General features: G+C 34.3%; 7 protein-coding genes across 9 annotated transcripts; all 7 read left to right on the plus strand.

The window, feature by feature from the left end:
- Positions 1-10800: 10800 nt before the first annotated feature.
- Positions 10801-22255, plus strand: LOC111365921 (protein cornichon homolog 1). Its single transcript, XM_022986481.1, has 4 exons — positions 10801-11034; positions 12806-12987; positions 21066-21188; positions 21980-22255. Exons 1-4 carry the CDS (start codon positions 10966-10968, stop codon positions 22047-22049), a joined length of 444 nt encoding a protein of 147 aa, XP_022842249.1. The 5' UTR covers positions 10801-10965; the 3' UTR covers positions 22050-22255.
- Positions 22256-23775: 1520 nt separating this feature from the next.
- On the plus strand, positions 23776-28401 carry LOC111365923 (OTU domain-containing protein At3g57810). 3 transcript variants are annotated; one of them, XM_022986482.1, is made up of 6 exons: positions 23776-23954; positions 24851-25458; positions 25856-25977; positions 26939-26979; positions 27403-27501; positions 28060-28401. In XM_022986482.1, the coding sequence occupies exons 2-6, from the start codon at positions 24861-24863 to the stop codon at positions 28229-28231; spliced, it is 1032 nt and encodes a 343-aa protein (XP_022842250.1). In that variant the 5' UTR covers positions 23776-23954; positions 24851-24860; the 3' UTR covers positions 28232-28401. The 3 variants fall into 3 exon arrangements, with proteins under 3 accessions (XP_022842250.1, XP_022842252.1, XP_022842251.1); XM_022986484.1 differs by having other exon boundaries at positions 25198-25458; positions 28060-28362; XM_022986483.1 differs by lacking the exon at positions 28060-28401 and adding an exon at positions 27703-28037.
- Positions 28402-31218: 2817 nt separating this feature from the next.
- Positions 31219-32782, plus strand: LOC111365754 (receptor protein kinase-like protein ZAR1). The gene has a single exon (XM_022986289.1). It carries the CDS (start codon positions 31366-31368, stop codon positions 32749-32751), a length of 1386 nt encoding a protein of 461 aa, XP_022842057.1. The 5' UTR covers positions 31219-31365; the 3' UTR covers positions 32752-32782.
- A 2615-nt stretch (positions 32783-35397) lies between these two features.
- On the plus strand, positions 35398-38775 carry LOC111365924 (protein POLYCHOME). Its single transcript, XM_022986485.1, has 3 exons — positions 35398-35567; positions 36031-36459; positions 38061-38775. The coding sequence occupies exons 2-3, from the start codon at positions 36043-36045 to the stop codon at positions 38442-38444; spliced, it is 801 nt and encodes a 266-aa protein (XP_022842253.1). The 5' UTR covers positions 35398-35567; positions 36031-36042; the 3' UTR covers positions 38445-38775.
- Positions 38776-41967: 3192 nt separating this feature from the next.
- Positions 41968-44108, plus strand: LOC111365925 (cytochrome P450 93A3). The gene is made up of 2 exons (XM_022986487.1): positions 41968-42898; positions 43264-44108. Exons 1-2 carry the CDS (start codon positions 41990-41992, stop codon positions 43906-43908), a joined length of 1554 nt encoding a protein of 517 aa, XP_022842255.1. The 5' UTR covers positions 41968-41989; the 3' UTR covers positions 43909-44108.
- Positions 44109-49826: 5718 nt separating this feature from the next.
- On the plus strand, positions 49827-55041 carry LOC111365926 (protein ABHD18). Its single transcript, XM_022986488.1, has 5 exons — positions 49827-50682; positions 52440-52524; positions 52606-52775; positions 53621-53895; positions 54679-55041. The coding sequence occupies exons 1-5, from the start codon at positions 50310-50312 to the stop codon at positions 54853-54855; spliced, it is 1080 nt and encodes a 359-aa protein (XP_022842256.1). The 5' UTR covers positions 49827-50309; the 3' UTR covers positions 54856-55041.
- A 1036-nt stretch (positions 55042-56077) lies between these two features.
- On the plus strand, positions 56078-59131 carry LOC111365927 (FT-interacting protein 1-like). Its single transcript, XM_022986489.1, has one exon. It carries the CDS (start codon positions 56506-56508, stop codon positions 58873-58875), a length of 2370 nt encoding a protein of 789 aa, XP_022842257.1. The 5' UTR covers positions 56078-56505; the 3' UTR covers positions 58876-59131.
- The last annotated feature ends 10739 nt before the right edge of the window (positions 59132-69870 follow it).

Here is a 69870-nt window from a genome sequence, read left to right on the forward strand (position 1 = left end):
GAGACTGTAGCTGTGATTTCTGTGAGTAAATGAACTGAACACACCATATGATCTGTAGCACCGGTGTCTAGAATCCATTCATAATTCACACTTAAAATTTCAGAACCTTTATATGATTTAGATGAAAAACACTAACTAAATACTGATGCATTGTGAGGCAAAGACCATGATGTACCTGCCAGATTTGCTAGGGCATGCTCTTGTGAACCAGAGGTGCTTGCATTTTGAGAATTGATGGTGCGAGTGCCTATGAATGGCAAAGATATTTCATCAGTGGGTTGAATCAAGGCTAGCAGCTGTTGATACTGATTCTTAGTAAATGAGAATTGCGCGAGATCAGTGTCAACATCATGAGCATATTCCACTTGATTTGCAACTCTATGAACCACAGGATTCTTGTTTTTAAACTTATATCCTGGTGGATAACCGTGTAATTTGTAGCATTTGTCGACTTTGTGGCCAAGAAGACCACAGTGACTGCATTGAGGACGCTCCTTCTTATTGTTCTGTCCAGTGTAATTGTTCCTTCCTTCATTGGCAGCTTGTGCAAGATTTCTAGTGAAATTTTTAGCAACCATAGCAACAGAATCTAGATTGTGTGTGATGCTAGCTGTAATTTCTCTTTGCTTCTCCTCTTGTACTACTAGAGAGAAGACTTTGTTAATTGGTGGTAATGGATCAATCAATAGTATTTGACCTCGAATCTGAGAGTAACTCTCATTCAAGCCCATCAGGAACTGCATGACGTATTCTTCCTACTGAAACTTCACCATAGAGGCTGGAACAGGTCTATAGCACCCAAGCTCGTCCCAAAGTGTCTTCAATTTAGTGAAATATGTACTTACTGAACAATGGTCTTGTGTTAGAGAAGTGAATGCCTTCCTTAATTGAAAGATACGTGGTCCATTAGTTTGTGAAAACCTTTCCTTGAGATCGGACCAAATAGCAGCAGCAGTATCAATATACAGGACACTAGCAGCAAGTTCTTTGGAAATGGAGTTCAAAAGCCATGAAATAACCATATGATTGCACCTCTTCCGAGCTGGAAAGACCGGATCACCTTCATCAGGTTTGCTCAAGGATCCATCGATGAAACACAGCTTGTTTTTGGCACTCAGAGCCATTTCAACTGATCGACTCCATGATGCATAGTTGTCTTCATTCAGCTGCTGAGAAACGATCAAGAGACCAGGACTATCTCCATGATGCAGAAAAAAGGACTAAAAACGTCCTCTGCTCTCGCTGCAGATGCAGGAAGATCAGAAACTAAAGGCTCAGGAACTGAAGCAGAAGCATCATTATGCTCTGATACCATCTCGAGATTGAACTAACAGATACTAGAATCTAGATCTGAGAAAATATGAAATATGGATGAATATGGAAAATTCTTGTATTGAAGATGATAGTTCACGTGAAATGTACATCAGGTGGTCTTTAAATAGAGAATGAAAGCAATTGGGTTCTATACAGTTGTTTACAGCTGGATATTAACAGAAAATCAACTAATCTAACTAATTCTTCCACGTCAGTAATAGGTTCTTGTTGTTTCTTCCTGTGTTCCTCAACATGGTACAAATGGTTTATTCCATATACTTACAACTCGCTAAGGGTCATTGGGCTGTCATGCTTGGTGTATAAAGTGCTGTACACCAAGCATGACTCAATTTAAAAATAAGCAATTTTTTTTACATAAAAAAATGTAACTTTATTTTTATTTTATTTTTTTACTTGCTCAAGTAAGGTTTGGAACGTTATATTGTCACCCAAGTTTTTATTTTCTTTATTGTTGGTTTATCATAATTGATACTATCTCCCATACAGTGTCGTCCCAATTTTAGCCCTCTTCAATTTGTTCATTGTTTTATTTATATCTCCTACACATTTTTTTAGCACGTTCTTATCTTAAATTTTCATTAAATAACTCACTTTGAAAGTTAGTATAATAAATTAAAATGGTGGTGTCATTACAATCGTCCTTAAGTTTTCTTGAAGTGCTTTTGTAATACTTCAATTGACGCGGTATTATATGCATTATGCACGTTGGAGTATAATGTTCATCTAAATTAAGACACTAATTCTATAACACTCCAATCGCAACAACTTTCGGATGTTGAATTCCTCATACAATATGTTTTTCTTTTTCACTCGTCCTATGTCCAAATTGTTATGATTCAAAATTTAAGATATCGTGTACGTACAGAAACGTCTTGTTAAAATATTTATCTACAAGTTCTACCATGCCTCTCCTATCCTAATGTGTAAATTTTCTTACTTATAAATACACTAGTCACCTGCCCGTGTAATGCACGGGCTGTGTTATTTTCAAGGTAATATTAGTGTATTAAATATGTTGAATTCTCATTAATTACATTTTGAACTAATAATTGTTTGAACTGATTTTCAACCATCTATCTCCGAATAAATGAATTTGTAATAAGAAAGCAAACTGATGTAGAGAAATTCAATTGGATCAAAATAGTAAGATATAAAATCATAGACAGAGAGATGAATTAAAAATTAAAGATTGACATGTTTTATAGATGATATGTATACTACAATCCTTTCTTAGAATTCTTCTCATGGTTCTGTAGGCCAAGGACGCTCAGCATGGATCTTGTTTTCAAATAGTTCACATCTTTAATTGGTGGTTGTGAGAACTTCTGTCCTGACTGCATCAACCAATATTTAAATTTTCGAAACATTAGAGAATAGAAATATTCAACAAGAAAAATATATTATTGCGATGATCTGGAAAAAAATCCACTATTCTTCTCAAGACCTTATTTCCATGCCAAAAATTAATACAATATCATTGAATAAAAGTCTTCAAATTGAAGCAAAATTTTTACAAGATTTTGTAAGTTTCCATCATATATTATATTTAACAAACTTAGGGCTTAAATTCAACCTTGTCAATGGTTGGAAAAACAATTGGTCTCAGTCATTTTATAGAAATGGAAACGCAAGCATCATTAGCATCTTCCCATGCTACTCCAATATTATCCATTATACCGTGGAACTTAAAAATTGAAATAAAAAGAAAAAAAACAGTGATCAACACATATTGATAATCCTATTATAAGATAAGAAAATTAAATATTTAAACAAAATTTTAAAGTTAATTACAAAGAAAATTTAGTGTCATATTAGCTGCATTTTGCCATTTTCATTAGTACGATCAAAATAAAATTTTCCACCCGTGAAAAACATTTACATCAATGTTCAGTTTTATCTACAAGGAAAATAAATAAAACATCATATTGTTTCAACTCACCATATTGTTTCAACTGCTCAAATCCTCTTGAATGTTCTTCTAACCCGAATAGAAGGTTGCAGAGGTTATAGATGCTCTTTCAACATCTGAAAATTGAAAACAAAAAAATAGCCAAAAGATCTTCACCCGGAGATTAAGGCTCTTATACTATAGTAACTTAGAATAAAAGTGAAAATAAATATGATTCTCAATGCTGTAGTATTTTGCTGCTATATATGAAGATAAAATAAATATATTCATGCCTCTGAGAATGATCAGGTATGCCGTTTTTCAATAAAATGAATTTAAACTTACTTAACATGATACACACACAAAATGCAAAAAACTGAGAATTAGTATAAATTACGAAGTCCTAATTTTTGTGTTGGTGATCTCATTTGTTGTGTTCAATTTTTATTCTTTATTAGTCGAAAAGACTTGTGGATTAGAAGGTTATTGAGTGATTATTGAAGATTGCTAGCTGCAAATGTTTAATGTTTTTATTAATAATTCAAGATTTTGAATTGAATTTTTTTATTTGTGAAAAATATTTGACCTCTACTTTGATTTCAAATTTTAGTTTCTGCATCTCTTCCTCCGGAAGCAACTTTTCTCAAAACTTCCTACAACGAATTACGAAGATAATATATTAAAGTCCTACGATTGGATGTTTCCTTTACAAGATGAAGTTGAAGTTTAGCCAGAAATTTCCCACATGCAATAACAATAAGTACTAATAGGGCATTATTATCTAATTTCGAAATACAACATAAAAAAGTGTACCATGATTCATGCAAAGTTATATATTCTAGAAATAGCAAAAACATGGAATAAACCAATGCATACAGGAATTAAAATGAAAAATCTGAAATTGAAACTAAAAGGTACCTGACTGGACAGCTAAGACGGTATCACCCTCGACGATCAGATTATAAGCCATCCACAAATCACTTGCTTCTTCTGGGACCATCCGTGGTAAAACCCAAACACCAGAACATAGAAGAAACAACAAATTACTACTATTTGAACCCCAAAAGAAGTAATGAATTTGAAATTGATGTTTTCTTCCCTCTTGCCCTTTCAAGTGGAATTTCATTTTACACCGTCCGTGTACATCTTCTTAAGGTTTGAGAGATCTCACGATTGAACTTAGTACAGAACACTTCCTTTTCTTCCAAAGAAAGAAAGTCAATTAAAAAATATTGATCAGAATCAGCATCACGGGTAAAGGTGCAAGATATTAAAACATTTAAAATTAAGCATTTACTGCCTTGCACATTAAAAATCTTTACCATGTACAACCACTACTCTTTTCTCTTTTACACATCATTATAAATAGGAAAAAACTGCATTGACATATAAAGCGGAAGAGTTGAAATAATTACCTCTACAAAATTCAGATCAAAAGTGGTGTTGATTTCGGAAGCTTATCCTTGATTTATCTTTACCTCATTAACATTCTAATTAAACAAAACCAAAATGTAAACATAAAAATGTAAATGTAAATTCTAAATCGGCATTTCCATAAAATTCATGCAATAAACTCGAAACGTAATTAATTTAGCTTTAAAAAGCATGAACTTTCAAAACCCAATTGCAGTTACTCAATAAAAGTAGCTACTTTTACAAACCTAAATAAAAACAGATATTAAATGTAACCAGAAAGAAAAAAACAAGGATAAATGAAAGACAGACGCATTGACTGGGTAGTAAATGATTGAAGAACAGGGGTATGAATTATTGAGAAAACAATATGAAGGTACTGTTATACAACTCTAGTAGAATAAATTATTTACATGTCTATGATTGGATTGCCTTCTCACTTCATACTGTAGTTGCCTTCTCAAGATCTCTCCCCTTCGAAGGTTTCAAGAACTCAAATTTTTTAGAAAGATAAGAGAATCTGGTAAGGTTTCGTTTGACGTGGAGAGATAAAGCATGCATGAAGTGAGAGAGGGCAATAGCCACTTTAAGGGGAATTTTAGTGAACTACCTTCTTAAATTATTATTCAAATGGTTGATAAACATTTTGACCGATATTATTTTTTTGGTCAACCAAATGGAAAGAACCCAGTGAAAAATGATGGGTGATTGTGTGCAAAAATGGAGAAGCAAAGAGGCATGGCTAAAGTGTGTAAAAATGGGGAAAAAAGTAAACATAAAATGATTGAAGATAATACGACGTAGTTTTTGCTCTCACGATAAAAAAAAAAAGAAGAAAATTTGCTACAATGTGATATATATGCTAAATAATTGACTAAGTAATAAAACTCTCAATATATTTTGATTCAATAATCAAGAGCTATGTGTCCGTGAAATGAGGAAAATTAAATAATCTAACAAATTAAAAATTAAATATATATGTATATGGTCAAACTCTTTTTTTATCTATCCATTTTGTAGGATTTAGTTCAAAAGAAGAGAAGTTAGAATTTTTTAAAGTATGGAAGCTTTAAATGGTAACGATAATTTTTTTTTGTTTTTACAGTTGCAGATGTGAAGGTGAAACTTTGTGTTAACTTATTTATAAAAGAAAAACTGAGATATAGTGGCTTAATAAATATTTTAATGTTGAGTACACGATGTTGGAAGGACAATGTTAAATTATTTATGCGTCCATGTGTCAGTTGTAAAAAAGGAAGCATAGATGGAATAAACTAAAAAAAGAAACACAGAATATTGAAACCTTTTTTCCTGTTGTCAAACAAGTTCCCAAACCGGTTAAGTTATTTAAAAGTAAAAGAAGATATTACACTACCTAAAAGATAAAAAAATTACTTATAAGTAAAAAAATCACTTAAAGTTATTTAAAATAAAAAACTTATAATTGTAAAAGCTACTTATAAGTAAAAAAAATATTAATCTCTCATTCTCTTATAATTGTAAAAGCTACTTATAAAAAAAAAATGTGAACTTAAAATTTTTTTAGTATAAATATTTAGATATATTTAGTTTTTAAAATTAAATATTAATAAAAGATTAAACTATCTAGAACGTAAAAAGTTACTTATAAGTAAAAAATCACTTTAAGTAATTTAAAAGTAATAAAAAAATTATAATTGTAAAAGTTACTTATAGATGAAAAATATTAACTTCAACATTTTTAAGTAAATATTTAGATAGATTTAACTTTTTAAATTAAATATTAATAAAAAAATTTACTACAAATAAAAGTAAAAAAAAAAAAAAGTGCATAAACCTCTGTGCACGGAGGTTTGCTAAATGTTTTTGTTTTTTTTTAATTTATGGTAAAAAATATTAACTTTAACATTTTTAAGTAAATATTTAGATACATTTAATTTTTTTTAAAATTAAATATTAATAAAAAAATACACTACAAATAAAAGTAAAAAAAAAAAAAGTGGATAAATCTCCGTGCACGAAGGTTTGCTAAATGTGGTTTTTTTTTAAATTTATATTTTTGTGTTCATTTTCAGGCTCATTACGGGATATCAAACGAAATCGAAATATTACATTCTTAATATTATTTTGAAATACTCGCGGCATAATATTGCACATCGTTAACGGTGCGTGAAACGGCTAATCGTAGCAAATGTTACGGAACGTCAAAATAGGCATTTTCAAACTATATTTCAAAATTTTAGATAATAAGTTAACTTTAAAAATTCATTGACGATTGTACGATAGTCGAATCGATAAATATTTTACATTCTCTCGAAACACATTTCAAGAACTATATCATAGATACATCGAATAATCTAAATGAATATCGAAAATAGTTAAACGGACATTAAACGTATGTGTGAAAAAATGCGTATAAGTCATTTTCCTTTAAAAAAAATTAATTATTTTATTACTATTTATTATTTTTTCGCAATAATTTTCTCAATACATCATTTTGCTCAAGAAAAATTATGTGGTATGACGTAAATTTTTTTCTCCATGCACGGAATGAATATGTTTTTTTTAACATTTTATTTACAATAATTTTGTTTATTAATATAATTTTAAAAATTTAAATATATAAAATATGGTTGATAATTAATAGCGTGAGAATTAGAAGAAAGAGTATGATGTGTCAGATTCAAAGCAAGGGAGAAATATTGCAGTGGACAATGGCGTGTGACAAAATTTCTACAACATTGTTTAATAGAATTTTTCCTATTACCAAACCAGTTCTCAAACCGATTAAGTTATTTAAAAATAAAAGAAGAGATTACACTATCTAAAAGATAAAAAATTACTTATAAGTAAAATAATCACTTTAAGTTATTTAAAATAAAAAACTTATAATTATAAAAGCTACTTATAGGTAAAAAAATATTAACCACTCATTCTTTTATAATTGCAAAAGCTACTCATAATAAAAAAAATGTGAACATAAATTTTTTTTAGTATAAATATCTAGATATATTTATTTTTAAAATTAAATATTAATAAAAAGATTAACTATCTAAAACGTAAAAAGTTACTTATAAGTAAACAAATCACTTCAAGTTAATTAAAAGTAATAAAAAATTATAATTGTAAAAGTTACTTATAGGTAAAAAATATTAACTTCAACATTTTAAAGTAAATATTTAGATATATTTAATTTTTTTAAATTAAATATTAATAAAAAAATGTATTACAAATAAAAGTAAAAAAGATAAAATTACATAAACCTCTGTATGCAAATAATTTTTTTTTAGCTTATGTTTCGTGTTCATTTTCAGGCTCATTACGGGATATCAAACGAAATCAAAATATTACATTCTTAATATCATTTTGAAATACTCGCGGCATAGTATTGCAAGTCGTTAACGGTGCGTGAAACTGTTAATTGTAGCAAATGTTACGGGACGTCAAAATAGACATTTTCAAACTATATTTTAAAATTTTTGATAATAAGTTAAATTTAAAAATTTATTGACGATTTTACGATAGTCGAATTGATAAATGTTTTACATTCTCTCGAAACTCATTTCAAGAACTATATCATATACACATCGAATGATCTAAATGAATATAAAAAATAGTTAAACAGACATTAAACGTATGTATTAAAAAATGCGTATGAGTCGTTTTTCTTAAAAAATCAATTATTTTATTACTATTTATTATTTTTTCGCAACAATTTTCTCAATACATCATTTTGCTCAAAAAAAATTATGTGGGCTGACGTAATTTTTTTTCTCTCCATGCACGGAGTGAATATATATATATATATATATATATATATATATTTTTTTTTACATTTTATTTACAATAATTTTGTTTATTAATATAATTTTAAAATTTAAATATATAAGATACAGTTAATAGTTAATAGCGTGAGAATTAAGAGAAAGAGCCCTACAGTATTGTTGAATAGAATTTTTCTGTTGTCAAACCAGTTCCCAAACCAGTTAGGTGTGAAAACGAGTGTGATAAAAATAAACAGTAAACTCTCATTCTCTCTTTTATGGTAGTGTAGAAATAAGTTATCTATCCTAGAATTTAATAAGCCTCCATTTGAGAAGAATTTATAAATGATTTAGCCCTTGTATGAGTCACATTATTTTTCATAAAAATGTATTTTTGAATAGTGGGTTGATTAGAAATTTGTGAATAAAAAAAAGAAAAATTTTGAATTTGTTTGTAATATTATTTTATTGAAGAACGTGTGATTGAAATAATATCAAATTACTTCTTAAGAATGTATTTTTTTCAAAGAATATGACTCAAACATTACCTTAATTTATAGATAATAAAAATAAGTGGTGAAAAAGTAGTTAATGAATTTAGAATTTATTTACTTTATAAATGAAAAAAAGGCTAATAAATGAATAATAATTGTTGGTTTTTATAAATTTTTTCTGGACAGAGGGGTTAGTTAATTTTAGCCCTTACTTGGGTTCCGTTTTATTTAAAATGTATTTTTCTATTGATTCTTTTTAATCACACTTTCTCTAATAAAAATAATATTATACGTAAATTCAAAATTTTTTTCCTTTTTAACTATACATTCTTCGAAAAAATTACTATTTTAAAATATAATTTCTCCAAAAATACGTTTTAGTGGAGTCTAAACATGGGCTTAATCTAGCCAAACAATAAGTATAGTCCATTTCAAAACTCAAAAACAAGGTTTCAAATTTTAAAAATTAGATATTAATTAAATTTTGTTTATAAAACAATTAATTAAAAATATATTTTATTAATTAAATGTATTAATAACATAATTCTATATTATTTGGTGACAAATTATCGAATTGACGGATGTCAGATTATTTCTCAATCACATCTAAAAAATTTTAGAAATCACAAACCAAAAATTTTTAAGTCAAAATTTATTCATCAATCACAAGTAAAAAAAATTATAAGTCACAATTTATTTATTTTATTTATTGATCACAAATAAAAAAATTTATAAGTCACGATTCAAACGATCACAAATAAAAAATTTTTATAACTCAAGATTCAAATTTTTAAGTCACATATTATTTATTGATCACATTTTATCATTTACATATTATTTATTGGTTAAAATCTCAAATAATTGGCCCTATATTATTTTATTGGCAACAAATTAATCAATTTATTGATCACAATAACTAAATAATTGGTCTTGGTACATTTTTATATAACCCCATCACCAACACTAGAACTACTATCTCCACCACACCACCACGACCAATCAAAAAATTCTCAAACCTACCATCATTATCGCTGTTGCCGCCAACCTGACCACCACCAATAGCCCCACCGCCACCAATCCACAACCACAGCCATCACTATCCCATCTCCATCACATCCGTCACTACTACCACACCACTATTAGCCCCCCATCTATCACACCAAAGATTCAGGCTCTTCCACCAACACCATACAGTGCATCACAATGATTGCGAATTGCAAATCGTTGCAAGGATGAAGTCATTGTAGCGACAACGCATTGCTTGATCTGCAGAGTAGGCGATAGGCACGTAAATCGTTGTCGGTGATGGTGCTTGGGCTCAGCGTTGCTTCGACGTCTGGTGGGGACGATAAGATAGAGAGAGAATGAGTTCAAAATGAGGAAGGAAATAAATATTAAGGTTTGGGGGTGTGGGCATATAATTAATTGAAGTTTATAATATTATTATTTAATATTAAATTTTGTATTATTGTATGATTTTTGTATATATAGAAGGTGTTTCGTGAGAATTAAAATTATATTTTTTAATAAATTGTGATAAAAGTTTTAAAAATGTATAGTTGAAAAGTTATGAAACTCATAAACATGTGATTAATATTAATTGTTTGATTTTAATTTATATTAAAATCTAATTTTAATCCTAACTAAACAGGTCTATAAATTATAATTCTAATTTTTGAAATGTAATATTTAAAAGCAAGCTGCTATGTAATTTTTAGTATAAGTACTTGTTTGGTAGGGATTTTAATATTTGAATTTTTGACAGCTAAAGATAAAGCGGGTTCTATTTAGGAGAGAAAAATTCAAAAAAAGACTGTAATAATGAAATAACGGTAAAAAAATTTATTGTAATTAGCTTTTTAACGATGCCAAACAACGTCTAAGTAAATCCTACCACGATTACCCCAAAAAATGTAAACATCGTTTAATTGAAGCATGGGCTCCGCCTCCATTTCCTTTTGAGTAGCGCGGTCGGTATAAGGCAACTCGTAGCCATCATAAGATGCTAGACTCCATCTTACATTCATATATGTGTATAATATTTATCACTGCGTGTTTGCGTGTGAAAAAAAGAGCCAAAATTCTTTGAACAATGGAGTGGATTCTCTGGTTAATCTTTTTCATTATGAATCTGGTCCTCGTGGCGGCAAATATCTACCAGGTACTTCTTTTTTCTGCCTTTATTTAAGCCCCTTTTGGTTAATTTGATTGTACACAATGCATTGGTTGATTTCTGAAAGAATCGATATTAATTAGGAAAGAATTTACTCATCATAGTGGAAATAAGCGAAACTATTAGCTTTATATTAAGTTTGTCCTTAAAGTTAATTTTTAGAAGGTAAGATTTAGTAAAAAAAAAGTAATTTTGAGAAAGGAGGAGAAACAATAAGAGAAAAATTAGTCATCTTTTTAGAATCATTGGCATTTTTATGCGAACCTAATATATTTTTGGGAATTATTCTACTCGTACAAAGTTTGTTTACAAACAAAGTGTTGGCAAGATCTATGACATTGATTTTCACTTATTTGTTTTTGAAATGATTGGCCTAGATGTTGCCAACACATACTTTGTAAACCAAGTTTCTCAACTTATTTTGTACAAATAGCATGATTCTATTTTTGGTGTTTTCTAAAGGGATAAAGAACACATAGCTATTGGGTCCAATGTTTAATTTGCATTTTGTTCATTGAGGAGCGAAATTTAGAGAACAGGAGGATCTTTCTCAAAAGCTACAATCTTTTGCATGCTTTGTAAAGAAAAAAGGGTAATGTCTAAAGTTCTATTCCTCCAGCCAAAAATGGAAGTCGTGGATTGAAACTGGATTGTTCACCAGGGAAAGGAGAGGTTCATTTTTCTTAACACCAATGATACTATGGTAAAAGAGGACTTTTTTTTATGCCAGGAAATGATGAAGATTGCATTGGAGTCTTGCCAAGTATAGGTGTTTTTTATAGGTGTAAAACTGGAGAGTAGGTTTTGATTTTATTTTCTTGTCATGATTATTAATTTTATGTTTTCCCCATTTTTGTTTGGACCTTTACATTCGGGACAAATATTATTGCATAATGCAGACAATTGAATTTGATATATTCAATTATATTTTGAACTCTTTTATTCTATTATATAGAGATGACTCTCTACATTTTTCTCCCAATTCTAGCTCTTCTTAACTTCTTCCTTTCTATATCTCATTCTACACGAATTAGTGAGATCCGGAAAGATAGTGATACTGAGAAATAAGAACGAACAACAGAAGAAGAATTGGGAATTCAGAGTGAACTTGGAGCAAATGAATGTCACCAATATCATAAATAATTTTGCATGTTATTCAGAAATACGATACGCAATTGTACGTAAACTACCTATTGAAAATTGTATGGCAAAGTCAAAACTTTTCTAACTCATAGCTAATAACTACCACAAGAAAATTAATCTGAATCTATTTCCAATTTTCAAATAGAATAAATGCGTATTTTTGTAATGTCTTCAATGAATTCTCCATCATATTCCCTCAGCTGAGAAGAACTCAATCTGGCAGCTGAGCTTGCAAATATTGGTCTGTCAAATCTGGATCAAGGCGTTGAAACCCCTCTTATAGATTTTAGGATACTTTAATAACTCAGTTTTTTCAGTTTAACGGTGTGACTCAGTAGAAATTATTCTGAGTCAGACTCTAGGGAATCCTTGGAGAGATTTTTGTTTTCTGTATTTCTTCCCTATATGTTTTCCCCTTTCAATTGATACCCTGGGCTGGATTCCTAACTGTTGGTCAAACAATAATTTGTATATAAGGGTTCTGCCCTGCACCTGCATATGCTTTTAAGTGTTTGGAAAAATCTTTCCGCAGTGGTTGTTTTTTATATGATTAGTGCTTCAAGTACTCTTTATCAACATTTACATACATCTGAAAATTGTCTTTGGCTTTTTGTAGTTTATATGTTTGGCAGATTTGGAGGCTGACTATTTGAACCCATATGAACTAGCATCTCGCATGAATGCTGTAATTGTTCCTGAGTTTCTACTTCATGGGGCATTCTGCATTCTGTTTCTCATGACAGGGCATTGGTTCATGTTTCTGCTAACACTGCTTCCCGCGTATTATAATGCGAAGAAGTAAGTTTCTTCCCCATCACATTCTTATGAAATACTTGCGCGTGATATTCGAGTGACACTGGTTCTATATAACATCATTATTCCTCTTAGGGACCGTTTGGTAGGCTTTTGCTTATTGTAAAAGAAGTTCAAAAGGAAGCTACTTTACGTTAGCTTCCTCTAAAAAGTCTGTTTCAGGAGCAGCTTTTGGCATTTCAAAAGGCATTATCCCTCTTAGGGACCGTTTGGTAGGCTTTTGCTTATTGTAGAACAACTTCAAAAGGAAGCTACTTTAGGTTAGCTTCCTCTAAAAAGTCTGTTTCAGGAGTAGCTTTTGACATTTCAAAGGTCATTTCCAATGGGCCCTTATCCGTTATTCTTGTTCGTGTGATCATTAATATGAGCCAAAGAAAATTTTAACCATATGGCCTTCCCTTTTCTGCATAAAGAAACTGAGGTGACTTTATCCTTCTTGGCTTGAATGGCTGAGGATATTGAGATGCGAAGACAGGGGGAGAGAAAATTTTTCTTTCAAATAACTTCATGTTGTTAAGCAAAGCGATTTGATGGGACGTGAAAATATATAGTTATTTAGCCTCTAATCGATGATTAAAATTAGATTTTTGGTAGATTTTGATAAAAGTTGATGAAATGTGTGGTTGAAAAGTTGTGGGATCCGCAAAATATGTGGTTGAAATATATTATTGAGTTTGATTTCGATTGAAATCTAGATTTTAATTTGTACCAAACATGGGCTTAGTATGTTGTGAATTGACTATGTAAAATTGACTTTCTGGTTGGCTTACATTACGCTATTAGCAAAGGAATAAAACCTATCAAATAATTTATCCAACCAAGATATATGCATTACGAGTCGTATTAGCCTTGATTATAGTCTTGAATGTCTAGTTCATCATCTAATGCAGAAATTCCTTCTTACATGGGAATTGGAGGGATAAATAGGTTGGGTTATCAAAGATTAATAGGTAAGTTGATCTTTTTAAGTCACATCATAGGCCAGCCGTTGCATTTACACCAAGCGTGGTTGGTCAATATATGCATACCCCAGATGAGCATTACATGAATGATGTGAAGATATTTAGATGCCTTTAAGGTGGTGTGGGAAAAGTAAATCACCTTCGCCAAACTATTAATTTGGAGATACAAATAAGAAGCTTACTCAGATTTTGGCTGGGCATGACAAGGGTAGTGCACCATTATTTGAGGTAACCTAGTAAGTTTTAGTATAAGGTACATTTAGTGGCAAAATGATAGGCTCGCAATACGATTCACCTACGCAAGAAGAGGGAAGAAGGATACAAGGCGGCCTCGTCGACTTTCATTCCAGAATATTCCTGTAAGCCAGTAGCTAGGGGGTAAAAGAGTAATAGTGGTAGATTAAAACGTCTATAAAAGGGTCTTGGAGGGAAAGGGGAAAAGTAGGCATTGTTTTAGCGAGTCTTTCTGTTAGGAGGGAATCCAGGCCCCTCGATTTGCCCGAGGGTTGTATTTCCGTTATTCAGTTGCAATAAAGGATTATTTTGTAATTCCTACATCTTCAATTGCTCTCGGTTACATTTTCAGATCTTAATTCCTCTCTCACGAGTGAGAATCACAGCTTCAAAGGTTGGGGTATTATCAATTTGGTATCAGAGCATCATCATAGGAAATGACACTCACTGTATGGATGCGTTGGAAACACGGGTATAAGGAATGCAAGTGGGAATGGAAGCCATGAGAACAGAGGCATCAGAGTTACTGGAGAAATTCAGTTTGATGATGAAGAAGTGGGATGGGTTGGAAGGTGATTGGAAGGAGAAGGGGGTGGGACCAATTCACCTGGCACTACTACGAACCAGGACAATCCTCTCGCCTCTCAAGGGTCAGGGGAGAACACTGAATTTTGGGGACGGCGAGATGAAGGGGATCAAGGTGGAAGGGGAGGCCGCCGGTTGGAAATGCCAGTGTTCAATGGTGAAGATCCTGATGGGTGGATTTTTCGGGCGGAGAGGTACTTCAACATGAATCGACTGGGTAACTAGGAACGGGTAGAAGCTGCTGTCGTCTGTTTTGAAGGAGAAGCACTAGCGTGGTATCAATGGGAGGAGAGTCGACAACCCATGAGGACTTGGGAAGACATGAAGCTTCTTATGTTGGATCGTTTTCGTACTTCGCAAGAGGGGACTGCCTTACAAAAGTTTCTGGCATTGAAGCTGGAGGGCACTCTAAAGGATTATTGTAGGATGTTTGAGATGTTAGCCGGGCCTTTGCCGCGATTCCTGAATCAGTGATGGAGGGGAATTTCATCAACGGGTTAAGCCTAGAAATACGTGTGGAGGTGCGGAGGATTAGGCCCCAGTGGTTGGGCCAAATCATGGAATTAGCCCAAAGAGTGGATGATAGGAATGAGTCCCTGAAACGAGCCCATCTGAGAGCAGGCCCAATTATGTCTAAAGGCAGTGTTATAGTCTCATCGGGCAGCCCCAATTCATTTAGCACCTATCACCAATTTAGCCCAACTCCTCTACCTCCGAAGGCGTCGATAGCGACAATAGCCAACTCCAAATCGACAGCAATTTTGATGCCGCTACCGGTGACTGTAGCTAAGCCGGCATCTCCCTTGAAAAGACTCACCGACGTCGAGCTGCAGAAGAAGAGGGACAAGGGTCTTTGCTATCGCTGCAAGGAGAAGTTTAAGCCCGATCATAAATGCTCAAATAGGGAGTTGTAGGTGCTCGTGGTACAAGAAGGGAATGGGATGGAGCAAGTGGAAGCACCTGAGGAGGAAGAAGGTGATGAACTGGGGGAGTTGTTTGAACTATCCATTAAATCGGTGTTGGCCTCTCTGCGCCTCGAACAATGAAGCTTCAGGGTTCCATTTTGGGGCAGAGCGTGGTGGTGATAATTGATTGTGGTGCCACCCACAATTTTATTTCAAACGAACTAGTTCAGAAACTTGGGTTGAACATCACCAGTACGCACAGTTATGGAGTCATTATGGGTATAGGGCTCGCGGTCAATGGAGGTGGAGGTGTCGAGGAGTGGTGATGTCTCTACCGCAAATTGATGTAGTGGAAGATTTCTTACCATTAAAGTTTGGATGCACAGATGTGATCCTAGGAATGAATTGGTTGGGAACCTAAGGAAAGATGTGGGTAAACTGGGGAGCATTGACTATGCGTTTTAAGGTAGGGGAAGAAACCATTGTGTTGCGAGGGGACCTCAGTTTGGATAAATCGCAAGTGTCCCTAAAGTCGATAGTGAAATCCATTAAGAATGGGGAGCAAGGGATGTTGCTGGAATTGGGGAGGTTGGGTGTGGTCTCTGAGGAAATGGGAATTGAGACGCCTGATACAATTAGGCAATTGTTGAAGGAATATGCCAGGGTATTTGAAGAATCCTACGAGTTTCCTCCAACACGAACACGAGATCACGCCATTACGTTGCAACCGGGGACAGCACCAGTCAGTGTGAGACCCTACTGTTATCCTTATGCCCAGAAAAATGAAATTGAGAAGTTGGTTCGGGAGATGCTAGCTGCTGGGATTATACAACCCAGACATAGCTCATTTTCGAGTCCGGTTCTACTGGTTAAGAAGAAAGACGAGAGTTGGCGCTTTTGCGTGGACTATCTTGCCCCTAATAAGGTTACAATACCTAATCGCTTCCCGATACTGGTAATTGATGAGTTGCTGGATGAATTACATGGAGCCGGAGTATTTTCTAAGCTGGATTTGAAGTCAGGATACCATCAGATCAGGGTTAAGGTAGAAGACATCCCCAAGACTGCCTTCCGAACTCATGAGGGTCATTACGAGTTCTTGGTAATGCCCTTTGGATTGACAAATGCACTGGCTACCTTCCAGCACTTGATGAATGAGATCTTTAGGTCTTTTTTAAGGAAATTTGTACTAGTCTTCTTTGACGACATCTTGGTGTACAGTGGGACGGTAGAGGAACATTTCCAGCATTTGAATAAAGTCATGGGAAGCCTGCAGGAGCATAAGTTGTTTGCCAATGCGAAGAAATGTGTATTTGGACAGCAAAAGATTGAATATTTGGGTCACGTCATATCTGAGGAAGGAGTGGCAGTCGATCAGAGCAAAATTGAAGCAATGATCCGTTGGCCCACACCACGCAACGTTAAGGAGCTCAGAGGGTTCCTTGGTCTGACAAGCTATTACTGGCAGTTTGTGGTGGGTACACCAAGGTTGCGTGGCCACTAACCGAGCTTCTTAAGAAAAATGGATTATGTTGTAGTAATGAGGTAGAGAGAGCATTCCCAGAACTAAAGGCAGTCATGATAGATGTTCCTGTACTCGCGTTGCCCGGCTTTTCATAGCAGTTTGTCATTGAAACTAATGCTTCAGAGCATGGGTTGGGAGCTGTGTTGATGTAAAATCATCACCCTATTGCCTACTACATCTAGGTTCTTCCATCTAATGCAAGAAAAAAATTAGTCTACGAGCAGGAATTAGTGGGAATTGTGTTTGCCGTTCAGAAATGCAGGCATTACTTGTTGGGACGGCACTTTGTTAAGCGGACGGATCAAAGAAGTCTGAAGTTTTTGTTGGAACAACGTATGGTCAGTGAAGAGCATAAAAAATGGCTAACCAAATTGTTGGGGTACAGTTTCGACATCCAGTACCAGCTTGGGGTGTAGAACAAGGCCGCAGACGCTCTTTCTCGGGTCGAACCAACCCTTAGTAACTTGATGATCTCTACTTCCAGGTCGCTACATTTAGAAGAGCTCAAACGAGCTATTGCCGCAAATGATGTCTAGGGTAAGTTGGTGAAGGACATACAGTCAGGGCTTCTAGTGAAACCTGGTTTTACACTAGCAGAAGGGTTACTAAGGTATCAAGGGCGGCTGGTGCTTCCCAAAAACTCTCCTTTTGTCACAACCCGATTGCAGGAAGGCTATGATTCCAAGATAGGTGGGTACTTCGATTTTTTTAAGACATAAAAGAGTTGCACGTGAAGCTTATTGGTTAGGGATGAAAAAAGATGTGTAGGATTATGTGGCTAATTGCGCCATATGCCAACAGAACAAGTGCATGGCGTTGTCTCCTTATGGGCTGTTGCAGCCTTTACCTATTCTAGACTCAATTTGGGACGAGATCTCACTTGATTTCATTGAAGGGCTACCTAAGTCAGGTGGGATGGATACTATATTAGTCGTGGTGGATCGTTTGAGTAAATATGGTCATTTCATCGGTTTAAAACACCCCTTCATTGCTCCCGGGGTTGCTGAGATATTCATACGAGAGAAAATCCGTTTGCATGGCATGCCCCAGTCGATTGTGTCAGATAGGGACCGTATCTTCATGAGTAACTTCTGGGCGAAATTATTCAAAGCACAAGGGACTGTCCTAAAACACAGCACTGCATACCACCCTCAGATGGATGGCCAAACGGAGGTGGTTAACCGATGCCTAGAGACCTATCTAAGGTTTTTTGTAGCTAACAAGCCACGCACTTGGAGTCAGTATCTTCCTTGGGCAGAGTTTTGGTATAACACATCATTTCACACTGCTACCCAGCATACTCCATTCCGGATTGTTTACGGTCATGATCCCCCGCCAATATTACAATTTGAGAAGGGTCTTACAGTTAATTCTTCCGCAGAGCATCTTTTACTAGAAAGGGATGAGATTTTACAAGAACTTAAGGCTTAATTGAGGATAACACAGATGGATGATGGGCATCGACGTGATATTCAATTTGAGGTGGGTGAGCTAGTGTACATTAAGCTGCGTCCTTTCCGACAGAAATGAGTGAAAAGAAGGTCATGTGAAAAGCTGTCCGCAAGATACTATAGGCCGTTTGAAGTTATCTCAAAGGTGGGTAATGTTGCTTAGAAGCTTAACCTGCCTCCCACTGCAGCCGTACATCTTGTGTTCGATGTAGGGTTGTAAATGGATCAGATCCGTTCCGTTCCGTTAAGAAATATTATCTTATCCGATCTGATCCGATAATTCAACAGATATTTGATTGTTAAATTCATATTCGATTTGCTATGTTATCGGATATCCGATCCGAATTTGAAAAAAAATATTTTTTTCACATTTTTTCGAGTAATATGATTTTTTTCCCAAAAAATATTTTAACTATCTTGATGGGCTCACCTATTATACTAAAAGGCCCAAATCAATTTTTTATTCAAGTGATGCTCATTTAGTTCCTTTTTTAAATGAGACTTTTTTTGGAATGTTTTAGTAATCTTCCAATGTGGTATACTAACTTTTTAAAGGATACTCATTTTCCAACATTTTAGTAATATTTCAACGTGGGATACTAGTCAATTGTCAATTCTAAGTGTTACTAGTTTATTTTATTATTTTCATTAAAAATCATAACCTCAGCAATATTATAATCACAAATAATATCAATTTAAAAAATGTAAATTATTTTTGGACATATTAATTATTAGTTTTTGATGTTATAAAACAAACTACTATAATTATTTTTATTTTATTTTAATTAATAAAAAAATTAAATCTCTTCGAATATTTCAATTAACAATATTATACTATTATTTATTATTTGAAAATTATGTGTAAAGCATAATATAATTTTCAAAATGAAAAAAATTATGTTTACTAGATTACGATATACTATATAAAATATATTATATTATTATAATAAATCGGATCGGATCGGCCTATATTTATATTTGCTCCATTTAGTTAACGGATTATCGGATTTTAATTGAATTATCGGACTGAAACCCTAAATTCATCTTCCATTAATTTTATCGGATTCGGATTAAAATTCAATCCATTGACAGCCCTAGTTCCATGTGTCCCAACTACGGAAGGCGATTGATATCTCTTAGCCTATGTCCTCCCTGCCGCCGCATCTCACTGCCGAAGGAGAACTTGTTTTTGAACTAGAGGCTGCGATGTCAATCAGGCCCTGTGCAGTGGGTAGAAATGGGGAGCCAGAAGTTTTGATCAAGTGAAAAGATCTCCCAGAATCAGAGGCAACCTGGGAGCCATTTGAAGCCATACGAAAGCAGTTCCCTAGCTTCCACGTTGAGGACAAGGTGGATTTTGTGGCGGCGAGCAATGATCAGCCCGCAATACGATTCACCTACGCAAGAAGAGGGAAGAAGGATACAAGGCAGCCTCGTCGACTTTCATTCTAGAATATTCCTGTAAGCCAGTAGCTAGGGGGTAAAAGAGTAATAGTGGTAGATTAAAACTTCTATAAAAGGGTCTTGGAGGAAAAGGGGAAAAGTAGGCATTGTTTTAGCGAGTCTTTCTGTTAGGAGGGAATCCAGGCCCCTCGAATTGCCTGAGGGTTGTATTTCCGTTATTCAGTTGCAATAAAGGATTATTTTGTAATTCCTACATCTTCAATTGCTCTCGGTTACATTTTCAGATCTTAATTCCTCTCTCACGAGTGAGAATCACAGCTTCAAAGGTTGGGGTCTTATCACAAAACCAAGTGCTGATATAGAATTTTGATAGATGGCTTTGTGGATTTGTGAACTTCTGTGGCTTAAGTCTCTAATGAAAGAACTCAGAGTGGATAACAACCACTGAATGAGACTGTATTGTTTAAAGAAAAAAAAAAAAAAAGGCAACAACTAACATCTGTCAACCATATTAGGATCGCACTGAACATGTGGAAATATATAGCCATATAGGCACTCCATTAAGGAGAAATTAGAGACTGGCCAAATTTTTATGTCACGTGTCCCTTCAGAAAGACAATAGGCAAATGTCATTACAAAGGAATTTCCAAGAAACAGTGTCGAGAATTGATAAGCAAGTTCCTATCTTTTGCACCAATTCAGAGGGTAGAAGGGAATAAAATAGGAATGCAATGCAATTAGTCAATTTATTTCACTTAGTTGGCCCATCACATTTCCTTGTATATTATGCAATGTTCTTAGGTTTATTTTCCATTTATAGTTTGCTCTGTACAACGGTAATGTAGCCTTGGTTGCTGTTCATTTTTCCGTTGAATAATTCCGTGAGTGTTACTAATTCTTATCATTGTTCAATCTTCTTGTTTCTGTGTTCTAGTTTTTTCTGTGTGGATAAAATTGAATATTAACTTTGTTAATTTTTTCTTATTTGCATTAATAGATACTTGACACATCAGCATCTTATTGATGTCACCGAAGTTTTTAGAGTTCTTAATGCTGAGAAGACAGCTCGGATTTTCAAGCTAGGATTTTATATAATTTTCTTCGCCTTAGTCATTACCAGGTTCATACAAGACTCTTTCTCGGTTAATTCTATGCTTATTAAATGTTTGGTTGTTTTTTGGCGATAGAACATTTCTGCAGTGCTATTAGTCTCCTGTTCCAATAATGAAGCTCGATTCTTGAATTTAGAAACTTAAATTGACTAACTAAATCGGCATTTTAAGAGGTCTTTGTTTGAAATAGATTGGCTCTGACACCTCATGTAGTTTGAACTTTACAACTTTGTTTTGGTCATGTTATCGTTTTATATATATTTTAATAATTTCATGTCTGCAAACAATGCTATAATTATTTTTGAGGTTTCAATTATTGCATTGGTTTATAGGAGACTTACACTGCTGATGTAAATCAAGGGAAACTGTCTAATACTCCATTGGATCTCAAAATTTTCCTTTATTTTATTTTGCTCAACTGTGGTGTGCAATATTACACAGCATCACAGACCATAATATCAGTAAAATTTCTTTCTTATGCTGATATCCGATATTTATGTACTTTTCGAGGATGTTTGGTAGGAACGATTGCATGACATGTTAGTATTAATATAAAGAAAAAAGGAAGTAACATTGTGTACAAGACATGTGTTCTTAGTGTAGTAGCTCGTCTTCCTTCCTTAGTCCTGCTTATTTCTATATTTATGCATTCTTTTTGAGTGGCAAAGGACATCTCAGCTCTTTCCCGGTTCTGCTATGGAATTCTTGTTGATTGTTACGTTGTGTGAATCTTCGAACGAATCATGATCAGTCGCTCATCTCTCCATCTTGCTTATATGATAGCAATGCTAATTTGCAGGCTTGCCTTTTCCGTTATAAATGCTGTATTTGATGAGGATGATGACTTGCGGGGATTCGGTTTATCTTGAATTTCCATCAGTTTTATGGTGGAGTTATTTACTGTCCCATGCAAGGGTAATGATCCCCAATCAACGTCGGTACGTAGGATTAGATACTACAGTGGATTCTTTTTTATTTTGATTTAGTATTGTTTTATTCACGGTATGTTGTAAAAAATACATGTTGGGTGATACTTCCTTCTTTTCTTTTATAAAAATTGAGTATTCAATGGCAACATGTGACATATCCTTTTGCTAATTTGGGGTAACGAGGAATCGACAGAAAAAGGAAACTAAAATCAAATTGTAATTCTCATGATTTTCTTCCATTTCATCATCTTCTACCTTCCAAGTCTTCCTCGGAAGCCCAAGCTTTCTTCTTCTTCTTCCCCAACAGCAACTTCTTCAGAGCACCATTGTCTAATTCAACTTATCAAATACAACAATGGTGCATATAATCAGAAATCCTAGAGCTATAGAAGAAGAAGAAGAGTGATGTCGTCTCAATCTTCTGCTTCATCCATTGAAGGATATTTGAGAAATATTTAGCAAACTTGATATGGGTTGATTTTTGGGGGGGGGGGGGGGGGGGGGGGCAAAAATATTTAATATAAGATGTGTTTTCTGGAGCAAACTTGATATGGGTTGATTTTTTGGGGGGGGGGGGGTTCTTTTTCCAGCGACAAATGTGCTCCAATTGAAAATATTAAAACTAGAAAAAGTCCTTTCATATTTTATTTTTATTTTTTAAGATTAAATAAATTAACCAGTATTTTATTTTACAGTATGCATTACTTTATTTTAAATTGGTAATAAAACGATTAAAATAGTTTTGTAAAAAAATATATGAGTTATTACATCTATGTCAATATGGTTTGAGGTTTATATTGTCGCCGTGTTATCCTCCATGAACCTTTTAGAAATGAGTGATGCTATTTATTATCATGATGATGGAACATCACTGATATGACAATTTATTATCCGTCACATTTCTCTCTCTTGAGACCGTGTCTCTTCCGCCTCTATCTCATAAAAATTGAATTGCCCAATTCCATCATTCCACGTCGACGGTCATATTATTGATATTTAATCATCATAATGATAAATAGTATTATTCTTTATAATTGTAAGAACTGAGCCAAACTGAAGGCAAGAATGTTTGGCCAAGTTTAAAATGTTACTAGCGGATAAATAATTTTTGACTGTAAATAAATATTTTTTAATGATAGAAAGGTAAAACTTTTAATTTTCCACGTACATTGATGAAAGAAAAATATCGTATCCTACCACCGGCGAACTAATGCAAAGCACGTTTGGCTAAATTTATAGAGTTATATATAAGTAAATAAATAATTTTAAAATTAATTAAACAATATGGACACAAAGGTAATTTACTTTTCCATTAGCTTATCCAATGTATAATCTGTGGAATTGGCAATGCATAGTTTTTGATCTTTATAAACATGATTGTTGATCGGTAAGTTTAATTTCTCAAAAGAAGTTTTTTTACTTATAAAAGAATTATTATTTTTGTCAAGTAAGCTTTACTTTTGAAATAGGTAATTTTTTAAAAAAAGGTTAGACCCTTTAATGAAAATTAAAATCAAAATTTTAATAGATTTTGATAAAAATTAATGAAATACGTGGTTGGTTGAAAAATTGTGAGTACATACGGTTAAAATTATTTATTATTTTGATTTAAAAATAACTTAAAATGATTTTATTTTTTCTTTTTCCTTCAAATTCAAGTTTTCGAGAATGAAGATACCAGAATCATTATCCCCACACCGGAGAGAGAAGCAGCTTGAAGAAGCCACCAAACCTTCTTTTGATAATCCAAATCACTTCTTAAAAAGTATAATAAAATTCATTCGAGCCAATAAAATTATATCAATTTCTTTTCTTCTTGAAGCTTACTATACCTAAAGTTCACTGGTAAATATTCTTTACTCAAATTTGTACTCAATCTTTACTTCTATTTTGTAGATTCATTTGTTTATTTGCATTTCTAGAAGTTCATCTACATACTCTTTCTCATCTGGGTTTCTCGAATTAATTTCGTTTTATTTGAATATTCGACAGGTCTTTTTTTTTTTATTTTTATTTTTGATTTTATCTTCACTTCATTTTTCTTTGTGATTTTGCATGTAATGTTATTTTCTTGCAGTTATTTATGTTTATTATTTCTTTGAGGAATTTTAAACGGATGATCTATGTGGGCAAGTGTTAAAAATGAAATGCAAATAAATAAATGTCTCCCAGTTTATGAAATTGAAGGTGCCACATTTTGATGTAAAACGAATTTGGCATGAGTGGAGAACTTGTCAAAGATTATTTATATAAATTTATTGCTCTCAAATGAACCCCTTATATTTTTTCTTGGTATTGAATAAATGTTCATATACCAGCAGAAATATTAATTCTGTGCATAGACTTAATGTAACTCTATCTGTGACTGTATAATATTTATTTAGAATTATTCTTGTATCTCAGTCGTTGGACATGAAAGTGGTAGATTGTTCTTTCAGTTCATATATTATATGTTATCTATAGTTAATTATTGTAATTGACACCAGAAAAATTCGTTCTTTCTTATTTCTTTAAATGTCATTGATTAGCTGTTTTCACTATAAGCAGCATCTATTGAGAAAAGGGATGTGTTTTTGTGCTTTTCTTGTATAAATTACATGCATGTGTGTGTATTTATGATCATATAGCTTCTATATTATCTTCTGGTTAGCAATATTAATTCAAATTGGTATTATGTCTTGAATGGTGCTAGATGGATATTTTATGTATAAGGTATCTTGTGCTGTGATTTGTTCTTGTAGCTATGCCAAGATGGTGATATGTTCTCCCTTTGGAACATGTACCAAAAATGTAACCCTCTTAATTAGAAGTGCCCGAAAACAGATGAGCAGCCATGTTCGTGATGTCATCTCGCAACCTTCGTTTAGTTCATGCTGTTTTTCTGCCTCCAGCAAGCATCTAAAATTACAATATACCGCCATCTATTCATCTAAAGCAAACTCTTGTTCATCTGCCATTGACTTCCAAGCATTGCGAGGTTGCTCTTTTGGGTCTAATATATCCAAGCATAAGAATAATTGCCATTCGTTGACATTAAGCATAGTTAATCCTAGATGTTACCGTAAAACTCGTGTCAATATTTCAATAGGAGATGAAAACATGAATTTGAGGCTTTTGGTTCCTAAGCAAACAAAGATTCCCGAAATGAAATGTAACATTAGGCGTGCTTCTTGGCAACAACGACGTGCATCAGCTGGGTTATCTATTGGATTATTGGTTTGTTTTTCAACTTCTGGAGCCGCAAATGCTGAAGCTCCAGAGTCGGAGGAGAACAAGGAATGTGATTGTGATGCTTCAGCAGCCCACTATTCACATGGGAAAAAAGTGTATACTGACTACTCTGTGATTGGTTAGTAATAGATGGCTTCACTTTCTGCCTTTTATTTTTCTCGTGTGCTGCTAAATTTAATAAGAAAGATTGTGTTATTATTGTAGAAGACATAATTCAAACAACTATCCCTTCTTTAAAAGCTTAACCTTTTGGATGAGATGTTTTCACATGGTACCTAAGCAAATAAAGATCATGTTGTCACCCAAATATGAATATTGTGCACATGGGCTTAGTGAAGACATAAGATAAATATATATGTTTGTCCCCTCTCTAAAACCTAAGATTTTAGATGAGGCGCTTCAGCCGTTATCATGATTATATTGATTATGATAGATTGTTGTTGATCTGTTAATTGGTTTCTTGTATTTATTGGTTCATTAGTATTAATTCTTTGACGTACCTTCAATCTGTGCAGGCATACCTGGAGACGGAAGATGCTTGTTTCGTTCCATTGCTCATGGAGCTTGCTTGCGATCTGGAAAATCTGCTCCAAATGAGAGTCTTCAGAGGGAACTAGCGGATGAATTGCGAGCTATGGTATGCTTGCCTATTTTATCTTAACTTGAAAGATAATAATTAATGCGTATATATAATTATCACAAGTTATGAAACAATGGGGTGACGGGCAGATGTCTCTGGTTCACATGAGCCAAACGCTGGCTAGTTAGTGGCATACCTAAACTCTCCATCATCTGTTGTAATGGATAATCACTAGTAAAACTGTGTTTATACTTACCAATTAATTACTATAAAATAATATGATAAAAAGAAAAGTGTGAAATTCAGGGCTAATTATCATTATAATTTAAACCAAGGAATTTCCTGAACTTCAAGGGAAGTGGCCCTCAAGAATCCTCCTTCCTTAGCTAGTTCGTACAGTTGGTGCAATGAACTGAGAATCAAGCACCTAGGACAATCTTCAACACGTAATGCTTGCAACAAAAGATCATAGATGTAGAATTGATGCCCAAGGTACTGACCTGGGATATCTCAGTTGTGGACACATGGAAAGGCAGCCTTACTAAAGAGCTGAATAATGGTTTTGGAGTGGAGATATACATTACTTTGTGGGAAAAATCATAATTTGAAGACCATTTAGATCAACTTTGCAAGGAAACCTGACGTTTTTTAACTTTTCATTACCAAATGTGCCCTTATCTTGCTTAATAGAACATTAGGTTGAATTCCATTTTGTCAAATTATTCTTTTCCCAACTAATGACAACTAGCAAGAAAGGGAACTAAAAGTTTATGTAAAATTAGAGCTAATTTTGCTATTATAAACTTCCACCAATTTGTAAAATTTTTTACTTCTGCTGAAGATTGAATGTGCAAGTCTTGTGAATGCAGTTGTTGCTGCTTCACTCGTTCCCTTAAAAATTATTTTAAATTCCTGATTATTAAGAATTGCTTTACACATAAAGATGGTTTAACGAAAAAATGTTATTATACAAGTTTGTCAGAGTAGTTTGCTAATCCTGCTATGCCAATCTTCTTAGGTGGCTGATGAATTTGTTAAGAGAAGGGAAGAGACAGAATGGTCAGTCTACTGAAATTTGTGATTCTTTTTAGATTGACAGCTCTGTTACCATTGCTGTTTCGTAGAGTTACCTCTCTTTTTCATTTTTAGTTTAAAAACATGCTTCGCTAAAAGTAAGTCTTTACTTACTTTTTTTGAAGAAGCACTTTACCATTTTTTTAGTCTTAGCCAAACATGCTCTTTATATTTCGTCAAAACTCATGCAAACAAAATCTTAGATGTGATGAGCTTTCTGAACATGGACATTAGTCAACGTCATCAATTGTAAGTTATGACTTGTCAGCTTGTGGAATCAATATGAGACTCTAATCAATCAGATGCCACTTATTTCAGGAAATGATCAGCTACATTTTCAGTATAGTTATTCAGACTATCATAATTATTTCATCCGGGAGCAATATTTTATTTGTACTATTGTTTCAGGTTCATCGAGGGTGATTTTGACACTTACGTTTCACAAATAAGGAAGCCTCATGTATGGGGAGGTGAACCTGAAATGTTAATGGCTTCACACATTCTTCGGTAAGCCATGTTTTAATTGAATGCTTGTCTCTGCAAATAGGAGCAGCTTGTACTGTTAAACAAACACTAGACTTGTATATGCAATTAGTATGACTGAATAAATCTTGTTTTTCCAGTATAGTCACCCACAATATATCTTTGACTCCTCTATCGAGGACAATTGATTTTTTATTCCTTCTTCTTTCTTATTCTTTTACTTAGGAGAGGGCATTGGAGAACATGATACAGCAGTTCCAGAATATTCCTTTAGTCTGATCAAATATAGAATGCAAATCACAATTTACAGACTTGAATTCAGAGCCAGGGCCTGTTCTTGTTCCTGTTCCTGCTCTGATAATACGTTAAACCTTGTCATCTAAAAGTTTAAGCACTTAGAAGGGGATGCATTTACTTATTTTAGTTTTAACAATTTCCACAAGTTTTGCTGGTGTACACTTTTCTTTCCGACAAGCCAAAAGAAAAATGAAATGGGTTATGCTTTTTGGATGTTTAACTTGAATAATTTTTCTGCTCATTGTTGTTTAGATCGCGAGAAACTAATGATCATCGCGATTGTAGGATGCCAATCACTGTTTACATGTATGATGAGGATTGCGGTGGCCTTATATCCATTGCTGAGTATGGGCAAGAGTATGGCAAGGACAATCCCGTTAAACTCCTCTATCATGGTTTTGGCCATTATGATGCATTGCTCATTCCCGGTAAGGGGGGTTCAAGATCAAGACTTTGAGTACATATTACTTATTCAGTATTCGACAATAAATGAATGAGATTTTAGCTTCTCTCTCTTACAAATTTTACATTATTGTCTAATCTATTGTACCAAGCATGCTATGAATGCACAAATTGCTGATGTACTAATGAGATATCTTTACCAGAAAAAAATTCTCGTCTTTTTTACTTTTTTGATTATTATTTTGATAACATGGTGCGTCATCAACAAAATTTGTTTTTGTTTGTATTTGTGTTTGGTACATTAGATTGAACTCGATGTTATCAAATGAGGGAAGCATGCGAGATTTTTGTTTTGTTCAGTTTAGTTTATGAATATGCACTAGTTGTTTAGCCTTGGTTCATGGCAGAACACATATGGTGCTGTCTAACAAATTGAGATGGAAGAGTATGTTCTCTGTGGGATAACTCTTTTTATCCCATGGACTAATATTGAGAAAATCATTAGTAGATTTCACTAAATATATGAATAATAATGCGTAGTAATTATGAAAGTGTAGTTGAAATTAATATTTGACTTCGACTGAATTTATGAATATTTTATAAATTTGTATTCAAATGGAGGCATGTGTATGTATTTGATGATGTGTAATCTCTCTATGAGAGGGATAAGATTTCAAAATTCAAAGTAAATTTTATTGATATTTATAACTAGAGTTAGGGGTTCAATTGGACTTCTTGTAGTCAAACAACTTTTAAATCTACTATTTAAATTTTGAGGGCTAATTTTACTCCACTTATTTTGTCAAAATCGGTCGTTTTACCAAAGTAATTTCCTCTTATCCCCCAAAAGCTTAGCCCCCTTGAAAACCATTAAAATGGAAAAATGAGTTTTTAAATACGATTTTTTCAGAGAATATGCAGTTAAAAAGTAGAAAAAAATTTAGATTTATCTGGAGAGTATTTTATTATAAGAATATGTGGTTGAAAATACGTTTTAGACATTATTTTTTTCTTTGGTTTTAATAATTGTCAAACAGGCAATTCTTGGATTTTTAAATGTGAACAATATTTTATTTAAGTTTTTATTTGCAGGTTGGATTAAATTTTGTAAAATATAATATAATGTAAATTTTTCTTATGAAATCTGAATTAAAATTTTATTTTGATATTACTTTAAATTATCTCGATAAATTTATAGTTGCAACGTAATTTGATAAATAATAATAATATTTTATTTTATCAATAATATCGAGGTGTTTGTGCTTCATTATTTATGAATAATGTATTATGAAATAGTGATTAATGTTGAAATGTGTAGTTAAAAATGAGTAATGTACAAAAAAATAATGGGATTTGCTACACGTAACTAGGCGTTTACACGCTCGCATAGGGGGCGGGTTCCACACATTTATTGTGCGCGGGTCCCGCTCTCAATGCGAGGACTGGGTAACCGGGCGTGTAAACATCCGGGTACAGATAGATTATTCCAAAAATAATATGGTAGAATAGTAAACAAATAAAGCCACAGTGATTTCTCTTCTGGATTTTTGAATCTTCAAACTTGTATTTACGTAAATACCCCTCTAATTGGATCCTGAAAAGGTGATATCTAGCATGTCTGCGCGTGTCATGTTGAATGATTCTCTGACGCCGCACTCACGTGATGTAATACACGAAGAAAATGACAACAAAGTCCTTGCACCACGCATTTTTTTTCTTTAACAAATCTTTTCAGAGCAAATATTTTGTTCTAAATTTATTTTAATTAACAAAAGTACTTGGAACACTTTCATTAATAAGAATTTAAATAGTCGGATTCAAATTTATTGAGACGAAACTTTAGCGTATTTACTGAAAGGCGTGGAAACAGTTGCGAATACTTCTGAACTGTAAATTTACATAGTAAAAAGTAAAATCTACATATATAGAGTATTAGAATGTAATCGTGGTTGTGAATATCAAATTACGATTCAAAGATTGTTGATTCGACTCAATACCTTTTAACATTTGAACTTAAGAACAAATAAGCACTATGTTTCATCAATAGATAATTTTCTACACAATTTGTGACCTTTAAACATTGGAAGCGTCTTTATAACCATTTTATACTCTCATTAACTATTTTCGCACGGACAACTTCAAAATCAAAATGATTAAAGGGTCAAAGAGTACAAATTTTTACAGTATTTGTCTATTTGATGCAGTTAAAACAATTGAGGCAGTGTTTGATAGTCATTGGAATTTCATGGAAAATAGGATTTCAATTCCATCTTCCACTTTTCCATTATTTGATAGCATTTATTTTATGTAGAATTCATTTTTTCACTTTGTTGCCACCTCAGTGGATTCTCACCAAAATGGTGATTATTCATTTCCCCGATTACTGTAGCGATTTTTTTTTTCATTTTTTTTTGGCAGTGGAAACAAATTCTAAAAATTATTGTAAAAAAATATTTTCCTTTAATTGACAATTTTCATGTAAAATAAAGCCAAACGAATATCAAAAGATAGATAATTTTCTTATTTTCTTTTTGAATGCAAACAAATTCTATCCCCAATACTAATAAATTTTATCTCTTTAATTGAAAATTTTTATGCAAAACAAAACCAAATGAATCCTGAAAAATACTTTGATTTCAACATTTTTTAGGTGAAAAATTATAAAAACAAAAATTGAAAATTTCTAAAAAAAATAATTTTTAGGCAATTCAATTCCCTGATATTCTTTTTTTTTCACCTAAATTCCATGTTTGTAATCCAACGGGCCTTTCAATTTTTTGGATTATCCAAATAAAAATTCCCAAAAGAAAAACCAAACAATATAAAGTAAATTCACATGAGCAAATAGCCGTCCTTAAGCCAGATTCAAACAATAGATAAAATAAATCAAAGGTACACACAAATCTTCTAACCCTTCTCTTATCCCCATGCAATCCTTCGAGAAAATATTATATTATACAATAAAATTAAAATATATTACTTTTTATTTATTAAATAAATAATAAATTCCATTTGAAAACAAATTAAACAAAGAAAATTCAAACTCCATAGCCACACTAAAAACCTATCATCTGAATTCGGACAAAACAAAATCCTGTTCTCTTCTGGTCTTCTTCTCCATACCCGGGTGCCCTCTCCACCCTACGCCCACTGAACACTCATTTAATTTCCTCTGTAATTCATGCAAAGATGGAAACTTTATTGATAAAAAAGATTAAAGCTTTACTCAAACCATTGATGATTATATCATTGTTCACATTTTGCATTTCTTTCTCTTCTTCACTGAATTCAGATGGGGTCTCTCTGTTAGCACTCAAAGCAGCCATTACAGAAGATCCAAAACAAGCCCTTTCAAACTGGGTTGACTCAGAATCAACCCCATGCACATGGGCTGGAATCACTTGTGATGACATCCACCATAAGGTTAGCTCCATTGATCTTTCCAGCAAGAACCTCACAGGCTATATTCCATCAGAGATTGGTGCACTTTCTTTCCTTACCTTTCTTGACCTATCAGAGAACTTTCTTTATGGGCCGTTGCCACACCGGATTACTACCCTGAAAAACCTCACTCACCTTGACTTGTCTTCGAATAATCTCAATGGTTCACTCCCTGAGGCCTTAAGTAATTTAACCTACTTGACAGGGACTCTAAATCTTTCATTCAATGAATTTTCCGGTGAGATTCCAGCGAGTTTTGGCATGTTCCCGGCTATGCTCAGCCTGGACCTCCGGCAGAATAACCTCACCGGGAAAATACCTGAGGTGGGTTCACTCTGGAACCAGGGACCCACTGCATTTTCTGGGAATCCACATCTTTGTGGGTTTCCATTAAACACTCAATGTAAAATACCAGAAGCTCAGAATCCAAGATTCTCCACAAACCCTCAAAAACCCGAGAATCAGGGTGTTTCGTCGGATGGATTTGTGGAGATCAATAAGAAAATAAAAATCGGGCCAGTTACATTTTCTGTGATTGCTGGGGTTTTTGCTGTGGCTGGGCTGGGGTTTCTTTCAGTGTGGGTTAGGAGAAAATGGGGGGCGGCGGCGGACGGCATAACGGGCAAGGAAGAAAATGTGGGTCATGAAGTCAGGCCTGAGGAGGGGCAAAAGGGTAAGTTTGTTGTGATGGATGAAGGGTTTGGATTGGAGTTAGAGGATTTGTTGAGGGCTTCAGCTTATGTTGTTGGCAAAAGTAGAAGTGGAATAGTGTACAAAGTGGTGGTTGGCGGTAGCGGCGCGAAGGTGGTGGGTGATCCAGTGGTGGTGTCAGTGCGGCGGTTGAGTGAGGGAGACAATCCGAGGCGGTTCAAGGAGTTTGAGGCCGAGGTGGAGACTATTGGTAGGGTCCACCACCCCAACATTGTCAAGTTGAGGGCTTATTACTATGCCAATGATGAGAAATTGTTGGTTTCTGATTTTATTCGCAATGGAAGCTTGTACACTGCATTGCATGGTAAGAGTAAAATTCTTGCTGTTAATTTTAGTTTTCTGATTGATTTTTCTTGTTTTTGTTTATATGGTTGTTTTGTGTGTTTGGTTTATTCTATGTTCGATAATAATAATCCACATTGATGATGTTGTGGCACGATCAAGATGCTAATGCCCTCTGTCTCCTCGCCTTAAAATTTTAGGCAATGTTCAATACCGAGAACACTTGCACACAGAGCAAACCAAATTTTGGTAAATGGCTTCTTCGGTGTTTGCCATGTTATATTTTTTCGGACTGAGGTAAACGGAGTACCTCAACTGAAACAAAAATGAAAGTTCAATCGCTTGTATAGAACTATTGAAGGGGAAAAAAATATCACTAGCTAATTAATCAAACCCAATATTCAACGAAAATAGTGTTATAGATTTTGGGTTCTTACTCAACAAAAACTTCGAAAAATCATCATCAATTAATAAAATAGCATACATACACAGGAAAATTTTCACAGCAAAGAAAGGCCAGTGAGTGAGAAGCCTGTTCACGTAAACTTTCACAGCAAAGAAAGGCCAGAGATAGAGAGAGGCGAACCTGTTAATGGTAGAGAAAGGCGTGAGAATGGGATGACAGTCTTTGAAGCAGAGAGGCGTGAGAATCCTTGAAATTTTGAGTCTTGAGTATAGAATTGTTATAGGGTTTGGGTATTTATATTTATGGGTTGAAATCTTTTAAAATCTATTCAAATCCATCAAATTATTGAAATTCTTCTAAATTAAATGGTTATTGAGAATATCTAAATTTCTTAAGAAACTATTGAAATTTAAGTTGAGGACACCTAAATTTTTAAGTATTTCTAAAAATCTAAATTGAGGACACTTAAATTTTGATGAATTGTATTTTAATCTGAGTTGAGGACACCTCAATTTATACAAAATTTTAAAATCCATTAAACTCTAATTTGAGGACACCCCCCAAATCAGATATATACTTTAATTTGAGTTTAATAAGATAGTTTTATCTAATTTCGTCAGTTGGAACTAATGAAAAGGATGATTAGTGGTCAATAATCGATGTCTACATTTCCTTGTTTGGCAATCATTATTTGAAAATTCTTTTTTCTACATACCAAATTTCAATCATATATTCACACAATAAAATAGTTTGCACGTAAAATTAATTTTTTTCTGTTTTTTTAATTACACATTCTCCTAAATCACTATTTAAAACAATGTTTTGACCAAATAATGGTCTTCATTATTTCAATGAAGTTGTGCTTATTTTTACATTAGTAATTAAGGGTTCGTTTGATTGTAAAGATGAAATTGAATTGAATTGAAAACAAATTTTAGGGAATTAAATTGTCTAGAATTTGTTTTCCTGAAAATTGTAAATTATTATGTTTGATTGAGATAATTTTTCATTTGGAAAATATTGAAATAAAAGTATTTTTTGATCTCCGTTTGACTTTGTTTTACATGAAAATTGTCAATTAAAGGGATAGATTTTACTGATATTGGGGATGAAATTTGTTTCTATTGCCAACACAAAAAAAACAAAAATTTAAAGAAAATCATCTATCTTTTGGTGTTCGTTTGACTTTGTTTTACATGAAAATTGCCATTTAAAGGGAAATATATATTTTTTACAATAATTCTTAGAATTTGTTTTCATTGCAAAAAAAAAAAAAAAAAAGTCAAAAAAAATGCTACAGTAATCGAGAATTCCAATTCTCACTATTTTTGTGAGAATTGGAATACAAGGAAAACATGAAAATTAGTTTAGGTGGCATAAAAGTTGGAATTCGAATTCTAAAGAAAACTTTGCCAATCAAACAACAAAAAATTGGAAAGATGGAATTTGATTTCCATTTTCCATGGAATTATGGTACAATCAAACATAGCCTAAGGCCCCGTTTGATTGCGAAGCAGGAAAAGGAAAAAGAAAAGGAAAAGGAAAAGAAATTCCACCTAAGTTGGAAAATAAAAAGCCACCATACCCATAATAATTCGTTTTCCATGGAATTGACAAAAAATGTGCTTTAAATGGTTGTACATAAGAATTCGAATTCTATTTCCACATGAAAATCAAATAGTCAAAGTAAAAATTATTTTCCTTGGATGTGACATTTTCCATGGAAAATGTTACAATTAAACAGGGCCTTAATAGTTAAATGTAATTGATTCTAGGGTCTTTGATTATCCTTACATGGAATTGGACAAAAAGTTACCCAAATTGAAATTAATGATTGCAAGATGGGAAGTTTAAGCGACATTTGGTAGTAATTTTTTACCTAAAAAAATAAATTTTTGATAATTATTTTACTATTTTAATCGTCATATTCGACTTTTTCACTCGCAGGTGAAATTCATTTTCTCTCTCTAACGATAAAAAAATCAATTTTCATAATCACTACCGAATATGTTCTAAAAATTATTACAATGCATTCATTCGATTGAAATTATTTTAAGCGTTAGACCGGCTTCCAAGAGGCTGTTTGGGAGTGATTTTGAGAATTGATTTTTTGACCGTTAGAAGAAAAGTGGGGTCCACCCGTGAGAGAAGAAGTCAAATATGATGGCTGGAATAGTGAAATAACGGTCAAAAAATCAATTTTTTGGGTGAAAAAATGGGGCCCAAACAGGCTACAAGCAAATCAACAAAATTTGAAATTTGAAATGGTATTTAGAATTTACTCTAATCCCGCCCTCAACGACATCGTTTTTGGTCATCGAAATTTCGATTTCGTAAAAACTGAAAATTTTCAGTGTATAAAGTACCGCCCAAATTTCATTTGAAAACTTGCCAATTCACTTCTCTTCGAGCTTCTCTCTTTCTACGATCCTTATAGACCCCCAATACACACAGAGAGATGCACAGCCATTGAACTACATTGTTGCACTTTCACTATCGACCTTACAAGAATCACTTCAATTTCAACAAATACCTCCAAGAAACTTCCCAGGTACGCGGAAATTTCTTTGTTTTGGTTTTCTGTAAATATGAAAATTGACGTAAGGGTCATCGGGAAATGACGTCATGTGAAATGGGTTGATGGGATGTTCTCTAATTTATTGTTATAATCCGATTTGTAACACTGGGTAGCTGTCATTTTCTCGCAAGAATCCACCATTTGTTCACCGGAGAAACTTCCTTTTCTGTTATAAGATACATTTCTGGGTCGCCGGAAAATACCGTCATACTATTAAAATCGATTTGTGACACTGATAACTGTCATTTTCTTTCAAGAACCCTCCATTAGTTCACTATATAAACTTGGTTTTCTGCCTAAGACACATTTATGGGTGCCTGGAAAATCATATTTCCTCGCCTGGGTTTCTCTAAAACATCATGTTCTTGCATCATTATCATACGGACCAAACATTGAGTCATTAATACTCTATTATTTTGTTTTCTCGTCGATGAAGATTACTTCTATAATGCCGGAGGCAAGAGACAGGTTATCGAGGGCCGAGCACCCTATAGCTACATACAGACCAAGGTTGAGGTCAATCACTTTGGGTGAAAATGCAGGTAGGGGTGATACTGTATTTTTTGTTTTGGAAGACGAGCCTGAGTTGGCACGAGGTAGTGGGACTCCATTCAGGTGGAGGGATACAATGATGACCGGTATACATGGAACAATAGGCGTGGCTGCTGCTAGTGCTGGTGCTACAAGAAGAGGTCGTGGTGGTCATAGGAGGGGTATTCCGGGGTCACCAGGAATTAGGCAGGGGCAGAATGTTGGCCAAGAAAATATTTCTCCGACTGTAGGACGTGGACGGGGAGGGCGTGGAAGTGTGCTACCTTATTGGTATCCAAGAACACCGCTTCGTGATATTACTTCGGTCGTAAGGGTAATGGTTAACTCATGCTTTCTCAATCTTACTTCTTTTGGTCTTGGTGATAGGTTAATCATCTGGTATTTTCATTTTCTTTGTGCCCATGGTTGTCTAGCCCTTCGATTCTGTTTCTGTGGATGTTCTTTTGTACATGCATTGGTGGTTATATTCAGTCAAATTTTAGATGGGATTATGCTTGATTGCAGTTTAACGATAGTCTTGAGTCTTTACTCGATAATCTCTTTCATGTTTTTTATGATGGGATATAACTATAATCCCTCGTTTGTTCAAGCTTAGTATGTGACTCTCTCAGGTTGAGTATACTGAAAAGATCAACGTGCACATTAAACACAATCAATCTTTAATATGGAAAACTCTCCATTTGAAATGAAGAGCCATAGGATGGCAATCCAATAAAAAAATCTTGTTATTAATAAAAAACAGTACCGCAGCAGTTCAATCTAACAGAAACTAGAGACATACAGCAGCAATTTGTAGAGCACATTTGTAAATGGACAAATTTGGAATCTAGTCAATATGAGCAGGCATAGATCATAGTGCCAACTACTTGTTCGCAAAATCAAAGCTTTGATAAGCTAAATTAGAGCAATGGGTTTGGGCTAGAGCCTGCCCCTATTCTAATCTTTAGGATCATAGAGGAATAACTGGTTCTCTTAAGCATCAATCAATTTGTAGACCTAGGTTTGCATCTGTATCTATACATAATTGTCTAGTTATATGATTCTATTCTGAATTTTTGTATTCGTTATGAGTCATGGATGGTTGAAATCTTATTGTCATTTTTATAATTAACTACATGGTACAAGCATAAACATATTTGAATACTTACATTTGTTGCTGATTTGGATTGATAATTGATTAATATGACAGCATTTATTGCTCTCTTCCTCCCCCCTCCCCCTTCTGAAGTGTCTTATTCATCATGCAATTTATAGATCTAGTTCATATCACTGCTTTTGAGATGGATTATATTGGTCGTTCATTTTCTTCTCTTAATATCTGCAATGTTAAATGTCTAAGCTTCCAAATTCTTGTCTGTTTTATCGTCCTTGATGGTTTAGAGTTTAATACCTAGTCTTTCAATTATCATTCAAGTCCTCCATTTCACATGTCAACTCAAAGCTTGGTGTCCACTGCCTGGTCTCCTAAAATAAGCAGTGCAGCTAGAACAGAGTACATGCAATTTCTATTTCCTTTTATTATCTGGAACCTAAACTATATATTTATTTCTTGTAGCCAAAATTGTACAGTCTATAAGAATCAGTTCGAAACAATGTGCTCAACTAGAAAAATAAGAAACCAGCTTGAATAACTAGTCAATTATATCCTTGAAAAGGTGCAAAAATTGATTCAAAACCTCTGGGAAGCTGTCGAGGTGACAGTGGGAAGACCTATTGGCTTTTTATTTGAAAAACAAGAACAGATTATGTTGAGGCTTGCGATTAACCATATATCAAGCTATGTAATGAATACTCTTGACATTATAGAACATTAACGTTTGGTCATGAATAATTGTTTTGTTTTTACTTAGAGGAAATTTAATTTATGTCTATATGAATATAATATTTATTTATTTAATCAATATACATATATAGGCAATAGAAAGAAGATCTCGCTTGAGAGAAGGTGAAGGCCTACAAACTGGGAGTCCTATTCTCCAGGACCAGCAAGTTCATTATCCTTTTCTGTCTACACCAGGTGCTCCACTTGAGCATATTACTTGTATGATCTCCCCAAAGCCAACCATTGGTACTAGTCGTTGTTCAGCATCAATTGGTAAGGTACCCAAATTATTGCTTGATATCACCAATAAGAAGGACGAAGATTCAGGCTGTTCAACTCCTCAGAAGATGTTGCTGAACTCAATTGACACGGTCGAGAAGGTGGTGATGGAAGAGTTGCGCAAACTGAAGCGGACTCCCTCTGCTAGGAAAGCTGAGAGGGAAAAAAAGGTTAGGACTTTGATGTCGATGCGGTAAATTGGGCAATTTATCTTGAAGTTCTCAATCAAGGTTGAGGTGGGATTTCACAGGAAAGGAGTGAACGACTGACCTGCATTGGATGGATATGATCATCTCTTGATGATCAGAATCCCAGGTTTGACTAGATATATCTCTATATCCTTAATTCTGCTACGTAGCATAGTCTTTTGAGGTTCATGTCTTGATGATACTCGTGTGTCACTGATGTAATCAGATTACAGTAATAATTGTTGGTTTATAGTCTGAATTTTGCTGCAGCTGTTATGCAGACAATGATTGATGGTTTTGTATTGATGTTCATAAAAAGGCTTTACTTTTTTCTTCTTTATATGGACTTATTCACATGCTTGTTAGATTAGGGATTTAAGATATCTGTTCTTACTAATCATTGTAGAATTATTCTTTTTCTGATCATTGTATGAAAGTATTGGGTTGAATTATGTGGATAATCTATGGAAACTAGTGGGAAAATTTTGTTCTCAGTGGTGATGAGGTCTCACCAGAGCAAAAGGGTGTAGATTAAAACTTTGTTACTTATATAGATAAACTTATCAATTAATAAAAAAACGATTCATAATATCAACTTAAATTTATTGTGAAAATTGAGGTAATAAACTGACTGCTGGTGTTGCACAATAGCAGAAAATATGCTGAAGAATTACATGTTAAGAATCCAAGCTTAATTTTCCTGCAGCACCTTTTTTTTTTTTTTTTTTTTTTTTTTTTGTTTTTTGTTTTTAGCTTTATTTGCCCTAAATTGAAAACAGTAATAAAGAAAAAAAAAATTCAGTGCATGATTAGAATAACAAAACGAATTGTATGATTCAATGCACGCACTCATTTGTCTTATTGCGTGTTTTATACCCCATTCGAGTCTCGACTTTAGGAGAAGATATGAAAGGCACCACCAAGAGGTCCCAAAATACTCAGTTTCTTTAGGTCTTTTGATCTAATTCTAGGCATTCAACGCGAATCAACGAGTTTAATTGATCAATTCTTTGGTTTCTTCATATGCCTCAACTACATCAGAAATTAAAGCCTATTGTACCAGTTATTGTGCATGCGGTACATGTCAGATTCCGTTCGTTCTTCCTATGCTTCTACTGCATCAGAAATAGAAGCCTAATGTACCAGATTAACAAAAAACTTAAGAATTTTGTTGTCTTTTTATGCATTATGTAATTTGACCGATTGAGTAGGGAAAAAAGGCTAATTACAATATAATGAGTTTGTGAAAGGAAATTTTCAGTGCTATTGCTCATCGACAACATCACAGATCGGAGAGAATCGTGATATAGTTATGACATTAGTGCTCATCTTTTGATTTTTATTTTTCTTAATTAAAAAAAAAAGATAAAAAGATAAACATGTAAATGGATTAAGTTGGTATAGTTAACTAATGGTTTGGGATTTCAAACTATGATCGAACCAATTCACTATGGTTTTGTTTAAAAGAAAACCAAACCAAATCAAACCAAACCAATTATTTGTGTCAAACTGACCCAAACTGACCCGAGTCGGTTTGATTTGATTGATTTAATCGATTTTTCGATTATTTTGCCCAAGGTTCGACCCCATATTCTATAAAAGAATAATATGCTATTTAACTTTTTATCTCATATTGGCAATGAGAAAACAACAAAAAAAAGGATGCCTTGTGCAAGGAAACGAATCAATAAGCAATCTCCATATTGTCTTTTCCGGCTTAGGTTTCATCGTGGAATTATTATTTTTCTCCCTGATGATATGATTAGGGATGGCAGTTTTCCCCGCCCCGCCCCGATGGGTTGATGTGGAGGGTCTGGGGGGGGGCGGGGAGTGTTGCCCCGTCTCGGGTCACGGGACAGCCCCGCCCCGAACCCGCCCCGTCAAGTTTAAAAAAAAAAATCCTAATTACAAGTTTTGCAACCTTAACCTAACCCCGCCCCACCCCGAACCCGCCCCACTGCCATCCCTAATTTTGGCCATCCCGATATCTACTGTCTGAATCTGCTTTCAGTACTAGTGGTAGATTTGTTAGTCCACACAGAAATAGGCTTCATCCCAAAACTTTGGAAGCTTTAATGTGTGCTCAAGATTGGTTATGGGCCGATATTCACGATAAGATGTATATAAACATTTGCTTTTCTGTTGTTCATGTTATTTATTTTCTTATTACTAATTATTTTACTTTATTAATAGTGAATTCTATGCCGTCTGCATATTTTGGATCTTGCTTCAAGATGAATGATGAGGATGTTGATGAAGAGGTAATTTTCTTTATTAGATAATGTAAATTTTAATCGTAGTTATTATAATGATATTGATTACAATATTCTTTTGTTTTTCAGGATCCATCTTGTGTGATCTCTACTTCTGTTGATGAAAGAAGTCATGAAGTCTGAAAAATGACAAATTTTGAATCAAAAAATGAATTTTAGTACAATGACAATGTAATTTTAATTGCAATTGTTCTTTTTTTTTGGACAGTGTTTGTTTCGACTTTCGAATGTTTATTTTAGACATTAACTTTATTTAAAAAAAAATTATACGGGACAAGAAACGGGGCGGGGGGTACCCCGCCCCAAACCCGCCCCACTGCCATCCCTAGATTTGATTAACTACTCACGATTATTTGTAGGAATTGGTTCAAATAATTAACCAAAAATTGGAAAATGAAAAGGTGTGACTACGTGTCAACTTCGACCAAATATTCAGATTTGATCCGATGATCAAATTACAAAAGTAAATAGACCAATTTATTCTACTTGTCGAGTAGATCGTCATGGTATATTTGGAATCTCGAAACCAATTCCGGATGAATAAGAGATTGCAGATTAAAGTTGGAAGAAATGAAGTGTTGCAACTTTTCGAAAGGATGCAGCTTTTGGCCAAGTGTTGCAACTTTTTGGAATGATGCATGTTTTGATCCATACTACTTCATTTGCACCCTTTTTACATCTATAAATAGAACTCTATGGACATGATTTTGGATATACCAATTACATTGAGCATTCATTTTCTTCTTGCAATTATTTCATTTCTAATTCCATAGCATTTTCATACATTTTCTTGGTAGAGAGGGAATTCAGTTCAAGTTCGCTGGTCAAAGTCATTTGGAGTGCTCCTATAGCTTGACGTGGTCGTTGCATCTTGGGAGATGATTGTCGGAAAACCGTTAGCACCGATACGGGGCAAATTCATCTTAAGGAAAGAGTTACACTCGCCTCGACCAATCGCATAACTTATATCTAATTTTTTCTGATTTCATTTCTACTTGATTTTAGAAAATGATTAATTTTGTTTATATGGTTTATGGAAGGTTCGATATGAAGAATCACATGTTTTAATTCAAGAATGGAAATTGTCAGATTCGATAAGCATTGGTTAGTTTCTCAAACTCCATTTCGATAAGTCGAAACCTTGTTTCGATATGCACATAGTCGGTGTATTCCCCAGCACTATCAAACTACAATGAATATGACCTAATCTTATAATTATCAATCTTTCACCATATATATATGTACATATTATCTATAAGCCTAATCATCTTCATATCAGCCATGGCAATCATTATCGATTCTCAATTTCAGTACTTATTTTTTCCCATCTGCATAATACTTGTAGTTGGGATTCTTTCCTTCATCAAAAAGAGTGCAAATTCCAAAAAAAATATTCCATTGCCGCCGAGCCCGGCAGCTCTGCCGGTGATCGGCCATTTGCATTTGCTGAGCTCCACTTTGCACATTTCCTTCAAGAACTTATCTTCTAAATATGGGCCTTTTATGCTTATTCGTGCTGGCGCAACCGCTTCATATGTTGTCTCTAATGGTGCTATAGCCAAGGAAGTGTTCAAAACTCATGATATTAAATTCGCAGCCAGGCCAGAATTTGGTTCCTCGGATTACCAAATATATAAGGATACATTGTTTTCTACATTGGATTATGGGAAATATTGGATTTTCTTGAAGAAAATATGCATGATGGAAATTCTTTCGACGCAGCAGATTAATCGGTTTGCTGATACAAGGAGAGAAGAGATGATAGATCTGTTGAGAATTTTTGTGAAGAAAGCAGAGGAGGGAGAGGGATGTGATGCGGGAGTAGAATTTATGGCAATGACGAACAATTTGATCTCCCAAATGACAATGAGCACGAGGTGTTCAACAAATGCGGATGAGACTTCAGAGATAAGGGAAGTGGCTAAGGGTATAACACTTATTTCAGGGTTGCTAAGCTTGGGAGAAGCATTTACTTTGTTGAAGAGGTATGATGTGTTTGGGGCAGGAAGAAAGGTGAAAGCCCTTTTGCTCCGATTCGATGCTTTAATGGATCGGATTATATCAAAACATGAGATGGAGATTCGAGGTGGAAAACGAGAGAAGGATATGATGGATATTCTCTTAAGGATTTCGGAAGATAAAACTTCTGATGTGAAGCTTACTAAAGCTGGTATCAAGGGCCTTTTTCTGGTTAGTCTATCGCCTCCTTTTTTTAAGTAGAATTGTCTTCTTATTTTTTTATGTTAGAAGCAGAAATACGGTGCTCTCAAACAACATGTTCTACACTACAATTTTTCCAATCCTAGTTGCCTACGGCATGTTTGGTAGGATGAAATAGATAGTATTGGACAATATTAAGAAAGACAAATAAGCTAAAATCATATTTATCATGCTTCTCAGGCACATTCAAAGTTGTGCAACGAACTTGCAATTAAGGAAAATCTGAAACGAGTACTAGTATAGATAAAATATGTAATCGATACAAGTAAAAGTTACTTGAGAAATTACATATTTCATCAGGAAACCGATTCTGATTAGAAATGTGTATTTGACAGGATCTTTTCTTGGGAGGTACTGATACAACAAGTGTGGCTTTACAATGGTCACTGGCAGAACTCCTTAATCATCCAGAGGCCTTAAAGAAACTTCAGGGCGAGATCGACAACATTGTGGGGTTAAACAGGCTAGTCGAGGAATCAGATGTCCCAAATCTTCCTTACTTGCATGCCGTTATCAAAGAAACTCTTCGACTACACCCTTCATTGCCCTTGGTCTTCCGAAAATGCAGGGAGGACTGCAAGATCAATGGTTTTCCCATAGCTAAAAATTCGAGGGTCGTAGTAAATCTGTATGCAATCAATCGTGATCCAAACGCATGGGAAAATGCGGCAGAATTTGTGCCAGAGAGGTTCTTGATCAATACTATAAACGCGATTGGCCATGATGATCCCGAGGACATGAAAGGCCAGAATTTCAGCTACGTGCCTTTTGGAGGTGGACGTAGAGGTTGCCCGGGAGCTGGTCTAGCTACATCAGTGTTGCATGTAACACTTGCAGGAGTAATCCAATGCTTTGATTGGAAAATAAAAGGAGCAGATAAGGTTAATATGGAAGAAGGAGCAGGATTTTCTGCAGCAATGGTTCATCCTTTGGTTTGTTATCCTATTTTACGCGTTGATCCGTCGGTTATTGCAATTTAGCACTTCATGCCAAGAATTTCCACTCGTGATCACAGGAAATTATGAATGTTTCTTTTACAGATATCACATTAAGTAGTTAGTAAAAGAATGCATGCACTACATTTTCTATGCTAAACAATCAAGATTGTCATTAGAAAGACAAACTCCGTCTATATTTTCTAGTAGCCAGTTCAAAGATGAAAGTTCCAGTAGATTGACAACTCGTTTTGATACTTTAATTACTCATTTTGTTGGGGTGTCTCCTCAAAGCATTGGGACGGATTGCAACTGCAGTGAAAAGTGAGGAACACGAAGTTGTCCTTCGAGGGAAATTTCTTTAAAACTCGGTGACCTCTCAAGCCAATCCAAATAAGAAGAGCGTGTAATAGAATATTCTTCGAGAACATGAGCAATTTTCGGAACTCATAGATGTAACTAAGCCCAATCATTGAACAATCTAGTACACATTAAAATTGTTTGGAACCGGCCCTATGAATTTTCCTTAATATATTAATAGTTTAATTTACCTTGTTTAGTTGTTACCAAAGAGTTGAGGTTGACAAGTAACATTCATTTATTTTGATTATTGAGGTTAGCAGGTGACTTGATTTTGATACAATAAGAAAAGACCAAATGGCAAGTGGACAAAGCTTAGGTAATTATCTAGTAATGAGAAATGATCACTTATTTTTCTCAATTGCTTATTTAAGCTATACACGTTTTCTTTGTTTAAGGTTGCAATTTATCCCACTGGCCCCCCAAATTATTGTTGTTATAGCACCATGTTTGCTAAGCGACTAAGAAAAATAAGTAAAAAATTTGTAGTATAATCTTGCTAGATAAACAATATGTGACATTCAAGGCCCCGTTTGGGAGGAATTTTGAAAATTGATTTTTTGACCGTTAAAAGAAAAGTGGGGTCAACCTGTGAGAGAAGAAGCCAAAAATTACGATTGGAATAGTGAAATAACGATAAAAAAATCAATTTTTTGAGATCAGGCTGCAAATATTATAACACTCGTTTTCAATCTTGGGGACTAATGTTCTAGAAGGCAAAAAAAATGTAGGGTGAGCAAGCATGACAAAAGAGGAAGAATCTTGTTTGAAAATCTAATGCAGGTTGAGACACAAAAAACGTTTAAACATACAAGCCTGAAACTCGATATTATATGGGTGTATTAGGCCCAATACGCTGTTAAATTAACCAAATTGAATAATACACTTTTAAATAAAATGAAATACCTACCACGTAATTAATACGTCCTAAAAGCCAAAAACCCGTCAAATTAGATCCCCAATTCCCATTCCATAAGAGAGGATTCCCTATGCTTTGAACTCTTCTTCTGCATTTACTTTCCCAAAACAGCCATTGCAAACGGTTGTAATTACACCGACGAAGAAGAAAACAACTAATCCATCGGTGCCGTCGAAGCTGCAGTGGAATATAATACAGAAAGTGGCGGTGAAGGCTTTAGATGCGATGGAAGCTGCCTTGGTGTTATGTGAGTTACAGCATCCACTCCCTAAGATTTGCTGACTCTGGTGTTCAAATTGCTGGAAATTTTGCACTTGTGGAGGAGCAGCTTGTTATGCCAGTCGAATGTATTAGTTTTATGCTTCAGGTGAGTTATATGAGCGCTAATGTCCCATTTTGAACCTTTTTTATTTTTCTATTTTGAATCGGTCGATAAGGCTGAAATAAATTGAAGTTCAAGTTTAAATAATTGTCCTCTCGTTCTATTTTCACTTTTCACCATTGCTTGTTATATTACCTTTGAAGGTTGTGGGTGTGTTCAGCCACATGGATTCTTTAATAGATCACCGGCAATGGACCTATCGTCTAATGCTTGGGAGACGGATGCCAAGGAGAATGATGTGAAAGCAAAGCCTTTGTAATCTGGTGTAATAGCAAAACTTTGAAGGGATAGCCATGGATTTGCTATTTTCGAGAGAAATTCTGGTTGCCTCTCTCTCGCATGAAAGTTTAAACAGTTTTGTATTTCTAATTTTATTGACTTTTGCTTGTATTTGCGTTATCATGTTGAGTATTCGCTTAAAATATGTTGGCTTGTGAGAACTTGGCATTCAATGTTTTTTGGTTATGCAATGGCCAGGAATGTGGAGCAGGGATATGCATTGTTTCTACAGATGCCAGGGAGTGAAGGAAAACGTGAATTTCAGTATGAGTTCCACACTTGCCGATTTTGTTGTTGTTGTTGGAGAGAAAAGTCAAATTACATACTTCCTCTTGACTTTGTTTTATTCGAACGGATAATATATCAGATTAGAGATTTATTTTGTTCTGCTGTGATGCTTCCCATTTGAATTGCGGACTGATGTTCTAGTTTTAATGCTCATTGATTTGGAAGAGGGTATTTTGTGACTGTGTTTATGACTAGAAACAGAAATAGATAGGGCTGATGTCGCGAAATTGTTAGGAGTTCTACGCTAACATTAAGCCTGATTGTTTTATGTGTGTCACTAAAACCTTAAACCTGATCGCTAACCATAAACCTTAAGCCTGATCGTTTTGAGAACAAGAGTGTGTTTGTCACTTTTTTAATCTGTGTAACTTTTTTTTAAATTGTGTCACTTTTTTGAATTCGTCACTTTTTTGAATTTTTGTCATTTTTTTTTAATATTTCTCACATTCTTGTTTGCTATCACTTTTTTAAATTCGCCACTTTTTTTTTAGTGTATGTCACTTTTTTGAAATTGTCACTTTTTTTGAAATTTTGTCACTTTTTTGTAGTGTTCGTTACTTCTTTTTTTTTTTTTTTTCAAGTTGCGCTCTTGAAATTTTTATCACTTTTTTAGTGGTAAACATCATTTTTTTTTATAAAAGTAAGATTGTATGTCATTTTTTAATAAAAAAGTGACACTAAACTTTTAAAAGTGACATTGTGTCACTTGTTTAGATTGTCACTTTTTTGAGTTTTTTGTCACCTTTTAAGTTTGTCACTTTTTTTTTTTTTGAAATATTTCTCACTTTTTAAAGAAGATAAAAAAATGACATAATATGTTATATTTTTCTAACATAATAAGCATGTGGACAATGCACATGCGATTATGTTAAGAACCGTATGTGAATTGTCCTGAATATGCTGATTATGTTGAAAATGCGATTACTGGTGCTGCACAAATGGATGATTTTATTTTGGCGTTTGTTACTTTTTTTAAATTTTTGTCACTTTTTTTGAGTTTGTATCAATTTTTTAGTGTTCGTGTCACTTTTTTTTTAATTGTCACTTTTTTGAGTTTGTGTTACTTTTTTTAAAAAAGTCACAATTTTTATTAAAAAAGTCACATTGTGTCACTTTTTTATTTTATACAGTATTTTTTACATCCTAAAAACTTTTCCTTTGATTTTTCAAAACACATCTAATTTTAAGGGTATTTTTGTAAGTTGCCCTAAAACAATTAGGCTTAATGTTAGCGTAGAACTCCTAACAATTTCGCGACATCAGCCCTATCTATTTCTGTTTCTAGTCATAAACACAGTCACAAAATACCCTCTTCCAAATCAATGAGCATTAAAACTAGAACATCAGTTCGCAATTCAAATGGGAAGCATCACAGTAGAACAAAATAAATCTCTAATCCGATATATTATCCATTCAAATAAAACAAAGTCAAGAGGAAGTATGTAATTTGACTTTTCTCTCCAACAATAACAACAATAAAACCGGCAAGTGTGGAACTCATACTGGAATTCACGTTTTCCTTCACTCCCTGGCATCTGTAGAAACAATGCATATCCCTGCTCCGTATTCCGGGCCATTGCATAACCAGAAACCATTGAATGCCCAGTTATCACAATCCAACATATTTTAAGCGAATACTCGACATAATAACACAAATACGAGCAAAAAAGTCAGTAAAATCAGAAATACAAGACTGTTTCAACTTTCATGCGAGGGAGAGGCAGCCAGAATTTCTCCCGAAAACAGCAAATCCATGGCTATCCCTTCAAAGCTTTGCTATTACACCAGATGACAAAGGCTTTGCTTTCACGTCATTCTCCTTAGCATCCGTCTCCCAAGCATTAGACGATAGGTCCATTGCCGGTGATCTATTGAAGAATCCATGTGGCTGAACACACCCACAACCTTCAAAGTTAATATAAAAAGCAATGGTGAAAAGTGAAAATAGAACGAGAGGACAATTATTTAAACTTAAACTTCAATTTATTTCAGCCTCATCGACCGATTCAAAATAGAAAAATAAAAAAGGTTCAAAATGGGACATTAGCGCTCATATAACTCACCTGAAGCATAAAACTAATACATTCGACTGGCATAACAGGCTGCTCCTCCACAGGTGCAAAATTTCCAGCAATTTGAACACCAGAGTCAACAAATCTTAGGGAGTGGATGTTGTAACTCACATAACACCAAGGCAGCTTCCATCGCATCTAAAGCCTTCACCGCCACTTTCTGTATTATATTCCACTACAGCTTCGACGGCACCGATGGATTAGTTGTTTTCTTCTTCGTCGGTGTAATTACAACCGTTTGCAATGGCTGTTTTGGGAAAGTAAATGCAGAAGAAGAATTCAAAGCATAGGGAATCCTCTCTTCTGGAATGTGAATTAGGGATCTAATTTGGGGGGTTTTTGGCTTTTAGGACGTATTAATTACGTGGTAGGTATTTCATTTTATTTAAAAGTGTATTATTCAATTTGGTTAATTTAATAGCGTATTGGGCCTAATATGCCCATTGTTTTATGTGTGTCTCTAAAACATTAACCTGATCGCTAACCATAAACCTTAAACCTGATCGTTTTGAGAACAAGAGTGTGTTTGTCACTTTTTTAATTTGTGTAACTTTTTTTAAAATTGTGTCACTTTTTTGAATTCGTCACTTTTTTGAATTTTTGTCTTTTTTTTTTTTTTTTTTTTTTTTTTTTTTTCTTTTTTTAATTTTTTTTTTTTTTTTTTTTTTTTTTTTTTTTTAACATTTCTCACATTCTTGGTTTCTATCACTTTTTTAAATTTGCCACTTTTTTCTAGTGTATGTCACTTTTTTCTATACCACTTTTTAAAATTTATCACTTTTTTTAATTTTTATCACTTTTTTTTTGAAATTTTGTTACTTTTTTGTACTGTTCGTTACTTTTTTTTTCAATCGCGTTCTTGAAATTTTTATCACTTTTTTAGTGGTAAACATCATTTTTTTTTATAAAAGTGAGATCGTATGTCATTTTTTAATAAAAAAGTGACACTAAACTTTTAAAAGTGACATTGTGTCACTTTTTTGAGTTTTTTTTGTCACCTTTTAAGTTTGTCACTTTTTTTTTTTAAAAAATATTTCTCACTTTTTAAAGAAGATAAAAAAATGACATAATATATTATATTTTTCTAACATAATAAGCATGTGGACAATGCACATGCTGATTATGTTAAGAACCATACGTGAATTGTCCTGGATATGCTGATTATGTTGAGAACGCGATTACTGGTGCTGCACAAATGGATGATTTTATTTTGATGTTTGTTACTTTTTTTTAAGTTTGTGTCACTTTTTTTGAGTTTGTATAACTTCTTTAGTGTTCGTGTCACTTTTTTTGAATTTGTGTTACTTTTTAAAAAAATGTCACAATTTTTATTAAAAAAAGTGACATTGTGTCACTTTTTTATTTTATACAATATTTTTTACTTCCTAAAAACTTTTCCTATGATTTTTCAAAACACGTATAATTTTAAGGGTATTTTTGTAAGTTGTCCATATATATTGTCACATCTTATACACTTTTTTAACATTAAATAAGTAACTTTTGCCGATTTATAAGTACAAAAAATTGCCGTTTTCATAGTAGTTATATCGTACCACTAAAATAAATAACTTACTTATTTTTAATATTGCTTATTTACTTATAAGCAAACCTTTTAAGCTTAGGCAAACATGCTCTTATAAGTCCAAAATACAATACGGATAATCTGAGGTGGCATATCCCCGTACTCTATTCCACCTTGTCTCAACCTTCTTCTCCGCCCGCAGTTTTCGTATTGAAGAACCCAATATTCTATCTCTTTCTCTGCAATCTATATCGTATTTTGACTCGCTTATACACATTTTTTTCTCTTTTCTTCTTTGATTCAATGCGCATATGTGTATAAATTTTAGCAATGTTTGCATTTTTCTTTGATCTATATTTTGTTATTGATATCCATGAGATCTGAATCGATTTATACTCTTCAAAATTTGGACCTAAGATTTCATTTCTTATTCGACCAACAAATATTTTCCTTTTTTCCTCACATAAATTGAAATTCTTGGGGGAAACTTTTGTAAATTTAATCTCCTTCGAGCCGATACTGTTCTATACTGACTTGGATTGATTTTGAATTGATTGAGAAATCAAATTTTTCATTGGTTTTTTGGGTTGCCTTGCAAAATAAAGTTGTGGGTTGTATTAGAAAATGGTGACTGTTAATCTTGGAACCCTTTTCTATGTTTTGGATCATGTATATGGTGCATTATTGCATAGAACGAAAATAAGTCCACCATTTTTTTCAAGAGGGTGGGGTGGCACAAAACTTGAGCTTTTGGAGAAAATGATAAAGCAATTGTTCCCTGATGTAGGACAGAATTGGCCTCCTACATTGGTGCAACCAATTTGGAAAACAATTTGGGAATCCAAAACTGCTGTTCTTAGAGAAGGGGTATTTAGGACACCATGTGATGAGCAACTTCTTAATGCATTGCCTCCTGAAAGTCACAATGCCAGGGTTGCTTTTCTTGCTCCAAAGTTCTTGCCTCCACAAAAGATGGCCTGTGTGCTTCACCTTGCAGGTAATGACTTATAACAATTTTGTGACATATAGGTACCCAGTTTATGTTTGATGTGATTGTGTAAGTTTGTCAACAATTGAAAGGAATAAGTTTATTTGTGTCTATGATTGCTGGTTTAGTAAAGTTGTGTCCTTCTTATTGTAGGGCAGTAAGATTTGACATCGTATCTTCATGCCTTCTCATTCGGCAAAAGTTTCTTAGAAATTATTATATATCTTTCTATTTAGCTACAAGTCGACCGACCGTGATTTATGAGTGTTTGGCTGTAAAAGATACCAATAAGAGGAACGCTCTATCGAGGATGCTAAGATGGATTTGTTGCATACTAAAACAGACAAGATAAGAAATAAAATATATACTATAAGTGACGGTGGTGCCAATTGAGAATGAATTAAGGAAGAATAATTTGGAAGGTGGAGACATGTTTTGTATAGACTCTTCACGTTCATAAGAATGTAGTGACGTAAACAGAACAAGTTATAAGAGGGAGGGTAAACCAAAATGACGTGTTTTGTGGTAGTTTTTTAAATCCTTCTAGCGGTGAACCTTTGAAGATAACTGGTGAACAAATGCTAATGAAGAGTCCTGCAAATTCTGGGCTTAATACTTACCTAATTCAAGAAGTTAAATTTACCTTCTCTCAGATATGGTTGATTATTTACCATGAGATTACATGTTTAATTAACTAAGGGAAATCCATTTGCTAAAGTTGCTTGAGGTTGATGTTTCTCATTGAGTTTTTAATGTTTTGTACTGACGAACAACCTGGAGTCAAACTGACGTAGTAGTTTTCTAATCTGAGCCTTTGAATGTTTAAATCATCTATCCTTTCATGCCACTATGAGGACCCTTAGTTTGATAGCATTGTTGTTCGAATAAAATGTACTTTTCCAGCAATACATATGGGAAGGGCTACAGTGCATTAAACAAACTGGTCATAGAGTTACAAAAGATTCAATACAATTCTGTTTGAGGTGTTCTGGATATTCTTTAACTGTAGTTTTTAGATGCAAAGGAATACATTTGGTGTTCCTCTTTATATTTTAGTCAAAAGAACATGCTTGTTGGTGGGGGTAAGCTTGTTGACCACTCAGTTTTGTAGGTTATTCAAAATTGTAAAAGACATTTGGAATATAGGCCTTTTTTCAAATATAAACTTGCTCATCATACAAGTCCTTTTCAAATATAAATAGTGTTACCTCTCCCTCTGTTATATTATTAGATTTTGATTGAATTTTTGCAAGAGAGTTTGTTAATTAAAATCAAATTCTGGCTATGAGGACAACTAGAAGCGCAGTTTGCGATAACCATTTTCAAGTTGTCAAATTCCCTTGTAGGTGTAACCTATTGCTTATAGTTCATCCTTTCAAGATAATTATTCAGAGTACCAGTACTCATTAGGAAATAAGATGAGATATAGAGGGAATAGAGAGAAGAAACAATTTGGGTCTGATACTAATGAGTGAGAGACTAATGAACAATGATCCTTATTCTGCCGTCCCACATGTTTTTTGTTGGAATTGTGTGTGCCGCTACGGAAAACAAGATAACAGATACTAATGCAATGTACTGAAATTGAATAAATTGTTCTGATAAAATTCTAAAACTATAGATATATAAATCATTTGAAGTTAACTATTCATCTGTTCCCATTGGTTACAACTGTGCCAAGAATTCTTTCTTACTGTCTAAGATGATTAAAAAAATGAAAAATCAAAGTTGAGCATTTGAGCTTAATGTTTTTCTTTCCCTCTTAGGCACTGGAGACCATACATTTGAACGGAGATTACGTCTTGGTGGACCATTGTTAAAGGAAAACATAGCAACCATGGTGCTCGAGAGGTTGCCATGGAACTCTTAAACAAATTGAAGACTTCTTCTCATGTTACGAAGATCTAATTCAAGCTAAATATGTTGTTGCAGCCCTTTCTATGGAAGAAGACGTCCAATGCTGCAACGTGGTGCAAAACTTTTGTGTGTTAGCGACTTACTCTTATTAGGAAGAGTCACCATCGAAGAGGCCCGTAGTCTTCTATATTGGTTAGACTCAGAAGCAGGGTTCGGCAAAATGGGTGTGTGTGGACTTAGCATGGGTAAGTTTCTGATCTTACCTTGATCACGCTGTATTTATTTTATTTTATTTTTTTTGGGGGTAAGTTTCTGATCTTACCTTGATCATGCTGTAATTTTTTTATTATTTTTTTTATTTTTACACTGATGGATACATGACACCTTACAAGTCCGGCAAACTTAGTACATTAAATGCTGCTTTAAGAAGATTGTCGTGGAGACAAGTGGAGCATTACTGGTACAGATGTAAATTTTGGGTTATCACCTGAATCAAGTCATTAAAATGTTGAATGAAGTCTGACACCAGAAACTCTATTCTGGGTACATGCATGAATATTTAGAGTGTTTATTATTGTTACCATTAACTTTAAGCCTGTATTTATTTTTAAAGGTGGTATATGAATTTCAGACACCGCGAAGTTTACTTTCTAAAACTTCAGCTGTATACCCAAATATGTACATGCACATGGACATTCGCGCTTGTATATATACATATTCATGAACACAAATATCCATTAATGCTGATCACTGCATATTTTGTCATGTCGGGGTTAATATTCTTCTCAATGCTTGGAATTGTGTATCAGCATGGTATATTATCATGTATTTGTAAAGTAGCTTTCCTCTTTTCATTTTCCATTTTCTCGAGAGTGATTTGTATGATCTCCCTTTCCAGATTTCTATCTGAAGAACATTAGAGAAGAGAAATGAAGAACTATTATAATTTTAACTCAAGCTTGTTTATATCTTCCATTATACGAAAAGTTGGCATGTATGTAAGGATACTTGAATTTAGAGGAATTTATCTGACAGTTCATCTTAATTTCTTCTCATTTTGTAAACCTTGTATTTTCTTCTATAAATCTAGGAGGAGTGCATGCAGCTATGGTTGGATCCTTGCACCCTACACCTATTGCTACACTTCCATTTCTCTCTCCACACTCTGCTGTTGTAGCTTTCTGTGAAGGGATTCTAAAGCATGCCACTGCATGGGAGGCACTGAGAGACGAACTTGCTGCTCAGAAGGCTGTAACAACAATTGAGGAGGTTAGGGAGCGGATGCGAAATGTGTTGTCTCTTACAGATGTTACACAGTTCCCAATTCCCAAAAATCCCGATGCTGTTATATTTGTTGCTGCTACTGTAAGTTAAATATATCTCACAGTTTACATTCCAAAAAAAATAAATTCATACCACTTTTCTATTTCAACATAATGTTACTTTTTCTATTTAAATATTCCATGTTTTTCTTGATCTCAAGTTTCATACTATTATGAAATCTTAGCTTGTAATGCTATAATATCATTACATATAGAAAGAATTTCCTTTGACTATGTCTTGTCTTTTAGTTCTCATAATTTTATTTTACGCTTTAATTGAAACAACTCTCTGGCTGTGTGTCCGTAAGGTAGGCCATGTAATAGGGTCACATTGACTTCTCCATTTAGCATGTATTATGTGTTTAGAATTCGAGCCATGATTGAAGGGCTGCAAGAAAAGGAATAGCAGACTCTTGTGATCATATTGGGAGTAAGCATTAAATTTAAAACTTGTACATGCCTGTGGTGACATGCTGATGAAGGTTAAGCTTAAATAAATAATTGCCTTCGTGCTCTAGCAACTTGAGATTTTAGACAAGGTGGTTCACATAAGATATGCAAACGTACTAAGTTCAAATTCTCACTGCAAACATTAATGAAAATTGTGCTCATGTTAGCCTTTGATTAGAATGAACCCTGTACATGAGGGGACATGTTGATAATTGAAATTTAAAGATATGAATGTGTTCCCATTAACAACCTAAACTTTTAAACGATTCAGTTCAGTAGATGCTTTTGCTTTCCCCTCTCCGAGGATCCTTCCATCAATCTTCTTGGATTCTTAAGGTAAACCGGATTCTTCATATAATACATTTAATTGTTTTAGGATGATGGCTACATCCCAAAGCACTCGGTAGTCGAGCTTCAAAAGGCTTGGCCAGGTTCGGAAGTGAGATGGGTTACTGGTGGCCATGTATCGTCTTTCCTTCTTCATAATGATGAGTTCCGCAGGGCAATTGTGGATGCACTCGACAGACTACAATGGAAAGAATCTCCTTTGTGACACTACTATAGCTTGTGAAGAAAGTGACCAAATAATTGATTCTGTAAGTCTTTCTTCATCTCTAATTCTTACTTGTATACTTGATTATAATGTATCTGTGATGAACAGAAGTGGTGCTGTAACATCTACTCTCTAATTGAAAATTCTTGGCAATCTCAATAGAGTTGTGTATTCATTTTTATAGTATCTTCTTCCTTTGAAATATGAGTTTGAAATGATTGAACATTTGCCATGATTTTATCAAGCCAAATGATTAAAATCAATGCGTAAAACAGTGAAGCCGTGAAGGTAGTGGTAGTTTGCCAAATCGTTTTAGAGCCTTGCTATCTACTATTATGTTATGAGATCCTTTGTCAAAACCTCCACCTGTGTATCGTAAAACGAAAAGTAATTAAAATCTTTTTCATTTTGTTGCCAAGTCCTTGTTTTGTCCATTTTGCTGTCGACTCACATGATAACTGAGCAAAAATTTGTCATTTTTTGTCAATGGGGATTGTTTGTACAATTATAATGAAAGGTTAGGGACTAATATTGCAATTTCTCTTATTTTATACTATACGTGTGCTTCCCCCCCCCCCCCCCTCCCTCTCTTTATGTGGGTTTGGAATTAAAGAAAAGAAATAGTAAAATCTACTTTTTAATAAATATATAAATGGAAACTGAGCCAAAAAGCATCTTTATGTTCACTTTTGATAAAGGTAGAAATAATGGCAGAAGAAAGTTGAATTAAAGGAGAATACAGATAGAAGAATAAAGGTTAAGCATCTTTACTACCATGTTTGTATACCCATAAGCTTTCTTTATTACTCACTGCATTTCCTTAAGCTCCACCCACGCTTAAAACGAGTGATCGTGATCGTCAAGAATTTAATTGCTTTAGATTTTTCAATAGCTGTAATAAGAAACTAAACATGACAAGAAGAAATTTATGTACCCAACCCAAAATTTATCGAGTACTCAGCCTATGCTTTGAATCTTCTAATTAACATGGTACTGGATTGTGCAACGAAAAAATTCGTCTAACCAACCTAAAATTTATTGTTAAAGCCTCTAATCCCGAAATTCTTGAAAGTTTATAAAAGAAGAGTTGAAAGGGTAAAAATTGCTGAATTTGTCACCAAACAAAACCCAAGAATCTCAAAAAGCAGAATGCTACAAATTTGAAGTCTAAAAAGTCTATTCTTGTCATCACAAATAGGGCATCAAACACCTGTTGTTATGCTTTTCCAATACTATGGCGCCAACTTCAGAAGCTACATAATAGAACTCAATTCCCTTTAAAGTCCTAGCACGTTCAACATCAAAAATAAAAAAAGAAACTGCACAAACTTGACATTGGCATCAGCATCAGCATCAGATTTTTTTGGCATAACTTCCTCATGAAGTTTACGATACAAGGCTCAAATCAGAAAAGGATATGAAGACTATCAACAAATTCAGCTAGTAAAATGATTTGCTTGCGGCTTTAATTATCAAAGCTGAAACTGTCTTTCAACAGACTCTCAAATTTCTCCTACGGCTATAAAAAACATTCTGCAGGAAATAGTTGTGAGATCAGTACATTGGAATTTACTCCAGCATTGAATATCTTGTTATTGGGTAGCAGAAAACACGTATAAACGTTGAGAGGATCACTCGACAAGCAAGAAAATGAACCCACAGGCATCTTCTAATCCACAGGATGAGTATAAAATTAAGGACACAAAACCCCAGCTCGGAGAGAGGTGGCCACATGGAGGAGTTCGAGGTGGAGGAGGGTGGATTAGTAGTGACAGGGTCACGAGTACTTATGATCTTGTCGAACAGATGTATTATCTTTATGTTCGAGTTGTGAGGGCAAAAGACTTGCCGACAAATCCACTGACGGGAAACTGCGATCCATATGTAAAAGTGAAACTTGGGAATTATAAAGGCAAGACGCATCATTTTGAGAAGAAAACAAACCCGGAGTGGAACCAAGTTTTCACGTTCTCGAAAGAGAAGATTCAGTCGTCGGTTCTTGAAGTCTTTGTTAGAGACAAAGCGATGGTTGCGAAAGACGACTATATAGGGAAGGTGGTTTTTGACATGAATGAAGTGCCTACTCGGGTTCCACCAGATAGCCCTTTGGCGCCTCAGTGGTATAGGCTAGAGGATCATCGAGGAGAAAGCAAGGTAAGAGGGGCAATCATGCTTGCAGTTTGGATGGGAACTCAAGCGGATGAAGCATTCCCAGAAGCATGGCATTCGGATGCTACTTCAGTTAAAGGAGAAGGCATTTTCAGCGTCCGAACAAAGGTCTACGTTTCGCCTAAATTGTGGTACCTCAGAGTCAATATAATCGAAGCACAAGATGTAAAATCTCAAGACAAAAGCCAACCCCCTCAAGTTTTTGCAAAAGCTCAAGTTGGAAATCAGATACTTAAGACCAACCTATGTCCAATCAGAACACCTAACCCGCTCTGGAACGAAGACCTTGTTTTCGTAGCAGCAGAGCCTTTTGAAGAGCAATTAGTAATCACTGTTGAAAATAAAACAGCTTCAAAGGATGAAGTTGTTGGGAGGATAAAATTGCAATTACGCGACTTTGAAAGACGACTGGATCACCGACCAGTTCATTCTCGGTGGTTTGACCTCGAGAAGCTCGGGTTTGGAGTTCTAGAGGGAGATAGGAGGAAGCAACACAAGTTTTCAACAAGGATTCATATCAGAGCCTGTCTTGAAGGTGGTTACCATGTATTAGATGAATCAACAATGTACATCAGCGATCAACGCCCTACTGCTAGGCAGTTATGGAAGCAGCCAATTGGAATCCTTGAAGTGGGAATCTTAAGTGCACAAGGGCTTCTCCCAATGAAGAAAAAGGACGGCAGAGAAAGCACAGATGCTTATTGTGTGGCAAAATACGGACTGAAATGGGTGAGAACGAGAACAATAGTTGAAAGCTTCAATCCCAAATGGAATGAGCAATATACTTGGGAGGTTTATGATCCCTGCACAGTGATCACACTGGGAGTTTTCGATAACTGCCACTTGGGAAGGAACGAGAAGCCGGAAAATGACTCGAGAATTGGAAAGGTAAGAATCAGATTATCCACGTTAGAAACAGACCGGATTTACACTCATTCTTATCCACTTCTTGTCCTGAACAAGTCTGGAGTCAAGAAGATGGGAGAACTCCAAATAGCATTCCGATTCACTTGTTTATCTCTAGCACACATGATATATCTTTACGGTCGTCCATTGCTGCCAAAAATGCATTATCTTCATCCTTTCACAGTAAACCAGTTGGACAGTTTGAGATTTCAGGCCATGAATATTGTAGCTTCAAGGCTTGGACGAGCCGAACCTCCATTGAGAAAAGAAGTCGTTGAATACATGCTGGATGTTGATTCCCACATGTGGAGCATGAGACGAAGCAAAGCCAACTTCTTCAGAATCGTTTCGCTCTTTTCAGGCCTATTCTCCTTAAGCAATTGGCTTGACGAAGTTTGTCATTGGAAGAAGCCCGTCACCACAATTCTTGTTCATGTCCTCTTTTGCATATTAATCTGCTATCCGGAATTAATCCCCCCGACTATGTTCCTTTACATGTTTCTGATCGGCTTATGGAATTACCGGTCGAGGCCAAGGCATCCTCCACACATGGACATTAGACTTTCTGGGGCTGACGCAGTACACCCCGATGAACTCGATGAAGAGTTCGACACTTTCCCAACATCCAAGCCTCAAGACATCATCCGCATGAGGTACGATAGACTTAGAAGTATCGCGGGAAGGATACAAACCGTGATTGGTGATATGGCGACACAGGGGGAGAGATTTCATGCTCTACTAGGCTGGAGAGATCCTAGAGCAACCAGCATATTCATAGTTATCTGCCTTTTTGCAGCAATTTTTCTTTACATAACACCTTTCAAAATAGTGACTTTGTTAGCTGGTTTGTATCTTCTAAGGCACCCAAGATTCAGAAGCAAAATGCCTTCACTCCCCAGCAATTACTTCCGAAGACTTCCCGCTCGAGCTGATAGCATGCTCTGAAAAGAAAGATGACACAAGTCTGTTACTATTATATGTTTTAAGCTAAATTTTCAAATTGTATCTTCAGAATTATCTGTTTCTGTGTGAATTTTTTTATCCTTGATCACCTAATATAACACTACTGCTCGAGCAGCAGTTGCACGCTAAGCGAGTGGCAACATCACTGCCCTGAACGCTCGAGCGGCAGCCTGGCTGTAAGCGAGCGACAGATCGACATGTGCGATTCTTCATGAAACAGGTTGATTTTTGGGTTGTTTCACTTCGTGTACACCTCAACCTCTAAAATTCATTCACATCCATTTTATGCATTCATAGAATATATCATGTAACATCAAAAGCATTGCCAAAATTCTACACAAAATCAGCCTTTGTTTTCCATTCAAAGGAGCTCAAAAACACTCATGGTTCTCCATTTCTCGTGATTTGTAGTGTTACAATCACTTGAAGTTGATTATTGTATCTTGGGAGATGTTTACCAATCCAACGACAGCACCTGTACGCGGCAATTTCGTTTTAAGGACAAAGAGTTCAATTCTTGCCTCTATTATTTTGCATTTCATTTTTTTGGTGTTATTTTGTCCGATCTTCCATTTGATTATGAGTAGGTACGGGTGGGTATTGATAAGTTTGTATTATTGCTAAAAAGGAGTCACTTGGTGCATTTAAAAACAACAATCTTGAGACGAAATTTTTTAATGATTTCTTTATTAAATTTCTATTTTACTCGCTTAAACTAAATTTCAGTTTAATTTTCCTACTCCTTGTGATCCTGTATGTGGTTGATCTTCTGCCCTTTTAAACAGAAATGATTTTTGTAAACAACATTGATGTTACTTCAAACGTGGTTACTTCGAATGAAGGTACTTCGGAAGTGGTTCTTCCAGTCATGGTTCCTTTTCGTTTTTGCCACGCGTTTTATGCAACGTGATTTATACCTCAAGTGTACTGTGTCAAGCTTTATAATATAGTTTTGAAATAAGAGCGTCGAACCCACATGGATTGTAATTTAATTTCTATCAAGTACTATAATTGGATAGCTTCTATTTTATCTAGACAAATGAAATTTGAAATCAACATTGTTACCTAATCTAATTATGATTTTCGTGACGAATTTAAGGGATGCAAATTATACGAATAAATCAAGATGGAGAAGCCTAGGGAATGATTTCACCTAACTATCAATTACAATTCAATTATGTTCAGTTATTCTAGTCAATTTTTCCATGTTTAAAAGAAAGAATCCTAATGTATTTCTCACCCCCTCTCTTGAGCGTCGGCTAGAAATTAATCCTAAATTTCAATTCCAATATCTCTATTCCGAATCAAAATAAAAAATTTATTTAAGTCTTGATTCTTTTATGAAGTAAGTTTCATATATTCTATAATTTCTCTTGAAACCCATAAAACCTATGTTATGTCAATCCTATGATGGTGCCTAAATTTGCCTCTCTCGAGCGTCGGAATTTAAAACATCAAATCATTCAATTAGTGGCCAATTAATTGAAAGCATTAAAATCAAGATACAATTAAACATATGTGGAAAATTAAATAAAAGTAGCTATAACATAATCAGACCAGCTACAATCAAACCCTAGAATATGAATTTAGCTCATGATATAATCTATGGAAACACAAAAATTTATGTAAGAAAACAAAAGAAAGATAGTAGAAAAAACTAGGATATAGATATTCAATTTCTTCCCTTTATGTTGTTCTTCCCTCCCTTGATTCCTTCTTTGAATTGTAATTGAATCCTTTTGAATTGTCTTCAATCTTAGCCCCTCAATTGTTGTGTTTGGCCCCTTCCATATTCTTGAAAATAGGATTTTTTGAATGGTATTTATAGTATGTTGGGGGTCTTGGACGAATTAGGGTTGAATTGAGCCAAGAAAAGAGTCCAAACACATAAAAATGTGTTTTCCCACGTATCCGACGCCTCGGTGCCCAAAATGGGTGTTGCGGAGCCGAGTTTGCTATTATTTTCACGAGGGCACCCCATTCTGTCGAAAACGACAAACTGCGCGTCCTTCAGTATTTTTAGCATAACTTTCTCATCCGATGTCCGATTGAGATGATTCAAGATACGTTGGAAATTTAACTCAAAGGACTACTTTGCTTTAGAATCATTCTCCACTTCGATCATTTACTTTGTCAGAAATGGGTCTGAATATGAAGCTGAAATTTTGGAGCATAACTTTTGAGTTGGAAATTGATTTGTGATCATATTTTGCCTAAATTTGATCACTTTGACATCTTTCTTCATCCAATTGACTCCTAACACTCTCGGATCTTCATCGTGGGTTTGACACAACTTTTGAGTATTTTCACTTTAGTCCCCGAACTTTGGATCTCTTACAATTTGACTTTCTCTCCAATTTCGTCAACTTTTGCTTATTTCATTCAATTTCATTAACCTATATCATAATATCAAAACACATATTAAAATGTTCTAAAACACTCTCAATGGTAGCAAAATAATGAATTAAGTGGTACAAATATAATGAGTATGGAGCACTCATCAGTTTTGATTTCTCATGTTGCGGTTTCCCCTCTTACCATTCATCAAATCTCCATTTCACATGGAGAAAAATTGGAAAAATTTAGTGGGGTTGATTTTAAGAGATGTCAATAGAAAATGTTGTTCGATCTTACAATACTAAACTTGACAAAAATTTTAAATGAGAATGCTCCTACCATATAAGGAAAAACGATAGGGCATCATTGATCGCATTGGATGCTTGGAAATATGCGAATTTTCTATGCAAGAACTATATTCTAAATGGCTTGGACAACACGTTGTAAAAAGTAGATAGTTCTATGAAATCTACAAAGGAACTTTGGGAATCCTTGATAAAAAAAAATATAAGACTGAAGATGTCGGAACAAAGAAGCTCATCGTCGAAAAATTCTTAGATTATAAGATGATAAATTCCAAGACAGTTATTAGTCAAGTACAAGAGTTGCAAGTTATTTTCCATGATATTCGTGTCGAGAACATGTCTTTAAGTGAATCCTTTTAAGTGGATGCAATTTCGAGAAATTTTCACCCATGTGGAAGGATTTCAAAAATTATCTCAAGCAGAAGTGTAAGGAGATGAATATTGAAGAACTCACTTATCATCCAATTGAGAATTCAAGAGGACAACAAAAAGTCAGATGATAAGTGTGTTTTTACACACTTATTTAGCTCACAAATATGACTTAAACATGGACAAAGTAGTTGAATTGTGACTTAATCTCGTTAAATTCATGCAATGTAGGTGTTTCTATGGAAAAGATGGAATTCAGAAGAAAAGAACCGAAAAAGGACCAAAACGAAACAAAGCGATAGTTCGGGGACCAAAGGTGCAAATATTGGAAAGTTGAGCTAAAGTATAGAACGAGAATGAAAATATGCCAAGTATGAGATTGAGGATGATACAAGACAATCGGAGGAAGAAAGAAGTAATATTGGACTGAATTGAAGAAAAGTGAAAGATGAAGGACTAAATTACAATTAATCAAAAGATGAGCCGAGCAAGTGATCAAGGAATTGGTTGACCCAAACATCAATTAGGAGTTAATATTTGATGATGGAAAAAAGGAAATAAAGAAAAGAGATCAAGAAAAGAGAAAACGAAGTTCAGGGACCAAAATAGCAAGGTTGTAAAGTTACAACCATGCGGCCGCACAGAACTATGCCATGCGGCCGCACATAAGGTTGCGGGGATTTCATTAAGTTAGATTACTTGAACCATGCGGCCGCACAGAACTATGTCATGCGACCGCACATAGGGTTGCAGGGATTTCATTGAGTTAGATTACTTGAACCATGCGATTGCATGGTTTAACACCGTGTGGTCACATGGCTTTAAAAGTCGAAGAAAATTCTAAATTTGCGTTTTTAATTAAAACTCTTTCGGGGCTTCGTGAGGACATGATATAAAAGCCAAAATTCATCTGAAATAGGGTAGAACGTCCAGGGAGAAGAAAAATATAACTTTTGGAGGCAAGAAACACGATCTTGAAGCCGATTCCACAAGAATTCAAGCGGGTTTTCAAGGCTTTATTCAAGATTTCAAGAAATTTTCATACGGGTGCTATTCTTTCTATTTATTAATTTCTTATTTTTTCTATAATTATGAATATTCTAGGCTAGGTTTTTAATTCATTAGGTGATCGATGAACCATTGTTTGTTATTTTAATTCCATATTTCATGAATTTAATATAAAGACTCGTTTGGATAATTTGATTGGTTTATATGCATTGATTTTCTTCCGCAATTAGTGGCCAATGATTGTGTGAGTGTTGATGACTTATTTCTTACATTCGAGAGAAGTGGAATAGGTTCGATAAGGTGTAAATCAACATAGGATCCGATAGGAGATAGATATATACCCCTATTCTTTATGCAATTCTTTAATTGTTCACAAAATCACATGCATTTTTGTTTATTTGCGTCATCCATAGAGATATAGGCTGGTGGTGTGCAAGAATAGGTCTAATATATATCGAGAGAATATATTGGATAGAATTAGGAACATTGAATTGGCAAATTTCCATCGGGTCATTGATTTTATGAAATTAGGGTTTTCATAACTTCAATTGGGGATTCGTGATTCTAGTGACTTTATTTTGATTCATTTCCATAAATTAGTTTTTGAATTTGCATAATTTCATTTACTCGAGTGTTTGAGTCGTTTAATTAGAGAAATTTCGAAATTAGGGTTTCTAATTGAGAAATTAGGGTTTTTAATTGAAATTAGGGTTTTTTTGCATTTGGACCATATTTTCACTCAATTAGATTCGGTTAAGGCTAGATTATATAGAATTGAACTACTCAATCTCTGAGAGATGATATTCGGACTTTTAAAAATCCACTTTATTACTTGTTACAATCCGTACACTTGCAATAGTTTTAAATCGAAAGAATTATTTCGTGAACATCAGACAAGCGAAAAAGAAGTCATATATCACAAATAAAGGCTAATGTAGTGGAAATCAATGCTAAGAACAAAAGAGAGAGCATTTCATCGAATCCCTCAAGCAAGAACATAAGAATGCAAAGAAGTTCAAGCACAATTACAACTGTAGAAAGGCTAGATATCGCTCCAATGAATGTCGCAAACCAAAGTTGTGAGCTTAAGCGAATATCACTAAATTTGATACGTTATTTGGTGGAATATATGATATTAACTTGTCAGCAATTGATTAAGAGTGTAACAATATTGGAAATCCCTTGGAATGGTAGGTGGACATGGCTATTACTCGTCACATCTGTACTAATAAGGCAATGTTCTCATCCTAAACTCCTACAAATTGTGAGAAATTATTCATGGGAAACTCTTCAAGTTCAAAGGTTGAAAGACAAGGCAAAATTGTATTGAAGACGACATCGAGCACGAAACTCACCCTTAACAATGTACTTCATGTGCCGAATATTCACAAGAACTTAATTTCAGATTCTTTACTTAGCAAGAATGGTTCCAAATTAGTCCTTATATCGAATAAGTTTATACTTACCAAAAATAATATGTGTATAAGCAAATGCTATGCAAGTGATGTACTATTCAAAATGAATATCCTCGTTATATCGTTAATGTTCCTCTTGTGGATCTAATAACCTTATAGTTTGATATTCAGAATTGAAAGTGAATACACTTGTATCACACAAATGAAAAATAAACATGGAGGAACATCGTTATTGGCAAGTATAGTGCCAATATAAAGACGGTTCATTGAATAGTTGTGTGTTTCATTCATTTGACTCAAATAAATTGTATTTGGCTGTATGTGTTGACTATTGTAAAAAATTGAATGATCACATTAAAGTTGTATTAATCGTAAGACATAATGAGGTTACATTTTTTTATTTATAACAAATGAAAATGAATTTTCATTACTTGTAGTTGATAAAGACAAAATATGAAAGTGCATTGACTTTCACGTGACATAATCATCATTTTATATGATTTGGAGTGAAAAACATAGATGAATCGAACTTTAAACTAGTTGATGAAATCTAAGTTCAAGTCTAAACTTGTGAATCCACTAAGAAACTTTAAACAAAAGATCAAGTATAATATATATCGAGTGGAATGGGCTTAAAAAGCCTAATGACTAGAATCATCTTAATGGTAACACAACCTTACTGATTGGAGATCTCAAAGATCTTGGTTCTAAAATCCCAAGAATAGCTAATTAAGAAGGGTTAATTGGTTATTAAAACTTTTTTGAAGATTTATTCAAATTTGTGCAAGTTGAGAGTCAATAAGTCAATCAAACAAAAATGCACAAGTATGAAAGCAATAAGTAAAAGGGAAGAGAGTATGCAAACAATGTAATTATGGAGGTTCAATCCCAACCAATGATCTACGTCCTCCATTAGCAAGCTCTCCAATACCAACAAGGTCTTTTTACTGTATTGATTGACTTATCGTGCAATTCAACCCTTTATAACGCTTCTGGTGACTTAAAACAAAAGCACCGATCCTTATACAATATTGAGTTTTATAGAACATCAATATAACCCACAAATTTAAAGAGTAACAATTTTACAATTTGAAACTTCTCTCTTAATAAGTAATATCACAAGAGAGAAATTGGCTAACACTTAAAATAAATAGCAATGAATGAGGCTCAAATGTTTGATAAGAAAACTTTGACTGTTTCTCACTTTAATATTCTCTAGGAATATTGTAACGAATGCAAGAAGTAGGGATATTTATAAAGTTCAAAATGCCAAAAAAAATGTAGATTTGGATGACTTGTCCGGATGACAGTCTTTTATCTAGATGACCAATATAGCCATCTGTTCAGTAAAATCAGAGGTTAGAACGGTCAAATATTGGATTGTTGAAAATTTTCGATCGACCTCCACTTTTGGCCGATCGACCACCTTTAATTGACTCACCCTTTCGACCGATCAAGTATTTTTAACTAACTTTTCAAAAAGAAAAAAAAATTCAAATTCAATATTATTTTAAAAGTCATTTTTATATTTAAACATTGCACTAAAATGACTTTTAATGCACAAAAATTGTTTCTAAAACATAGAAAGATTTTGAGCTTAAGCATTCATTGTCAAATATCAAAGCGTCAATACTTTTACACTTTATCTAAGAAATCAAGTCTTTGATCTTGCTCCGAAGTTTGGCTCTTAAGTTCTTGAATACATGACTTCAAACTTTACCTCCTTCATGAGTTCGATTTGTATGATAGATTTTGATCTTTTAACGACCATCGATCAATTTTTCATCATAAGCTTTGGAAAACTATAATCACTTGAATTCAACTTGTTAGCAAACGAGATTAACTTGTTTGTTATAATTAAAATTTTAAGGTTACAATCAACCATAGGTCAACAGGTTCAGTAGGACAATAAAGTTATGAATGATTCAAAGGAGCTCTTATATCCATTCCCCATTCCTATAGAATAAAAGGGCTAGATCGTTCAGTGTATAAAGATAAGTTATACCTTAATGATTCCTATATCTTAGAAGAAGCCAAGAGAAGTATGATATTATACTATAGGAGATCACATATGTAAGTATAAAGTGAGGCCACTTCTACGAGAATTGAGGCTTAAACTTTCTTAAAGCACTTACCAAATCAAGAGTTGTTTAGGTTCAAAATAAACATAACCATGGGAACCAAAAGTGTTAGGGAAGTTATGGTGTCGATACAATTATTTTGATTTACACCACAATTTAACAAATCAAGACAGCACGTTCATCGATTAGCTTAGTCAATTCGTTTGTATTATACTAGTGAAAGTTCAAAGCCAAAAACCACCTCTCCTAATGCTATAGCTTTTCGTCTGTACTTTTTTATTTTTTTTGTTAGAGTCTGCATTTCATATGCATATTAGTCATTTCAATTCATGTGGAAACTTGCTGAAAAATAGTTATAAAAGTTGGTTTTTATCAAATTTTAACCAAATATTTGGATGTGATCTACTACTCAAATTGGGTGAAAATGAGTTGATTGTGTTCTACTCATCAAGTAGATGAATTTGGTGTATTTGGACATCAAATACTACTTCAAATGATTGAGAAATTAGTGAATGAAGTAAGGTTGAAAAACATGAATTTTGAAATTAAAATTGAAAATTCAGTAGAAAACACTGTCGCTTGAGCTAAGTAACCGGCAAAGTCACTGCTCTGAGTGCTTGAGTGAAAGGCTGACGGTAAGTGAGAAGCAGACTGACCTGTGCGACTCTTCGTGAAACAGGTTGATTTTTAGATTGTGTCACTTCATATACCTCTACAAATTGGACCCCTATGTGTAGAAATCATTTATATCTATTTTATGCATTCATAGCATATCATATATAGGGATGACAAAAATACTCGTCAAACCCGATACTTGTGGGACCCTGCCCTGAACTGGATGGCGATTACCCACTTAATCGAGTAATCCGGTCGGGTACGGGCAATGGAGGCCCTGCCCCGCCCCGTTTAATTTTTTTTTTTTTTTAAGAATTCAATACTTTAAATAAAAAAAATTCCAAGAAATTTCATTAAATTTAATAGAAAATAGCAATAAAGATTATCTGAGGAATATATTAAACAATAAAAATCTTAGTTTATCAAATATATTCAAATAATTTAACTTTTAAAAATAAATAAATTAATTAAAGAATTTAATAACTATATTATTATCTCCCTTGAATAAATGGGGGCAATAAAATGAATTATCAAAAACTAAAAAACATAAAACTAAATGGGCACGTAAACGGGCCCAACCTGCCTCATCCCGTCCCATCCCGCCCCGTCTTAAATGGGTAACGGGGAGGGAAAATGTCCCAAACTCGTCCCATTGCCATCCCTAATCATATAGCATTAAAATCATTACCAAAAATTTGCATAAAATTAGCTTTTGTTTGTCCATTCGAAAGAGTTCAGAAACACTTACGGTTTGCCGTTTCTCGTGATTTGTAGTCCTGCAGTCACTTGAAGTTGATCATTGTATCTTAAGAGACTTTTGCCAATCCACTGTTAGCACCTGTGCGAGGCAATTTCGTCTTAATGACAAGGAGTTCAGCTCTTGTCTCGATCTTTTTGCATTTCATTCTTTTGGTGTTATTCTATCCAATCTTCCATTTGATTACGAGTAGGTACTGGTAAGTTTGTATTACCACTATAAAGAAATCACTTGGTACATTTAAAAACAAAAAGATTAGGGGTGTCAATGCCCAGCTTGAGCATAGCCCACGAGGTATTGAGCAAAATCAGCATAATCAACTCAACATTGGTTTTGCAATCCGACATACTTATGGTAAATTTGAATATCAAAGGAGAAATATGGTGATAAAGAAGGAATAAGGAGACAAATATTCAAGATCATATGCACAATATTAACAATTATGTTACAAAAACAAGCTCAAGGACAGGTTAAAAAACAAAGGGAACACAGAAGACATAGGATTAGACAGTTTGAAAAAAATAAATCCAACCACGTGCTATCAAGTCATTTTGTCTCTGTCCAACTTTTGCCTGTCTTTAAACTTGTTCAACCATCATTATTCCAATACTAGTGGAGATCTGTTAAGTAATTTACTGCACCAAAAAGGCAAATCTGCAGCCACAAATGATAGACCAAGTGAGAATGCACCAAGCCATACTTTGGGATTAGTTAATTGGTCATGCAAGGAAAGTTCAATCTCATTAGAATAGATCCACAGTTCTCCGCACAAATCAATCTCTTCATTCCAGAATTGTTGTACATCATCCGCATGCTCCTTATTATTTACTTTAAGACTATTTTAGATAGTGTTTTAATATGTCTATATAAATGTAAAAAGGTTCTTGTAACTCTCATGAAAAGCCAATACAAGTCAAATAAGTTTCTAACATTTTCCTTTCTTTCTCTCGAGGGAGTGTGCGATCCGGTCCTCCCAGTATAGAGGACTGTGTCTGGGCCGGCCTTGCCCGAAACCATGGCCTCAGGCTGTCCATTTTTACGTATATTCCTCCAAATATCATGAGAATTTTGTTCTGATATAGAATCTGTGCCGCTACAGTTCATACTGACTGTTTATTAAATTTTTTACATAAATGTGTCACCATAGTGTATCTTTCGGAGAAGTGAAGTAGCATGACCTGTAAAGAGAGTTCCTAGTTAAGAAAAATGAATAAAAAGATCATAATTGATGCTACCAAAAGTCGTACCTGTAGATTTCCCGAGCTTGATGACGGATGTGGAGCACGAATGTGATCTTCCGATACCTGAAACAAAGGCAACGAGGTGTGTTCTCGTCGCCCCTCCGATGCTTAAGTCAGAAAGGGAAATATATGCGTGAGGCTATGTGCTGAAAAACAATGTAAAACGTACCTGAATAATGGCCCAAGGTTCTGCTTTTATAGGAGTAGATAGTGTACTCCTAGTAGGATTGTGTTGGTTGGATGTTTTTATCCAAGGGAATTTCTATTATAAAGAGTGTCCTACTTGTAATGGAATTGTTTGACAAGTAGTGTCAGAGTTGATATAGAATCCTTGGGTGTTTAGGTTTGTTAGTTAGGTACCCAAGTCTTAGGAGGCATGTTGGTGGTGTATGTCTCGAGGACTAGTCCCGAGGACATTGAGAGAATGTAAATGTGTCCTCGAGGTATCTCGAGGACTACGATACCTCGAGGACTTAGGGTGACCCCGAGGACCATAGAAGAGAAATGAGGTGGGGCATATATTGAGTCCTCGGGATAAACTCCTCGGGGTATATCAATATTGGCATAGTCACTGGTCCCCGTGCACTCGTCCTAGAGATCGAGCTCTTAGGATGGGGTGCACATGGGTTATATCATTTCTCGAACCTTCGTCGAGAAGTGATGGCTGATGATATAGGTCGAGATATGACCGTTGCAGAGAGTGGCTTGGATTTGTGACACGTGTCTTCGTGGACGATCGTAGATAGTGACCTTTGACCTCCCATCGTTTTCACCTATAAATACTATTGTTCTCACCTTCATTTTTCACTTTTACCCACTGTAAATCAGAGCTCTGCGAGGTCGTGCTCG

Source organism: Olea europaea, chromosome 17 (genome assembly GCF_002742605.1).
Source record: "Olea europaea var. sylvestris chromosome 17, O_europaea_v1, whole genome shotgun sequence".
Classification (NCBI taxonomy): domain Eukaryota; kingdom Viridiplantae; phylum Streptophyta; class Magnoliopsida; order Lamiales; family Oleaceae; genus Olea; species Olea europaea.

Excerpts from the sequence above, each read along its gene's own strand:
- LOC111365921 (XM_022986481.1), top strand. The coding sequence starts at position 10,966 with ATGGAGTGGATTCTCTGGTTAATCTTTTTCATTATGAATCTGGTCCTC. Across the intron at positions 11,035-12,805 it reads TGGCGGCAAATATCTACCAG|TTTATATGTTTGGCAGATTT; the intron begins GTACTTCTTTTT and ends GGCTTTTTGTAG. Across the intron at positions 12,988-21,065 it reads GCGTATTATAATGCGAAGAA|ATACTTGACACATCAGCATC; the intron begins GTAAGTTTCTTC and ends TTGCATTAATAG.
- LOC111365923 (XM_022986482.1), top strand. The coding sequence starts at position 24,861 with ATGGTGATATGTTCTCCCTTTGGAACATGTACCAAAAATGTAACCCTC. Across the intron at positions 25,459-25,855 it reads TACTGACTACTCTGTGATTG|GCATACCTGGAGACGGAAGA; the intron begins GTTAGTAATAGA and ends CAATCTGTGCAG. Across the intron at positions 26,980-27,402 it reads AGAAGGGAAGAGACAGAATG|GTTCATCGAGGGTGATTTTG; the intron begins GTCAGTCTACTG and ends CTATTGTTTCAG.
- LOC111365754 (XM_022986289.1), top strand. The coding sequence starts at position 31,366 with ATGGAAACTTTATTGATAAAAAAGATTAAAGCTTTACTCAAACCATTG.
- LOC111365924 (XM_022986485.1), top strand. The coding sequence starts at position 36,043 with ATGCCGGAGGCAAGAGACAGGTTATCGAGGGCCGAGCACCCTATAGCT. Across the intron at positions 36,460-38,060 it reads ATATTACTTCGGTCGTAAGG|GCAATAGAAAGAAGATCTCG; the intron begins GTAATGGTTAAC and ends ATACATATATAG.
- LOC111365925 (XM_022986487.1), top strand. The coding sequence starts at position 41,990 with ATGGCAATCATTATCGATTCTCAATTTCAGTACTTATTTTTTCCCATC. Across the intron at positions 42,899-43,263 it reads GTATCAAGGGCCTTTTTCTG|GATCTTTTCTTGGGAGGTAC; the intron begins GTTAGTCTATCG and ends TGTATTTGACAG.
- LOC111365926 (XM_022986488.1), top strand. The coding sequence starts at position 50,310 with ATGGTGACTGTTAATCTTGGAACCCTTTTCTATGTTTTGGATCATGTA. Across the intron at positions 52,776-53,620 it reads TGTGTGTGGACTTAGCATGG|GAGGAGTGCATGCAGCTATG; the intron begins GTAAGTTTCTGA and ends CTATAAATCTAG. Across the intron at positions 53,896-54,678 it reads TTATATTTGTTGCTGCTACT|GATGATGGCTACATCCCAAA; the intron begins GTAAGTTAAATA and ends TAATTGTTTTAG.
- LOC111365927 (XM_022986489.1), top strand. The coding sequence starts at position 56,506 with ATGAACCCACAGGCATCTTCTAATCCACAGGATGAGTATAAAATTAAG.